General features: G+C 30.2%; 2 protein-coding genes across 3 annotated transcripts; one reads left to right on the plus strand and one right to left on the minus strand.

Moving 5' to 3' along the window:
• Window positions 1-7,483: 7,483 nt before the first annotated feature.
• Window positions 7,484-25,483, minus strand: LOC132726318 (sushi, von Willebrand factor type A, EGF and pentraxin domain-containing protein 1-like). The gene is made up of 7 exons (XM_060711626.1): window positions 25,409-25,483; window positions 12,064-12,136; window positions 10,800-10,970; window positions 10,344-10,511; window positions 9,862-10,035; window positions 9,093-9,260; window positions 7,484-8,259 (listed from the first exon to the last, which is right to left on the minus strand). Exons 1-7 carry the CDS (start codon window positions 25,481-25,483, stop codon window positions 8,003-8,005), a joined length of 1,086 nt encoding a protein of 361 aa, XP_060567609.1. The 3' UTR covers window positions 7,484-8,002.
• An 11,944-nt stretch (window positions 25,484-37,427) lies between these two features.
• On the plus strand, window positions 37,428-53,796 carry LOC132726310 (sulfotransferase 1C2-like). Of its 2 annotated transcripts, none has more exons than XM_060711619.1 (7): window positions 37,428-37,538; window positions 39,737-39,842; window positions 50,412-50,493; window positions 51,049-51,369; window positions 51,984-52,087; window positions 52,342-52,513; window positions 53,671-53,796. In XM_060711619.1, exons 2-7 carry the CDS (start codon window positions 39,756-39,758, stop codon window positions 53,778-53,780), a joined length of 876 nt encoding a protein of 291 aa, XP_060567602.1. In that variant the 5' UTR covers window positions 37,428-37,538; window positions 39,737-39,755; the 3' UTR covers window positions 53,781-53,796. The 2 variants fall into 2 exon arrangements, with proteins under 2 accessions (XP_060567602.1, XP_060567601.1); XM_060711618.1 differs by having other exon boundaries at window positions 37,430-37,538; window positions 50,403-50,493.
• The last annotated feature ends 3,350 nt before the right edge of the window (window positions 53,797-57,146 follow it).

Genomic DNA, 57,146 nt, shown 5'->3' on the forward strand with positions numbered 1-57,146 from the left:
TACATATATAAGATTTTCCTTCTTTAAAGTAATACAAAAAATCTTGAAAACATAAAATCCGCACACAAAAATTATATACACTCTTTTATCTGTCTAAATTTAAAGTGGGCATTTTATTTTCTTAACATAGATTACGCTTATTACAATATTTTAATTAGTTACCTGACTTCAAATGTTCATCTTCAGATCTCTAAAAGTGTAAATAGACGGTTCAAAATAAGTTAAATGAAAACATTGAATAGGTTAAGGGTCAAACTAGCATTCTTTGATTTACACATATATTTTATATTACATGTAATATATATTTGTATATTACTATAACATATTATGTTAACCTTTATAGCATGACGATTATCTCATAAAATAATGAAGGATCATAAATTTAATATTCCCATTGCGTAAACGGGAGATCCCTTCAGATAAATGAAGACAAATCAATAGTTTTATCTCCAACATAAAGATTCTGTATACTTTAATTATTAAGGTTGTTACCACACTTCAGTGAAATTTTATATTTGTATATAATTATGCTTCTCAAACAATTTTCAAACACCGAAGAATATGTAAAATATGTACTGCAAACATTTGTGCCCATTATATGTAATCATTAAAATATAAGCATTCATTACTTATTAAAAAATGACTAAGAATTTCTAGAAAATAATAACCTCCCTTTGCTATCATAAAAAGTTAATTTGGTAATATTTTTACAAATAATTCTATGGAACTTACAATATTGATAAATTTTCATTTGAGCATTATACTTAGGATATAAAAACATCAAAAACTGAGTTACAGGATCTTAAATAGTATAGGCATAAATAATGCCGAAGCACATTATAACCACAATGAGATGCAGAATAGAACAATTTGTTTATGGTCGAATATTTGCGCTCGCTTAGCAGCTAATTGTATACCCTATCGTTACTGCAGGGAAACATTTGACCGGTGTGCAGGGGAATGTCGTAAGTTCCTGAAAGGGATTGCCTCCGAAAAGCATAAAAACAGAGACAAGTTAAATCATGTTGTTGAAAATCTCCTTTTTTGTGTTTGCTATATATTAATGACAATCTATCTGCCATTTTATATTCAAGGATAGAATTTGGCTTCACAATTCAGATCCAGTTTATTATTTCTTTAAAAGATCTTAAATTAATTTGGCAAGGATCTCATTTTTCTAGGATGTTACAGATAAAATCCAAATACTCGGATTTGCAAGCGTTCTAGTTATTGTAAATCGATTATATATTTTTTACTGTTATTAGTGACAAATATGTAATATCGCTTGGTTAATGTTTTGCACTTAATATCTCATTTAATGTGCCGATGTTATTTTCTATTATAATTTGCATTTACAGATATGATTAACTGCTAAGAATACGATGTATACTTACTTATTCATCGGTGTTAAGTTTGTGGCCTTTTATATCGCTTAAATACTTTACGTACATTGTATATACTTTGTATTAATTTTTGTTAAATTTCATCTATTGTTGTTGTTGAATTTTCATATTTCTTTTAATTTTTCAATTTGTTGATATTAACTTAAATGATTTTTCATTTCCCGCTTAATTTGTCGACGAACTTTTAGTAATTGAATTGCATTTATTTGTCTATTAAAATATTTTTACTTTGACTGTGTAACATTATAATAATATTTCATTGATAGCCTGCCTTTATTAATAAGTAGATGTTATATTCTGTGAACATTCATTTTTTTACGAATTAAATGACTGACTGACTTACAGACAGACTGTATTTCTCATCTTAATATGGTTTTTGAATTTGAAAACCCAATATTGGGAAGCATCAATTGGTGTTACAAATAATCTCATTTACAAGTTTTATTCCAGTCAATTTTGATTCTGTAATATATAACAAAGTGTAAAGTGCTGTCCATAAAATATGTATGGCATATTGTGTAAAATGTTTGATTGTTGTCAAGAAATTTATAGGGTTGTTAATTATCTCAATTTACTGTTAGAAATGTTCCTAAATGTACGAGGTATTGGACTAAAAAGGAAGCATCTCATATTTTCCTTATAGTGGTCTATGTTACATGTTACAGTATATGTCTGGTGTGAATCGGGTACCATGTTGTTTTCTGTTTGCTTGTAAATCTGATTGGTCAAATTTGACAGGTTTTAGTATCTTATCATTCATTACTGTGGGTTTAGATTCTGCAAGAGATATGAATCTTCCATGAGAGGATTCTATCAGGCCATCTTATACATAATTTCTCAGGACTAAGTCAAACAAACCAGAGATTTTCATATGCATTTATATTGTTGTTTTCGTTGTTTCCGAGGGATCATATTTTTTCAAGATTTTCTTACTTCTAAGCAAGAGATGTTCATTGTCGTGTGGCAGTTGTAAAATGTTTCCCGGATTGTCCGCTCGGTATCAATGCTTACAGAATCTTGGTGTTGAATATTAAATACCGCTAAAGCAGGTGCTGTTTGGCTTGAGAGATGTTACCCTTTTACATTATCTTTCATAACAGACTTAATCAAACCGAGTTTGAAATTTTAATATTATATCGGTGTAATTTTTATTTTATATTGTTGTTTTCATTACCTTAGGAAGATCACCCCTTTTCCTCAATGTTTTGGAATTGCTATGTCTACGATTTTTTAGAAGTCCGTCTAAGTGGTCTCAGTATTACAAAAAAAACTTACCTACCAGCAAAATATAGCCTGGTCTACATGGGTCTGTCTATACAGAGGGAAAGTGACTAATCACCTTCTGTTCAAGCAGGATAAGGATTAAAGCCAACAAGAATGCTGTAGAAATACTTGGCTTAAAAAACATATATATGTATTTGATCTGACGCGTTAAGAAGAGCAAATCTGCAAAAAAGACAGAAATGTAACACTAAAACAAAATGCTAGCACGCAACAACCGATTTTTCAAATATGTGTTTTAGTGTATTCTAGACCATTTCTATACCTAGATCTTACCCTAAACATATTTTTTATTTTGGTTGTATGTTAACTACTTATCAGTAAGGATATGTTTTCTTGTATCGTACCCAGGTGGAAATAAAAGTAATGAGCATTTGCAATCGAGCAAAGTCAATGTGCAGATGGATGTAGTCTAACCAGCCCTCATTAATTAGTTACCTGACTTCAAATGTTCATCTTCAGATCTCTAAAAGTGTAAATAGACGGTTCAAAATAAGTTAAATGAAAACATTGAATAGGTTAAGGGTCAAACTAGCATTCTTTGATTTACACATATATTTTATATTACATGTAATATATATTTGTATATTACTATAACATATTATGTTAACCTTTATAGCATGACGAATATCTCATAAAATAATGAAGGATCATAAATTTAATATTCCCATTGCGTAAAGGGGAGATCCCTTCAGATAAATGAAGTCAAATCAATAGTTATATCTCCAATATAAAGATTCTGTATGCTGTAATTATTTAGGTTGTTACCACACTTCAGTGAAATTTTATATTTGTATATAATTATGCTTCTCAAACAATTTTCAAACACCAAAGAATATGTAAAATATGTACTGCAAACATTTGTGCCCATTATATGTAATCATTAAAATATAAGCATTCATTTCTTATTCAAAAAATTACTTAGAATTTCTAGAAAATAATTACCTCCCTTTGCTATCACGAAATGTTAATTTGGTAATATCTTTTCAAATAATTCTTTTTGGAACTTACAATACATGTATTGATAAATCTTCATTTGAGCATTATACTTAGGATGTAAAACCATCAATAATTGAGAAACATGATCTCTAATAGTATAGCCATAAATAATGCCGAAGCACATTATAACAACAATGAGATGCAGATTAGAACAATTTGTTTATGGTCGCAATTTTGCGCTCCCTTAGCAGCTTATTGTATACCCTATCCTTACTGCAGGGAAACATTCGACCGGTGCGCAAGGGAGTGTCGTAAGTTCCTGAAAGGGATTGTCTCCGAAAAGCATGAAAACAGAAACAAGTTAAATCATGTTTGTTAAAAATCTCCTTTTTTGTGTTTGCTATATATTAATGACAATCTATCTGCCATTTTATATTCAAGGATAGAATTTGGCTTCACAATTCAGATCCAGATTATTATTTCTTTAAAAGATCTTAAATTGATTTGGCAAGGATCTCATTTTTCTAGGATGTTACAGATAAAATCCAACTATTTTTTTTAGCACAAGCATTATTTATTTCAATTTTATTTCAAATTAGTTATTTTTACACGTTTTCATTACACTACTGTAATAAAATAACAAAAAATATAAATAAAAAGATATATGCACAGTATTATCGCAATGTTATAAAAAACAAAATATACCACAATTGTAAAAGATAATACAAAATGAACGTTGATCAAATTGGACGGAGGTGTATACCTGTTTAAATGTTCCTGGTGTTTTGCTTATACAATTTATCTATTTCAAATTGATAAAGCTGGAACTCTTTTTTTTCAAATAATCAATTTTTTTTATATATGTAATCTTTCTAAACTAAACATGCCAAGGTCAAGTCACTGGCATATTGATAGGGGCATTTCAATCTATTTAGAACTGCTAATAAAACCGGTCAGTGTTTTTTTAGAAGTGTTATGATAATTGCAGGATTAAAGATAACAGTATTTGTGTCTTTTAGCCCTTATCTTATGAAGCCAAAGGTGCATTGACATTGTCACCAGGATAGATGTCAGTCTGAACATCCTTACAACCTGATCAGGCTTTATTCTGTTTGCAACTCTTTGAATCCCTTAATTTTTAAATGGACTACAGGGCATATCCATTATACAAATTTAGAAGATTAATACTTAATTTCCTTCTTTCATTAGCAGCATCGGTAGCAGTTAACATATCTGGCATCTCTAACATAAATTTATTATGTTCCAGCTAACAAATGTACAACTTTCAAAAGATGATACAACTTAAATCTTGTCATTTTGTAGCGAGACATAGTAAATTAAAGAATGTCCTCATATGAAAAATATAACACCTCGAAGTCTGTTTTCTTCTTTTGTACTTCACGCAAATAAATAATTCATAACTTTACAACAAAATGTAAGAAATTTACAATACGTCGATTACAACAATCATCAATATACTAGTATATAAAATATAAATAATATTAAAAAATCATTTGAAACAACGCCGCCGAGCAAAGAAACCTTCAATGTTCTTGCGTATAACAAGTAATATAGTTCTCCGCGTAACATCGTATAGCGGAGAAATATTGTCTCAACATAGCGTGACCAAAACCGGTTTTGTCTGTTATTAGGTCTATAAATAACTAGTTATGTGATATATTGGTCACTTCTACGAGGTTTTTCTTACGGGTAACATCTTACATTCTAATTCAATTATTTATTTTGTGAAAGTTTATATTTCTGAGTTTTTTCTTTGAAAAAATAGAGATAGCACGTCTGGACAGAATTCCGTTAAGTCCAATATTTCGAGGAATAGTTTGAGAAATGTGCCGATTACCGGTATATTTCGTGCATGCTACGGATACACGTTTCCTCTCGCCAAAAAAAAAACGGCGACGGGGGTTTTTCGTGGGCGGCCAGTACTCCGATGACAAATAGACAGTCGATGATATTTTGTTAATTCTGTTAGAATGTTTACAAGCTACAATTATAATATAATAACTATTGATTGTGATGTGTATTCCAAAAGGTAATAGCTGATACATGTAAATCTATATGACATTACTCTTTTACTATTGTATGGGACATGTTTCCCCACAGTTAATTCAAGTTTATATATACATGTATAGTTCACAAGTAGCAGATAACATAATATTTCATCATTACGAATGAATTTAGTTTTATTGCAATATCAATGCATTTTGTTAAACAAAAATAAAATTAAAAGATTTTGTATTACTGCATAAACTGCTTCCATGTTACCTAAATAAATGCGCCTCGTCAACGCAAAACTGTTTGTTTGTTTTGGTTTTGGTTTAAGGTGGTGTTTGAGACCTCGTAATATATGTCCGGCCTACGGCTTGAAATCCTTTTGTGTAAAAAGAAAAAAAACATTACCCTTAATGCAGTTTATGGTATCATCATTTTCAAAACAAGCATTTACAAACCCGATATTCGGTCTTGTTACTTTATCATTTATAATAATTAATCTTAAACTTTTACTAGCTGGAACCGAGTGTGTAAAGCTTTGCTTCCAGAAAAGTACCAATTGATACAGAATGCCTTTGTGTGCAGTTTGATCAGGCTCTTCTTCGGCCACTGGGAGCTCAATACTTTGTATTTTGATATTGAAAATCCTTAGATGGACTGTTACAAAAGGATTAATATAAATTGAACGTTATTGGAGAGGTCATCAGACCTCTCCACAGTGTTCAAACTGATTGCTGGCGGCATCCATTTTCGCGTATCTGATTGTAGTGAACGAATCTCATTTAAAGCGTAAAATCATTAGGAGCAGTCTACAAATATTTTTTGCGCATGCTCCGTTTCAAAAAAACTTAACTTAAAAGAAACATTAACACCTAAGTGAACAAATCGGTACATAGAAAAATCGGAAAATATCATTTACGTTACTTAGCGCTATGTGTATGTTTCATTCCGTTTTAATCTTTTATATTGTTTAAATCGATTATCGTATTGTTTTCTAAATAGCGTTTTACTTATTCATGTTCCGATAAATAGTAACAGTGAACATTAGTGGTACAATATCACCATGCACTATTATATGACCGAGTGAACCGTGTACCAAAATTGTGCTACTCCGTAAATGTTTGAACCGGTATGACTGAATAACGCAACGGAGATTTTTGGCGCAAAAATTACTCAAGATTTTCCTCAAATATTGTGGTTGGAGGCATACAGCTTTATATTCCAATCAAATATTATAAACATTTTTTATGTAATATGGGATTTAAATTGTTTGATTAACTAACTTTATGCCCGATTTGGAAAATGTATAGGAAATGTTTTCATATACTTACCAAAACATTAACCGAAAATGTGCTTATTGAATTCTATTAAAAACTTTTATTTTGATACTTCTTTTAATATATATACATGTGTATATCAATTATTTTAAATTTAGTTTGATGACATAACATAAATTGTTCCCTTTTAGAAAAAGTACCCCAAATGCGCCAAGAAAAAATGTCATATAATCATTCAAAACATTCTTGAAAAAAAAAATGAAGTGTAAATAAAATTTTCATTATGATACTATATTCAATATATAATAATAAATTCTATTTTGTTAAATAATTGTAATTTATAACCATTTAAAACCATTCATTATGTCGTTTATGCCAAAATATCCCCAAATATTTTCGAATTTAACAAATCTTCTACAGCAGCAAAAAGACCTCTCGCATGCGCCTTTTTAAAGAAGAAAACTTGTCACGGCGTTTAAACATGAAAGGGAAATAACTGGTCTAAGTAATAAAATGAAATGTCAACAATCAAACTTTCTTCAATGTTAAGAAGAGAAAACACATAGATTTCAACATTTAATATATCACAATCATTGAAAGTAAATGGTAGATTCGACAATGTGCTTCTAAAGTAAAATTATATGAAAATGTTATTTATAGATCTGTGTTAACTTTCTATGTCATTGTTAATTTTCGCAATGTAATTACATTTATCATGTCATTCTGGAATTGGAATAATAAAACAAACTGAAAAATGACACATATACCTGTTTGGATCATTTGGAAAAGCCAACATAAAACATTTAAATGCCAATCAAGCCCCCCATGACATTTTTAGTTGTGTTTTTTTTAAAGCTTTTTTTGTAATGTCCCGCTCCATTTTCGAAATGATAAGCAATGGTTAAATTACTATAATTTATGACGAATAATTTGACATCGAATTCTTTTTTAAGCGTTTAATCATCAAACTGGTTCTTAATCTATAGTACTAAAAAATTGAGAATAATTGAAAACAATTTATTTTCTTTTTCCTCAGAAGAAAGAAAAGCGTAATCATATCTGTGGCTTCATGTGCTTTTTAAGACCATTAATTTAACAAGGAACCACAGCGCAATATTCCCATGTTACCGATGGATCTGTTGTGTAACACCATGGATTGTCTGATCCTGCTGCCGGATTTCTACAAAAATTACTGGCCTCTGACAGTGTGTTCCCTTGAAAATATTGAAGATATGTTTCCAATACTTGATGCGGTGTGTTTGTATCCCATCGCTGACACGTTCTACCGGAAAACGTAACACTTACTTGTCCTTGATACTGCCAAGGTGTACCTGTGTAGCACATAACATCTGTAAAATATAAATCTGATGTGGTAACATTGAAAAGCTCAGATGTTTCTTTAATTTTGATTCTTATGAAAGCTTTAAATCAAATTTGAGCTGCTCTCCGAATAATCTTGAATCTATGTATATATATAAAAAAGATCATTTATTTGTATGATTTTTATGTGAACATTTCTTCAATCAGATATTTAGATTAATGTAAACTGCTTGAATTTATCAGTTTTCACAAAATACTTATATAAAAGCTTAACTACCTGGAAAACAATAATATCCGAAGGTTTGTACGTATATTTCTATTGATGTCATTATCGTCTTGAAACCATAGCATTACATAAAATGAATAGTTACATTACAGAAAATTACACAGTGAGTAGTTCATCTATAGGTAATAATTTGATATATAAGGGAAACGAAAACGTAAGGCACGTCTTAAAAGAGTGTTTTTATATGTTTTACTTTACATAATGCAATGATTAAGTCGCTTCTCTGAGGGGTTGCCTTTTGGAAGTGTTGAGTCATTAGAATTGCAGCCACCGTTTATCCGTGCGTGACCCAATGGGTTCGAATTACTGGATTCTATAAATCTTTTACCTCCTGCTGGTGAGGTGGTTTTGACACTTAGTATTAAGTTTGTAATACCCGAGGTAAGCCAAAATCATATTTTCGAGACATACGACCAAAATTGTGTTGCTGTGCCGTAAAACCAATTAAAACAAACTAAAAGCAATTGCTTTGCTCAATTCATTAATAAGACAGTAACTGTACAAAATGTCATTTCTTTCACAATTCGTCAACATTCATTATGTATGTCATTTTAAAGGTTAAAAAAATAAACAAACCAGTACAACTTGCTGAAGTCCAGCTTCCAGACGCTGTACATGTAATTAGACTAGTGCTTGTTTGGAACCAGGCATCACACGTGACTACAGCAGTATCCTGGTACTGGCTTGCTCCCGGTACAGATAGACTAGCGACTCCATGTGCTATAGTCGGCAGACTTCCGCACGCTTTTGAAATATATAACTTAACTTATCAAATTAAACAGTGGTAAGGGTTAGATTGATATTTAAAGACCATGCAAAACATACATGTATATCCATATTTGGGATGTTGATTGGAAATTGAAGAAATTAGATAACTAACAGCTTTTGAACATTAAATAACGTATCATATCTTTCTATTTGAAACTTATTGTCGAAATATAAGATATCCATTTCACACAAACATTTTAAATTAATCGGCATGTATACATGATATTCTTAATCAATGATTTGTTTAGAATCGAACGTAAACATCCATGAACATATGTTCATCCAAACACTCGACTTGTACCTAAATAAAAGTTTGCAAAAGAGATGAGTTTTCAGGTAAATTCTCTTGGTTCCGTGAATCAAACTTCAATTACATCATCAGAAACATTTTTTATATTTTACATTCATAACCTCAAACTAAAAACTAAATTTTTACAGGTGTTGACAATATGACTAAATAAACGAATATTGATGTACACAGTGCTAGGTTTTATCAATTCTCGAACCATGATTTCAGAACAGAAGAAGGACGTTATTTGGTTACATAAAAACTACAAATACGAATGAACTTGCTTACATATACGATCACAACTTGCTGTTTCCCAGTCCCCGTCAATTTTGCAAGTTATTAGATTTACATTTGCCTGGTACCCGGATGAGCAAGTCACGTCTGCTGTATCTAGATAATTATAGCTGCCAGGTACAGTGAGTGCAATGTTACCATTGCTTATTGGATCAGGATTGCCACAAACTGAAAAAGACACGGAAATAGGAATAGGAAATAACACGCAACACGCATATAGTTTGATTGCTGTTTTATCAATAATCACTAGGAGGAAGGATAAAATGTAATATTAAAAGTGTTTCTTTTCCAAAGTTAGCAAACTTATTGATCATATTAAAGCATGTTTTCGAATAAAGGATTTGTCTTTATCATGAGTTCTATGTAGCCCTAATACATTTTTAATAGAAGGGGATGTTTGATTTATTTTTATCAAAATGACGCTTTTTATATAAATGACGATCGTATACAGAGAAAATATGAGGTAGTTACAGTACCAATAGTTTCACACGACGGGCCTCCCCAGGTGCTGGACCCCTGTACACAGAAGATCGTACTAGACGGATTCGCCTGGTACCCTGGATCACAGGTTATTAACGCCTTGTTTATGTCCACTGTGTCTATGATAATATATCCATTGCTTATGGTTGGTACTTCGCCGCAACCTTTGTTAAAAACAAGGATAAATAAATTACATAACATATCATGAATCAACTACTCTATAGGGTTCAATGCTCTTTTACTAACGTAGAAATGGATAAAGAATCAAATATCGTTTTTTATTTAATTTTGAATATATTGCTATATTATACGTGTCCGTTTAAAGTGCCCCAGTTGATCTATGTAAGGTTTTCAAATCTTATTATTTTAGACTTTTGGAGCTTCTTTAATTGAGCTGCTTTATTTGGGAATTGATGTTTTATACTTTTACCCTGATTTTTAGATGCTGTTACCTGATATACATTCTGCTGTCTGGCTCCACTGACCATTCGCCAAACATTCAGCGTTTTCCTTGTTATCTCGTACATTCAGTCCGCTGTTACAGATATATTTTATCTTTCCGCCAACTTGTTTCATATTTCCAAGAATTTCCCCGTTCAACAAAACCACATCATCCACACATTCTGGTGCCATATACATGAAACAAGTTGTAATAGTAATGAAACTACTAGAAATCAATTGTCCTCAGACAGTCATTTAACACGATGACGTTAATTTAAATATGAAGAATATATTGGTATAATTTGTTTGTAAGGATTGAAAATAGACTGTTAATTCACCATTAGAGCAAAAAAGGTATATACGACTAACCTTTATCACTATCGTGTCAACTAGTACCAGGTTATTTGCTTACCATTTTCAGCTAATTATGAGCATATTTTGTAGGGGAGTGAACAAAAAGAACTTCATAAAATGATATTTTGAAACTTCAATTGATTTTGATATTTCAATATTATTGGCATTACTTGAGTAATTTTATAATTATTGATGGCAGTCGTAATGTACACAGACGTTTGATATTTTTTCACAACGTTAAACAAAAAAACCTTTGCAACCTTGACATAAAGCGCTTTTAACTGCTTATAGAGAACCCATTGTGGGCACATGTTTGCATAATGGTAGGAAAACTTTAAAGAAAAAAGAGTTGTTCTAAAAGAAGATAAAAGATTTTTTTTAAATCATTCCAGACTGAAAATTATATTCAAAGTCAGATTTGACACCACTGAATGTTCAGTGACAATCAGTTGTAATGAAATACAGTCCTAGGAGAGAAAACAATCCACATAATATATAATAAATAAAGATATAAAGTGTATGAACTGGTCCAGTCATTCAATAGATTCTACATCATAAATCCTTAAATAAGATGTAGGTATTGTCAAATATCTCAAAAAATGTTTATTATCGTAAAAACCTTTATCACATAAAACGCGGCGCGGGAGTGTAATAAAGCCATTTAATAAAAACGATAATATTACACTAGTGTAATAACACTTTGACGTGACGTCATTTGCGCTATATAGAAATATAGCGTTAAAGCACGCTAATGTTAGCGTTACACTACGAGTATAGGCGCAACTCGTTGAAATTTGGTATTAAACTACACTCATTAAATATCCACTATTTAACTGATATACTTTATGAAGAAAGTGTTGCTAGAAAACCCTTTCTAATAATATCCGTTGTGTGTGTTCTAGCTAAATATTTGGTACTGACCTTTGTACATGCATGTCCCTGTGGAAGTATCACAAGCTCGTTCATTTGAGCAGTCTTGGTTTGCACAAGGATCCTAAAGCAAAGAGAGAGAGAATATGTAATTTTCTTTTGAAAATGATTTATTGAAAGAAAAAGAAAACAAACAAGAAAGAGATAATGACTGAGCTGAAACAAAATATGTATAGACAATCTAATAATCTTATCTTGACTTTTCCTTTCATGTATGACGGCAGAGGGTTTGTTATAAATGTGACTTCTTTGCATGTATCGAAAGCGGACACAGAATCCAATCCCATGGTCAGTATGATAAAGTCTGATGCGATTGAAAGATATATTCAAATTGATAAAGTTACTATTTTCGGTAAATTGATTATGTTTTTCTTTTTAGTTTTTACCCTATGGAAAAAAGTCCAGGAGAGAAACTCCACTTTTTAATTTTTTTAAAAAAATTAAAAAAAATGTAAAAACCCCGATTTTTCCCCAACTTTCATTAAAACCTGAACTAAATTGGGTTTTGTTAAATTAAAAAAAAATTTTTATTTTTTTTAAAAAACCTTTTTCCCTTATATCCTTTTCGTTTTTTTTGTTTTTGGCCTTAAAGGAAAAAACCCTTTTTTCCCCAAAAATTTTTTCCGTGGGTTTTGTTTAAAAAAATAATTTTTGGGCCCCTAACTTTTAAATTACTTTCCCTTGGGGTTCCAAAGGGGCGATTTGGCCATTCTTTGGGGTTTGAACAAAAACCCCCCTAAGCCAAGAAAAAAGGGGAATGTAACTTTTTTGAAAAGGGTTAAGAAAAAAAAGAAAAAAAAAGGGAAAAGTAAGACACTAAAAAAATTTTAAAAACAAATCTAATTCTTTTTTTAAAATTAAATTTTTTAAAATTTCCTTTATTAATGAAAAAAATTTTGCAAATTTGTAAATTTTTTGGAAATTTCAAAAAGGGGCCCCCTTCCAAATTCCGGTTTTAAAAAAAAATTAAAAAAGTTGAGGGGTTAAAGGTATTTGCAAATTTTTAAATTTATTTTCTTAAAATTATTGAATTTTTTCTTATTTTTTCCATAGATTTTAATTTTCAAGGGACTTTTCCAAAAAAACGGAAAAAATTTTGCTTGCCATTTAAAATTTAACTGCTGATCATTTTGGGAAAACCCAATTTGGTTTTTTAAGCCGGAGCTTGGGGTTTGGTGGTACCTTGCTTTTAAACAATGCCCCAAAACAGATAAAAATCAAACTCATTTCCGGCAGCTTTTTTCATTTTTTTTCCCCCCGTTTTTTGCCCCCCTTTATAGATTCCCATTTGCTTTTCTTAACAATTTATCCATTTACATTCCTTTAAAGAAAAAAAAATTCCCCGGACTAATCATCCCATTTTTAAAATTAAGACAAAGAACATTTTTCTTTAATGTATAATTACGTTGTGAATGTTAAAAAAATTAAATTGTTTTGGGTTTTGTTAGGGTTAAACCTATAAATAAAGGGTTATATCGAAAAAATTGGGGCCTGAACCTTGAAAATTTTAATTTTTATTGCGAGAAAAAAATTTTTAAACGTTGTTTAAGCATGGGGCGTCACTTTCTTTTTTTGGGGAAAAAAAGCCAAAAAAAATTAGTTAAAATTTTAGCTGAAATGTTAAGTTACATGTTTTACATAGTTACATGGTAACGACGTCAATACAACGTTATAAAACTGACGTTTTTTTACGCGGGTTTTAAAGGGAACTTTTAACAAAAGGCAAAACAAAAAGCAACAAAATTTTTTCTGAAAAAAAACAAAAGTTTTGAAAAAAAAAAATTATTTTTTTATGTTTTTATTAAAAATTTTGCATTACAGGGGTTTTAAAACCCAAATTACCTAATTTACTACTTTAAGGGCTTTTTAACGGAATATAATGATAGGGTTTTTGGATAAGAAAATTCTTTGATCTGGAACTTGTATTTGACTCGATGGGGTTTTTTTTGCTACTGGCACGGGTAAATAAGATCAATTGTAAAAACCCTTTCATTAAACCCCTTTGGGTCGTTTTCCCTTAACACATGAATGTAAAAAACAATAACGTGTAATGTAGTTTACATGCAAAAAAAATGTAAAAAAAAAACTTTACAGGTATATAATAAAAAATTTCTTTAATAAGAAAAAAAGTGAATTACAACAGGGGATTGTTGTTTTTTTTTCCCCTTTCACTCGCTACTGTTTTTTGTCATTTTTTTTTAAAAATATTTATTATCACCTTATTTCTTTTTTTTTTTCTTTTTTGGGGGGGGAAAGGGGGAAAACCCTTTTTTCTTTATTTTTTTTTTGGGAATGTTTAAAAGGGTTGATTATTACAAAAAAAACACGAAAAATAATAAAGACAGGTTGATTTTTTTGGTATGGGGAACCTAGTAAGGGGTTTGTGGTCTAATGAAAATTTCAAACCCGTAGGCAAATTTTTTTTCTTTGAGAAAGGGAAACTTTACATTTCTTTTGCTTGGTACGGGTTGGGTCCGGGAAACAAATTGGGAAAGGTTTCAAAAAACTTTTAAATTAAATTTTCCGACACTTTTCGAACAAAAAATAAATTATTTAAAGATAAACTAAACAAATGAAAAAAAGAAAAGAAATTGGGAAAGGTAATCCACTAACTTTTGATCCAAAAGAAAAAAAAAAGATAATTTTAAATTACAAATAAAAGGGTTAAAATTAAAAAAAAACCAAATTTTTGGGTAACAAAACTTCCAAAAAAAATTAACTCTCCCAAAAAAAAACTTTTGTCTAAAAAAAAAAAGGTAAAAAAGGCAGTTCTTATAATCATTGAAAAGAGGGCAAGACGATTGAAAAAACCGTTTTGTTTTTCTTTGCGGGTAAAAAATAAAACAAAAACACAGACATCTAAAAAAAAACCAAACCGGGTTTACAAAAAGGGTTTTTAACCCGTAAAACAATGACAAGAATATTTACAAATTGATCGTTTAAAATTTTCATGGAAGGAACCAAGTAATAAGGCAATCTTTTTAAATCCCAAGGTCTTTGATTCCGAAAAAAAAAAAAAGATTTTTTGCACCCACTAAAACCCTTTCCCTTTTTTATCCAGAGGAAGATTTTTTCAAAAGTTTTTAAACATTGGGAAAGTACACAATCAAAGCATAAAAAAAATTTAAACATTATGCCCAAAATTCTTTATAACAATATATAAAAACCAAAAAGTATATTTGAAACATCCCGGAAACGTTAAAATGGCCTCTTTTTAGTGCAAACCATATTTGTAAGAGGGCGGTTTTTTTGTTTCGTTTTTGTTTAAAAATGTTTTTTAACACAAAAAAAATTGTTTTTTTTTTTTTTCCACAAAGAAAAAGAACTTTTTTTTGACATTTTTGGGACACTTTTTTTTCAAAAATTTTTGAAGTTTTTTATTTGGGAGTTTTTTTCCCAAAAGACGAATTTTTACAAAAAGACGAGAAGTTTTACTTTTCGCCAAGAAAAAATTTCCAAATTTATGAGAAGGTTGGCAAAAAAAGGGCGTTTTTTATCTTTTGTAAAAAAAATTGTTTTTAAGTTAAACCCTTTTTAATGGGTTTTTTAAAATAAACCCAAACTTACACATCATAATCTCACTTTTTGGAGGCCTTTCTTAACTTTTGAAAAGACTTTTTTGGGTTTTGTTGTTTTTTGTTTTGGGGGGTTTTATTTTTGTGTTCCTGGCTGCTGTTGTTTTATTTTTTTTTAAATCTTTAAAAAATTTTCAAAAAAGCTGTTTTTTTTTTATTTATTTTAATTTTTTTAAATTTGGGGGTTTTAAAAAATTTTTTAAGTTTTAAAAAATTAAAAATTTTAAAATTTTAAAAAAATGAATTTAAAAAAGGCTTTTTTTGGAAAAAACACAAAAAAAACATTCTTTTTAAATTTGAAAAATTTTAACAAAATTTTCCAAAAAATTTAAAACCAAAAAAATTTTAAAAAAGTTTGGTTTATTTATAAAATTTCTCCCAAAAAAAAAAGGGAAAACATTTTTGGGAAATTTAAAAGAAAATTACCTTTTTTAATCGTTTTTCCCGAGGGCAGGAATGAATAAACAACCTTAATTTTCCCAAATTCCCCTTTTTTCGGGCCGGAAGAAAAAATTTCACAAAAACCAGTCTTCCCTTTTTTAAAATTTGAAAAGACGCACAGTTTTGGCGAAAGTCCGCATTTTTCCACAACCCGGGTAATGAAAAACACCTTTTAAAAATTAAAACCTTTGGTTTTTAAATTTTAGGGCTTTTTAAATTTTTAAAATTTATTTTCCAAAATTTTAAATTTTTACCCCTTTTTTCATTATTTTTTAAAGGGACAAACAAATGCACGTTTTTTCAGAAATAAAAAAATACAAAAAAAAAACCAAAAAATTTGAAAATTTTTGTTTCATTTTAAATACCCCATTTGTCGGGAAAATACAAAAAGTTTTTTAATTTTTAAGGAAAACTGCTTTTCGGGGGACTATAAAAAAATTTAAAAGCCCACCCCGTAAACCATGAATATACAAATTAAAATAATCTTAATAAAATATTTTTAACAAAAAACCTTTTTCCCGGGCCCCAATGGAGCAGAAATCTTTAATTTTAAAAAATTTAAAAGGGTTAAAGTTTTTAAAAAAAAAAAATTTTTTTAATTTTTTCCCTATCCTACTTTTTTTTTTCCTTTTTAAAATTTTTAAAAACTTGCCCCAAATTTTTAAGGGATTTTATTTTTTTTAAAAAATTTTTCGGGATTTTTTTTAAAATTTTTCCATCTTTTTTTAAAAGCCCATCACTTTTCCCCCATTAAAAAAGAAAAAAGGCGCTTTAAAAAAAATTTTTCCCTTGTTGCGACCCAGCTTTTTACCGGATTTCCCCCCAAATTTCGTTTTTTTTTTTTCCCTTTTGGTTTTTCAAATTTTAATTCCCCTTGCGCTTTTTCTCTTTTTAAATTTTTCCCGATCCTATTTTTTCTATTTTTTTGGGCTCATTTGCTAAAAAATTTTTAAAAAATGTATATTTACTTTTTCCCCCGGTTTGGAAAAGTTTTGGGAACCCAAAATTTGGGTTTCGATCATAAAGGTTGAAGCAAATTTGATTTTTTTTCGTTTATTAGATTTTTTTAAAAAAAATTTAAACTTTTTTTTCAAAAAACCAGCCCATTTTTTTCATTTTTTTAAAAAAATTGCTTAATTTATTTTGTCTAGGCAAATTTTTTTTTCAAAATAAAAGTTTTAAAAAGGGTTTTTGAAAAAATTTCCAATTAAGCGGGGAAAAAAAACACTTTTTTTCTCTTTTTTTTAAAAAGAAAAAATGATTTTTTTTTTTAAACTTCTAAAAAAAATTAAATTTCCCAAATTTTTTTAAAGTCGTTTTCAAAATTAAATCTCATTTATTTAAAGGACCCTTTAAACTTTTCCGTTTGGCCTTATTATGTTTTAATATTGAAAAATTGTAAAAATTTTAAATTTTTCTCGAATTTCATTTATTTTGTTTTCTTTTTTTTTTTAATTTTTAATTTTTGATAAAAATTTTGGGTTTGTTAAATTTTTTAAGGATTTTTTTGCCTTAAATTTTTTTTTAATTAAGTAGATGTTTTTGTTCGGTAAAACATTCATTTAAATTTTTTCCCTTTTTACAAAGGGAAACCCGGATTGATTGATTGTTTGGGGAGTGATTTAAATGATGTGAGTGGGGGAAAAAAGTTTGAGGATTTGGGTTTGATTGGGGTGAGTGAGTGAGTAAATTTGAGGGGTTTAAGTGATGAGTGGCGTGAGTGAGTGAGTGAGGGGGTGAGTGATGGGGAAAAATTTTTTTAAGTTTATTAGTGATTTTTGATAACTATTTTAATAAGTGAGTTTTTTTTTAAAATTCATTAAAAAATTTTTTAAGGAATAAGTAAATTTTTATTATTGAAGGAAAGTTTATTTTTCTTTTTCGTTTTTTGGGTTTGAGTGGGGTATTGGGACTAAAACAGTTGACTAATTTTGTTTTAGGGGTTTATGTTTAGGGGGGTTGGGGCACAGGGCGGTTTTTTGGCGGAACGAAAAGGGGGGGAAACAATTTTGGGTGGAACAGACTTAATTAAACCCCGAAACCCGGAATTTTCTTAAATTTTTAATTTAAAAATTCCTTTTGGGAACTTTTCCCCTTTTTCAAATTTTCTTTCTTTTTAAAACATCAATTAAATTCTGTGTATTTAAAAAAGTTTCCCTTCGCCCCCTGGGTTCAATTTTTTCGTTTGGGTTGAAAAAATTTTCCGCAAGCCCCCTTTTTGAGAGATTTTGCCCTTTTTAACATTATCTCTCATAACAGACTTAATAAAACCCAAAGTCTAAATTTTTAAATTTATTATTTTAGTTAAATTTTATATTGTTGTTTTTCAAAACCTTCTGGAGATCACCCTTTTCCCCCAATGTTTGGGGGGACAAAACTTTTGTTTGCCTACGATTTTAGTGCCCGTTTTGGGGGTTTTAAAAATTGACCTACCAGAAAATTAGCCTGGGTTTTTACATGGGTTCCTATACGGGGGCAATGACAAAATCCCCTTTCTTTCCCAACAGGGAAGGTTTAAAAGCCAGAAAGAATGCTGTAAAAAAATTTGGGTTTAAAAAAACTTTATAAAAGTTTTTGACTAACCTTTTAAAAGGGCCCAATCTGCAAAAAACAAAAATTGCAACACTTAAAAAAAATGCAGCCCCCGAAACCACCGTTTGTTCAAAAAAATTGTTTTAGGATTTTAGGACCTTTTCTAACCTAGATCTTATCCTGCATACATTATTATTTTGGTTGAGTTAACTGTTTATCAAGAAAGGGATATTTTTTTCTTAAATCGTCCCCAAGGGGGAAAATAAAGTAATGGGGCATTCCCATCAACAAGGTAAATTTGTCGATAGGTGTTTTTATCGCTTTTTTAATGGGTTTACTTATTTCCCTTTTTTTCTTTTCCCCCGACCCCAAAAGTGTAAATAGAGGGTTTTCCAAAAAATTTAAAAAAAAAACCTTTTTCCCGGGTTAATAGTAAAAAACTCCCTTTCTTTTATTTTAAAAATTTTTTTCTATATTGACACATTTTTTATATTTCTATATTTATTTTTAGGGAAAAACCTAAAAACGGCAAGTATCTCATGAAATTATTAGGATCAGGGAAATTTTTTCACTTTCCCCTTTTTAAAAATGGAGTCGCCCCCAAAGGGAGTTTGTTTTGAAAAAACACACCTTAAAAAACCAGTAAAAACTTTAAAACCGATTTTTTGGCACGAAAATTATCTTTAAGTTGGGAAAAATCGAATCCGAAAACAGAATCGGGACAAATGGCTTTTAAAACGGTTGGCTAGAAAAAATTTTTTAAATTTACATACAAAAAGAAAAAATCGCCGGCCCAAAAAAAGGGGGACTATTTTCCCCGGGGCCCTTTGTTTGTCTTTGGGTTAAAGCCTTTTTTTTCGGGTTAAAGTTTGTATTTTACATTTTTTCCCAAAATTTTTGAAAAAGGTCAAAAAAAATGAACTTTGACCCAAATTGGACGGGTTTAATATACCTGTTTAATTTTCCCTGATTTTTTGGGGGGTTTTATACATTTTTTTATTCAAAATTTGGGAAAAGCGGGAAACCCTCTCTTTTTTAAAAAATAAAAAAAATTTTTAAAAATTTATAATAAGTAGCCCCTTTGGGTTAAAACTTTAAAACATAAAAAACCTGTACATGAGTAATTTACAATACGTCCATTACTACAATCATCAAATACTTGTGTATAAAAAAATAAAAACCCTTTTTAAATTTGCTATTTTTAATTTGTCAAATTTCGCCATAGGTATACTTTATTTTTAATTAAATTGAAATTTTGTCATACGGGTTTTAAAAGGGAAATTTGTTAAAAAACAAATGAAACAGGGAAATTATATCCCTTTTTGGGTTTCATTTGGAAAACCAGCTTTAAAATTTTTAAAATCCCAAATTCAAGCCAACCTTTTGACATTTTTTGTATTTTCTTCTCAAAAAGCTCATTTGTTTTTTAATCCCTTTTAAACATTTTCAAAAGTACCAGTTGAAAATAAAAACTTTTTTTGACTTTTAACAATTATATAAATTTTTTGATCATACAGAAAGAAAAAAATACTTTTTTTCCCAAATTTAATTTTTTTTCCACTTTGAAATTTTTCTTTTAGCATTTAATCATTAAAAATGGGCTTTTAAATTTTTTTTACTAAAAAATTGTAAACCTTTTTAAATTTTTTTTTTCTCAAAAAAAAAGGGAAAAACGTTACATTTCTGGGGGCTCACTTGCTTTTTAAACCACGTTAATTAATTTAAAAAAGGGAAAACTACAGCAAAATTTATTCCCTTTTTTAAATGGATCTGTTGTGAAACCCCAAATGGTTTTTTTGATGATAAATTTCCGGATTTCTACAATAATTGCGGGCCCTTTCTGCCCAATTATTTTCTGGATAATATTGAAGTTTTTTTTCCCAAAATTTAGTGGGGAAAAAATTTTTTATCCCATCGTTGACAGTTTTTTAACCGGGGGAACCTTTAACATTTAACTTGCCCTTTGATATTTCCCAAAGGGTGTACCGGGGTTAGAATAACACTTAAAAAATTTTTAAATCGGGGTTTGAAAGCATCTTTAATTCTCATTTTTTACTATTTATTTAATTTATTTTGTTTTCTGGCATAAAATATGAGTCGCCACTATGGGATAAAGTTAAAACGCATTAAATTCAAAAAAACCTTTTTTAAAGTTTGCGGCCCTTTAATTTAAAATAAACCCGGAGAAATATTTTTTGGAAAGCGAAAAACGGGTATAGAAAAAACTTTTTACCCCCAACCTAAAAATTAAAAGCCTAAAATTTACCGAGGTAAGCTCTGTGATATAGGAAAAAAAAATATAAAATAATTCCACGTAAGGTAGTAGAACAAAGTTTTTAAATAATATTAAACCCGCAAAACTTTTTTCCCAAAAAAAAAACAAAACCCAAAAAAAAGAATTTAAAAGGCCCCAAAAAACCGGGGTCTTTAAAAATTTTTCAATTTTTTTTCCGTTCTTTTTATTTTATTTTATATTTCTTTGTGGCCCAAGGGTTTCCAAAAGATTTCGATGAAGATGATAAAACCCAAATTTTTTTCTTAAATTCCCCCCTTGCCCACCCGGCCAAACCCTTTAAAAACAAAAAGAGATAAAAGTTTTGTAAAAATGTCGGTATTTAAATTTTTTGGGCAATTTTCTTTTCTAATAAATTAAAAAAAACGTTAATAAAAATCAAAAAGACCCTTTCCAAAAAAAATTTTAAAAAAATCCCAAAACTGGGGAATTAATTTTGAAAAAAATGTTTAATTGGTTTTTTTTTCTTCCCCGGTAAAAGGGTTAAACAAAATTTCCAAAAACAAAAAATTTTAAAGTTTTTTAAAGAAAAATACTTTTGGGCAAAAGAAAAGTAAACAATTTTTTCGGAGCATAAGAATCTTTTTTTAAAAGGGTTTTCACTTGATTTAAAAATGGGAAAGGTCATTTATTTAGTTTCAGGTTACCTTGACTTTTATAACGAAGTACATGAGTACATAATTCTGAAAAGGTTTACACATGATAATACATGTACAAGGTCCCTTTAATTTCAGGTTTTTTCCCCCGGGTTTTAAATTTCCTTTTGAAACTTTTTTAACAATTTTTTAAAATTTTAAGCAATTTAAAAAGTAAAATCTTTTAAGTGCCCCGCTACTTTTTTGTCCTTTCACATACTTATTCCAAAAGTTTAAAAGATATAGTTTTGAAAAAACTTATCTTGATATCCCCAAAATCATAATCTAAATATTTTCCTAATCTTTTTTTTAATTTTCAAATCTCGTTTTGTTCCAGCAAACCGCTTTAAATTTTATTTTTAAATTTTTAAGGGGTTTTTTCCAAAGGGCATTTTTTGATATGGAAGAAAACCCTTCTTTGTAAGGAAAGTAATTTGGGGAAAAAAAGGGACTAGCACTTTTTTCACCCCCTAATTAAGGGGTTAAAAATTTTTGGAATAAACCGGGTTTTTTTAATATTTTTAACGAAGATATTTTAGATTTGACGCTTCAAGCACATTTTAAATTGCAAAAAGATTGGTTTTTAAGAAAAGCTTGTAAACGAAGGTTTCCCCTTGTCCCGTAACGAATTTCACCCTTTAATAAATTTGAAAACCCTAAAAAATTGAAAAAAATTAAAATTTATACATTTAAAATTTACCTTCCATCGGGGTTATCATATAAATACAAGTTTCCAAAATGTTCGTTTTCCTTTGGTTTTTATCAAAAATTTTTTATTAAAAATTTTTTATACCGATAAAAATTTCTTTTACAAATTTTTTTTATAGGAGAATGCACGTGAGCAAAAAGTTACTTCCGTTTTACAGGGAAAAATTGTGATGTAAAAAATTTTTTATTTTTGATAAAATCGGTTTGGGTTAAAACGTAAATTTGGTCATTTAAGGGGAACAAATTTTTTTAAAATGTCTTATCATGATTTCCGGTTTTTTTATTTTGTTTTTTTAATTTTTACAAATATAATGGGAAAATTTTTCATTTTTTAAAATAATTTTTTCATTTTCCAAAATTTTAAAAAACAAACCAAGGGACAACTTTTCTGAAATCCAGCTTCCGACGCAGACATGTAATTAACTAGTGCTTTTTTGGAAAACCCGGCATCAAACCCTGAAATTTCAGCCCGCTAATTTCCCCTGGTTAAACCCCGGCTTTGGGGCTCCCCCCGGTTTACAAAAAAAAAGGGAATTTTTTGAGTTTTGCCAATTCCCCTTTTTTTGCTTTTTTGGGGCGGGTTAAAAAGAAAAATTTTTTCCCGGAAAAATTGGCTAAAAAAACCTTAAAAATTTTTAAAATTTAAATTTCAGTTTTGTCTAAAAATTTTGTTTTTTTTGGAAATTTAAAAAAAAAAAATTTTTCCCTTAAATTTAATTTTAAATTTGAAAAAAAAAATTTTTGGGAAATCGAAAAAAACACACTTGCAAACCCAAAACAAAATTCTACTTGTTAACAAAACCCTTTTTCCGGGAATTTAAAAAAACTGCGAAAATGAGTTTTCAGATTTATTTTCTTGGTTTCCCTTTAAAAACAAAATTGGAAATTTATTACATTATTAAAACATTTTTTTCTTCATTCCTTAAACTATAACAGAAAGAATTTAATTGTAAGGGGGCTGCAATTTGAATAAAAAATACGTTTAGTTTTATTTTCATGAAAAATTTTACAAATTCGAAAGCACTTGCTTACATATACGGTCACAACTTGCTGTTTCCCAGTTCCCATCAATTTTTCCCAATTTTTTAAATTTTGTTTGCCCGGTTTCCCGGAAAGAGAAGTCCGGGCTGGCCCGTTTTTTTTTTCTTTTGATAAAATTTTTTGGGGGGGGGTGCCAAAGGGACAGTGAGTGGGAATTTTACCATTGCTTACCCGGGTAGGATTTCCCCAAAATGAAAATTTAAAGGGCAAGGAAAAATTTTATTAAAAAAAATGAGACCCTTTTTACTTTTACGTAAAATTGTTTTTAATTCCCTTTAAAAATTACCAAGGGAAAAAAAACAAAAAAATTTAAAAATTTTAAAATTTTAAAATGTTTTTGGTAAAGGAAAATGTCCTTTTTTTAACAATTTTGTGTAGGCCCCGATATTTGATCAATTTTAAAAATTGGGTGGATTGCAAAACTTAGGGGAAAAGGTTTTATTTTTTCCCCATCAAAATTTTTATATTTCATATATTTTTAAAAAATGCGTAAATTACAGTACAACACTTAATTGTACATGATGGTTTTAATATATAATTATTGTAGACAAAGGTTCTTAAATATCGAATGCACAAGACGACCTTTAACGACTTTTGCAGAAATATTCAAATTATTTGTATTCACATTTACATCAGTTATTCATATAAAAACAATTTATAAACTGTTTGTTTATCCTATGGATTAGATCAAATTGTTTAATTAATTGTATGATACCGATAAAAATTATTATTTCAGAATCGCCTTTTGCCATCCGCAGACTGCACATGCGCAAAATACTTCTTCCGTTTTAAAGGAAAGATTATAATGTAAAAAAAATGTTTATTAAAGGTAGTTTTTCTCAATTTTGTTTGATATATTGGTATTTAGACCAAACCGAATACGTATGCGGATCTATCTGAGCCGGGAACAATTATTTAAAAAACATACTGCCCTCCAGCTTTACGACTTGTACACACACAAACAAAATAATAGAATTCTTTCATTTCACAAATACGAAAGCACTTCCTTACATATACGGTCACAGCTTGCTGTTGTCCCAGTTTCCGTCAATTTTACAAGTTATTAAATTTTCATTTGGCTGGTACCCGGATGAGCAAGTCACGTCTGCTGTATCTAGATACTTATAACTGCCAGGAACAGTGAGTACAATGTTACCTATTGCTTATTGGATCAGGATTGCCAACAAAACTGAAATGAAAAATTTATTGGAATTTACATCAGTAAATTGTGATTGCCGAGTTAATTGTTTGATGTTGTGAAGAAATCAAAAATGTAAAGTGTTTCTTTTTCCCGGTTTTTCAAATGTAGAATCCCTATTAAAAAAATTTTTTCGGCGGGAAAGGGGGAAAAGTTTTGAAATCAGTTTAAAGTGATTAAATTTTAAAATATGTAAAAGGTTTTAATTTGTTTTTATTAAAAAAATTTTTATTTTTATTTAAATTAATTTTATTAAAATTTACGATTTTAGGCAAAAAAAAAAGGGGGGTTTGTTACAAAACCAATAGGTTCACAGGGACGGGGTTCCCCCGGTGCTTGATCCCTTTTACACAGGTAAACGTATAGACGGAGTCCCCCTGGTTTCCCCTGATCACAGGAATTAACGCCCCTTTTTTAAGTTTCCCCTTTTTGATCAATAACAATTTTCCTTGCCTATTTTGGGTAACCCTTTACCCCAAGCTTTTAAATAACAAGATATATAAAAGTTTATAAAAAAAAATGCACAGAACTTAACATAAAACCGTATTTTATTCTCCACTTACGTAACGTACTTTTAGCTTGAGTGGGAAAATTCATCATGTGCTTAAGGCTTGCGATACCGTTATTACGTTCTTTGTAAGAGAATCAGAAGGTTTTGCTGATAGCAAATTATCACCAAGACCTTTCTTTGCATACCGCAACTTTGTAACAATTTTACAATTACTTAACAATAGCATTCGCTGCTAAGGTTATAGGAGAAGCCTGATATTATAAATTAAGAATCGATATTGTTGCCCTAAACTTGCAAGCGGCAACTGACTCTAACCTACAAGACAAATGCAGACCAAGATAAGCTGGCACGTCCGTTTTTTCTATAAGCATGGTTAGTAGAAATGATTGTAGACGCACTAACCTGATATACATTCTGCTGTTTGGCTCCACTGACCATTCGCCAAGCATTCAGCGTTCTCCTTGTTATCTCGTACATTCAGTCCGCTGTTACAGTTATACTTTATTTTGCTTCCAACTTGCTTCATGTTTCCCTGTATTTCTCCGTTCAACAAAACCCCATCATCCACGCATTCTTGTGTCATAAAAGTGAGACAATATATATTTGCAGTAACTACTTTTAATCGGTTGTTCTGTAATGTTCTTTAAATATGTCGACTTTTATTCAAACAAGAAACATTTATCGAAATATAATTAGATATTTTGGAAGAAGTTTTCTTGTAAGTGGGACAAATAAACGTGTGAGGATAATAAACAAATGGGCACAAAAATAAACACTGAACATCATAAGAGTGAAATGTAAATTAATGATTTAGCTATTATACAATCATCCAAACAAAGCGAACGTTAAATCGTGACAGTTCTAAATATTATTGGTACTACTGATAATCCATTTATGTCATTCCTCTTTCGAGAACGTAAACATGTTTGTGGAGTTATTTTTAAGAACGATAAGGGAACAAATATTTTGAAAAGAAAAAAAGAGAGACTGAACTATTAAGGTGAGACATGTGAAATGCTGTTCATGGCTTTATTGAAAGGCTGAAAGGTAAGGAGAAAGTCAAGATAAAAAATAGTTGCTAAGTGTTCCAATGATATACAGTCCATGTAAAGAAATTGGCTTCATAAGATAATTTATAAAGGTATAGATTTCCAATCATTCTTAAGTAAGATGATATCTCATGAAATATTCATTAATCGCAGGTAGCTTCAATCGATATACTTTTAAATGATTGCTAATAAGATCTGGTATGTTGGTACTCAAGCTAAATACCCTAACATGTTAATCTTGTACTAACCTTTGTGCATGCATATCTCTGAGGAAGTATCACAAGTTCGTTCATTTGAGCAGTCTTGGTTTGCACAAGGATTCTAAAGCAAAAAGATTATATACATGTATCTATCATTTTATATTGAAATGGTCACAAAATGAAAATTAATTGAGATGAGCGAATATTAATATATAAAAAAAATTTGCAACATATTTATACTGATGGACATTTTTATATATCTTACATTCGGTAAATTGATGATGCTTCTTTCACATGAGTAAACATTTAGATAACTTTAATTCAGATGATGAAGAAACATTTGTTGCTAACATTGATGAGACCACTGATGATTCTGAATACAAGAGGTTTCTCCTTCATCCTGTGTTGTGGGGCAAGGGATCTTGGATAGTAGCTTACAATTACAACGATAAAAAAACAGTCAGTGTATTACCGGTAGGAAATTCCATCTAACTATTAAGCAACTGTAATCAAGTGAAACCTTCATAATTTTTATGAAAGAAATTATTATTGTACACAAAGGATACATGTCTATGTTTTATTTGCTAAACTTTTTTGGTGCAAGAATTTTTTTAAAAAAAATTTTTGATTTTACGAACCGGGGGAAAAGGGAACCATTTTCAGACGTCTAGCAAAACAAACAGATAAAAAGTTTCTGTGAGGTTTTTAAAAAAGGCGCAATAATTGTACAAATTTATCAGTAAATCTAATTTTAAAGGGAAAAGGGCATGCAGGTTTTTTTTAAAAGCATTTTATATTGGACAAAAAACGTTTCTTTGGAAACCTCTTATTTTAAACGTACGTATGACATTTATATTTTTACGGGGCAAAACATTGATTTATTTTTATTTTAAAAAAAACTGCAGAAAATTTGGGAAAAAATTACCCCTACTTATGTATTTGTTTAATATTTTAAAAATGTCAAACAAAAAATAGAAAGGTTTTCCAAAGTAAAAAAAAACCAAAAAACAAAAACAAAAGGAGCATTAAATTTAAATTAAATGTCTATTCGTTTCAAAATTTTTTAAAAAGATTAAATAAAAAAAAAAGGGGAAAAAATATTTATAACATTTAAAAGGTTCTTTTCCCAAAATAGCCCCCCAAGGGCGATATTTAAAAAAAAAAAAAAAATTGCTTTGTAAACCCAAAACAACGACTAGGGATTAAACAATACAATGTATTATACAAAAACCCGAATCTAATTTGGGAAAAAATTTCGAATTATCAAAATATGGTTTAACGGTTTTTAAAAAATATTCCCCCTTTTTGTAATTCCCCTAAACCCCGTTTTAGGTTCCCTGGTTTTTAACCGTTTTTAATGTCTGTATACAAAACCCGGTCCTTTTGGAAGAGGTTTAAAATCAGGGTAAAAAGGGTGATTCCCAAAATTTGGGCAAGATAGCATGATCCCTTTAAGGGGGGGGGAAAACCAAAACATTCCCTTTATTTGGGTTTGGTTTTTATCGTAGAGGCCAATTTTGGTTTCCCCCACCCCTTCATTTTTCAAAAAATTTTTTGAATATCCCATAAACCCCGTATCTAGAATTTTGTATAATTGCGGGTAATGGAAAAGAGGGTGTTTTTTCCTTGTACAAACAAAAATTTTCTCTCATGCAAACTAGCGGGCTCATTTTCCCCTTTCCCTTAAAAGCTGATATCCCTAAAAGTAAACATCTGTTGCTCATTTTTTTATTTAAATGCAAAAAACATTTTGTAATTTTTTTAAAAGAAACTATACTACTACAAACAAACCATTACCCCAAAACTAAATATAAAAATTACAAAAAAAACAAAAAACATTAAAAAAAACAAACAATTTTAAAAAAAAGGAAAAATTAATCTTTTGGTAATAAAAAAAACTCAAAAACGGGCAAGGCCTAGAACCAAAAATATGTCAGGAAAACATTTTTTGGGGGGGACCTCCAAAAAAATTGTTTACAATTTTTTGCTTTGTCATATGGACAAAGTTGACACTGCTTCCTAAAACGAATATAGTAAAATACTTTAAAAAGTGATTCTCTTTATGGAAAGTAAAACAAATTCTATTTTGAATTAATTTTCATTTTTTGCCTACGAACGTTGTAAATTGTTCCTTGTATTAATAGTATTTATAGATAGATGAATGATATAAAGATCACCATGACCCTCTTGTATCTATATTTATTTATTTAGTTGAAAATTAAAAACAAAACTTTTCCTGAATGGATCATTGTGAGGTAATGTATTTATATGTACAAACAAATGAAATACTACTTTTGTTTCTGCTACTGTATATGCTATACAATGTGTTGGACGTGAATTTTTTAAATGCAGCTTCTTGTTTAGATAAGATATGTCAAGGAATTTATGAAGTCCGAGCTCTTTGAAGACAGTATCAATATAATTTGAAAATCTTTAGATGGGGCAATACAATAAGCATTTAAATTCAAAGTCAAATTTACTTTAGTATCTTTAGAGTTTAAAATGTCATTTTGAATTAAATTAAATTAATGTAATTTCAGATCAGAAAATGTTGCCATAATTATAAATCACTGATTGAAAAGTTTCTGCAATAAAAATAAAAAGAAACATAATTGGGGAAATGGAAAAGATATTACCTGTTTGATCGTTATCTCCGATGCAGGAATGAATAAACAACCTTGAATGTGTCCATCCCCTCCGTCAGCGGAAGAAAAAAGTTCACAGAGGTGCTCGCGCCTTCTATAATTGAGAGACGCACAGTGTTGACGTTGTCCGCATTCTTCCACACATCTAGGTAATGACACATCTTTCAGAATTAAAACCATGTCTTTAATTTCATGACATTTTAATTGAAAATTTATATCATAATTAAATACGACTCCTTTTTCATTAGTGAAGACAAACGAATGCACGTGTTTCAGAAATGAAACAAAATACAAAATTAACACAGTATAATATACTTGTTTCATTTTGCAATATTTCACTTGTCCGTAACAAACTAAAGTTGGATAACGGCGATCCGAGGTATGTAACACTATATGATCTAAGTTCGTTCCGTATACCCATGAATATACCATTTAAAAAAATCTATAATCCATATTTTGTAGAAGGTCCAAATGTTGATTCGTTTTCAGGACGGCCAGTTTTACTTAATAAAGAAGACTCTATAGTCTACATGTCTGTTATAAATGTTTCCATTGTAACTGAAGTTTTAGAATTTCATTTTAAGCATTCTCGGAAAAGTATGATTGATTTTTTAATTCATGACAAACTTAACGTCTTAAAGAATGAGTTTGAAAGTAAAATGCAGAAAATTTTACCTCCATTTTTAAGACATGTATTTTTCAATATTAAAAAGATACTGATTTATGTATATAATAAATAAACGTGATTATTGATGGCTAACAAATCTCGTAAAGCTTTGTTATATCGCTTAAAATATAGCTAAGGCACATTGTGCATCAGAAACAAATAAATTTTTACTTCTTTAGAAAGGGCTACCATGAATTTGATCATGTTTAAATAATTTTAGAGAACGTTAGAGTTTTTTTTGTATGAAGAAAGTATAGATAAATGAGAAATAATTTGTCATGAATGTAGCAAAAACTGTCAGCAAAGTAGTAGTTTGAATTTCATGCAAAATACTCATGTACTATAACTGTAATTATTGCTAAACAAAAGACCAATGAGTAACTTTTTGGATACTATGAAAGTACAGCAATATTAATAAAAAGCTTTTAAGAAATAAAAATAAAAGCATTTCTCTGGCATAATCGACCTATAATTTAGCGATGTTAACTACTATTAATTTCCATTTATAACCTTCCATTTATAACTTCATTTCTTAACTTTATTTCATTTGTGTCATTGTTTTATCATTTAAAACACTTTCAATCGATACTCTTAAATTATACTGACTTTAATTTTTAGCTTTGTTTTATCTCATTTATATCATTGTTTCATCACTTAAAATATTTTGATTTGAAAATGTTAAGCTCTATATCTTTTGCATCTTATTTATATCATTGTTTCTGATTTAAAACACTTAAATTTGACACTAAGTAGCATTAAGTTTTATTGATGGCTTTGTTTTATCACTTAAAATACTTTCATTTAGTTATATGAACTTTCATTTAACGTTTTTATTTTTTATTTTTTATTTATTATACTTAACCTTTTACCACATGAGCATATTGTGAAAAATGGCCGTTTTCATTGAAAAGCCTCCTGTTAAAATTTCAAACTGCTATTAAACTATGAAAAATTGTTCAATACTGATAAAAACTTGCCACAAATGTTGACTGGACCATAATCTCGTAACAGCATGCTCAACCTTAAAATTCCTGTTATCATGGCAACTGGGGGACGTCTAAAAATTGCGAAAAATCACTATTTTGCACTTTTTTTGTTTTTCTTTTATCAAAACTGATTTCAAAGAGCTGCATCTTCTCAATGCATTGAGATAGAGTAAAAGGCTTTTCAGCGTTGGTATGGCGATGAGGTCGAATGTCGCCCCCTTCAAACCCCCCAAACAGAAGGGCCACATCCCCCTTCTGGCAAACCCCTGATGTTTCATTTGGATGGGGGGCCGCGCCAAAAAAGTGATCACTTTTTTAACAACATTTCTCAAACGAAAAACAGTGTTTGGGGCCTAAAAAGGGCATATCCCTCATAACGTTTGCGATAGAAAAGTTTGTGTAGTAGTTAAATTATTTATTAACTGTTTTTTAATTTTACTTTGATAAGTTATATGAACTTTCACTGATACTTTATTTCATCTCAATAATAGAATTGTTGTTTTACTTACAAAAATTTTATTTAACGATGTGTTAAGTGAATTTTCAAGATATCACTGCTATATTTTCTCAAGCTAATATTTGCTGGTGGTATATTGTAAAATCATTATTCATATTGTGATTAGAATTGTTACAGAATGCTTATAATGAAAGAAATAGTAAGCACAATTTATTAAAAGCAAATGCGTGAAATCGTCGCAAAACTTTCTAAACATATCGGCGTATACGTGCGTATTTAAATATAAATGCGTATATAAATATATATGGATATAATATGTAAACACAATAAAAAGTATATGTAAATGTTATCTAATACATATATATGTATGTGTTAAATAACATTTAAATTCTATCTTACAAATTTGTCAAGAAACGGTCATAAGGTTATGAAAGTAACATTACTTTACATTTTTTATTACAAAAATAATTTACCAAATATAGCTTTATACACTTTAAACTATTTTATTTGATAGTTCTAAAGTTTTATGAACTTTTAATTATAGCTTTGTATTCTCTAGTTTGAGCATTGATTTATCTCTTTGAATATTTTTAATTTGACGAGGTTAAGTTATATGTTGAATGTTCAAATATAACTTATTTTTATCTCATTTATCGATTTGTTTTATCTCTTAAAATATTTGAAATTGTTCTTAAATAAAACAAGTGTCCTTTATTAAATTGTCAAAGAGTCTTCTATCCGGAATATTATTGATACGCGAGAAAAAAGCTCTCCGGGATACTTTAATGACCTACAGATGTACAATTAAACGGCGATTTAACACCATTAAGTACAAAAAATCGAAACTCAAGAATTTCAAGTATATCCTTGACACAAAAAGAATGAAGTCGAGTATAATGCTTTCGTTAAGATCTTATTAATATTTCATGACTGCTTATGATTAAAATAATTGAGAATCGTTAAAATATAAGTCAAGCATGTGGTATTAAACCTTGCTGAACTGTTTTGTTTACTTTTTTATATCGAACTTCATATTTTGGCGCAGTACTGAGGTACTAATAATTAGATGATTAATAAACTGTCAGCATGAAAGTTTTCATGGATTTTTGTCCAATAGTTTGTAGTTCGTAATTGAGAGATTATCGCAAAGTGAAATGTTAACTAAATTTGAAAATTTTGATACAAATAAAGACTATTGTACATGTAGTTCCGATATTGATTCAAGTGTAAGCAATTTTTCAGATATTATTGAAGAAGTTGTTCCCCTTTATTGAAATGTACTTCGGGAAAAGCAAAACATTTTGTAAAAGATGGAAATGTCTTTTCATGCTGTCGATCTGTAGCCTATTTTTCGTTCGAAGGTGGAAGGAGTCGACAATGATATTCAAGGCGTCAAGTTTCACATTTTCGTAACAAGAACGGTTCTTGTTAGAGCCATCCTCTCGAGTTAGTTACGAAAGGTCAACCAATCATCTCTGGTACTTGAGATGTCTTGACATCTACTTACCGTATGCCTTCTCCACAAACGTGCACGTCTCGATAGGGATTTGGATAATAAATGATTACTGCAAGAAACTAACAGACTGGAAGAAGCCAAATACAAAAATTCAAAATTATATTGGAAAATGTTTGAAAAGGAATGTGCCGGGTTTAAGAGTACAGATATTTCAACTGATGTTTTTGAGCAATATTTCAGGTCAATAAATAACTAAAACTTCATACAAGTGTGCGTGAGCTTGCTTCAAAATTGGCACCAACGTTATACAAAAACAATTAAAATACGTTTAAAGCAATAACTTACCATTTAATATCAAAAAAATTATTGTGAAAAGCAACTTGAAAAGCGCGAAAATGATCTTATTTATAATAAATGCATGCTGTGACAGAAAAAATATATATATTATGCCCCAGATAAGTGTTGTTAACTAATTTACATAAATAATTTAGACACGAAGGCAACAAATTGTTAAGAAATTATAATTTTACATTGATCATAATTATATTAATGAACCTTGACACATAAAATATGGTAATTTTAATGGCGTTGAAAACAATTAGAGAGTTCTAGGTGAGGGTGCAATGCTTTTTATTTGGCCCTTAAGTTTGATATGGAGATTTTTCTTGTGTATTTAACTCGTAAAAATGACAAAAAATCTCTTTCCGTGCAATTCAAAGAAGGAATACGTAGGTCAAGCCTACTCTAAAAACTAAACATGTAACCAAAAATAATAAATTCTAAGATATGTTGGGTCAGTTTTTTTTCATTTTATAAGTGATGATAATATTTGAGGTGATGATTATTATGATTTTGATGAAAACGATGATGATGGAACTGATCATGGTTTTAATAATGAAAACGTTTGAGATGATGGCGATTTTGGTGATGATTGACGGAATGATGCTTTTAGTGGTGATGATGAGCGAGGTGATAATAATTATAGACGTGATAGAATGATGATTATGATGACGATGATAATGTTGATGATGATGATGATGATAATTTTGATGATGATTATAATTTTGATGAAAATGATATTGTTGATGATAATTATATATTTGATGATAATGTTAATGCAGGAGTTGAAAATTATGATTTTGATAATGATGGGGATAAAGGTGATAATAATATAATGATTTTGATGCTGATGATTTTGATGATGATGATGGACCTGGTGATGATGATTATCATGGCAATGGGGTCGATAATTGTTATGACTTTGATGGTGAAAATGATGATGATGATGATGCTATATAACATTTCCTTGGTGACGATGTTGTTTATTTTAACCAATTTCATGACAGAGAGCATTATTCGTGGAAGCAAGACTTTACTTTTAAAAATGATGTATGTTGCTGGTGAATAAAGCACTTGGGCGCATTATTCTTATTCGTTTGTATTTAATGAAAGAACTATATGCGTTACAGTGCAACGGATAATGCTCTACAGAAAGCTCTATTTAAGAGCTATATGCGGCGTTACGAAGATAGACGTGATAAAATTGTTAATGATGTTAATAATGATTATGATGCCGATGATGACGACGATGTTGATGATAATGATGATGGTGATGATATTTTTGATGATGGTTATAATTTTGAATATAGCTTTTGGTATACATTTTCTTGTACTCAAAGGACCCGAAAGTGTTAACAGTAGCCGGCACCTTAAAGTAGGTGCGTTTCTTAGGAGGTTTAAGAAAGAATTACAAAATTGTTCGGTCTTGAATGCACGGGTCGCACCTGATCTTGATCACAAAGATTGTACAAGAAGTTTGAAGGATTACATGATTAAGTTACATGTATTTAATAAGCAACAAACAGTCAGTTTTAATTTTAAAACTGTTTGACTCTTTTATATGACCCAGTGTTAACAATCATATAGCAATAAGCTAAGCATTTAAGCATATTATTGTCATATATCTTGTCAGATGTTTTTATAAGATAAACATACTTAATTATAGTATGTAGATTGGAAATTGTTCACAATTTGAATTCAACCGTTTAATACAATAATTCATTGAAATGATTATAGCGATCCTAATTTGATTCAGTAAATGATTTCACTGTACATGTACTTACATATTAAATGAAGATATGCCCTGGTGACCCTTTCAATTTTTTCATAATCAAATATTGTTGACTTTTATGATAGAATTCGCAATCAAGATGATTTTTATTGTTCTTTTAATATGAGGGTTATGCTTATCTCACAATCAAAAATGAATTTTCATTGTTTTTGTTATGGGTGTTATGCTTATCTCGATGGAGGCAGTGAACGGCCTATTCAGGATACTTACATTTATTTTAGCCTATCATTAGATTGTTGTTTAGTAAATGAAGCTTGGCTGTTTGATGACTTTAAAGTGCTATCCTGTTCACCTTAGTATCTGCGTCACCAATGTGACGATTTGGTCATCATGGTTCTTGTACATGTGTTTCCCATGTGTTGCTATGCAACCAAGAAAAAAAAATGGCATAAAAAACTAAAGTAAGGGAACACTAGGTAAGCTTTTTTGTACATGTATATAAGGTTGTACTTTCTGTGATCTTTTTAAAAATTCTTAGCCTATTCATATAATAAAACAATTATTGACTAGTATGCCATTGAATATGATGTGATATTCACCAGCAGAAAGTCATTTTGACCTTGGATATCACCTCGGCCAATATGTCATCTGCCGATGAATATCATATCATATTCAATGGCTCACTAGTCAATAATTGTATAATATAAATATTATATTGCCCATTTCTACGTCTTGTCCAAACTCCACCCAGTATCACAAACGTTGTTGATAAACGGTCAAACAAGCACACGCAGTGAAATTAAATAGTTTGTTTAAATAAGCAGTAAATGGCTATACATTTGATATTGATTATCTGTTGTTGTTTTTTTTGTACTTATAGATCTATTTTGTAAAAAACAAATTTCTTTTGGCAATACAGACCACGGTACAGATAGTGCAATTTGGACCAACAGGGTTGTATGACGCAAATACAGTGTTTTCAAAAGTGACGTCGGTAAAGATAAGGTCAAGGTGTTTTTATTTTTAACAAAATCGTTAATACGCTAGTTATATGGTTCAAGTTTGGTTTTTAAACTTTCTTTTATTCATTATGATTACCAAGCTATACATTTGTTAATACAAAAGTCATAAGCTTGCAGAAAGAATTAGCATGGATTTACAGCAAACAAACGTATTCTGTAATTTAAGGGATATTTTTGGTTAAACATTATTGAACAAAACTGTGAATTATCATTGTGACTGTTCATGAGAAACAATAAAGAAAATATAACATCTCTAATTTCCCCAGCCCTGCACCGGTTTAACGCGGTATTCATCAGTCAAATCAATTGATTTACTGACCCCGGAGGACCAGAATTCATACCTGAATCCTAAAAAATGTTGTTACCACTCAGTAAACGAAATACAACTTTTCCATTTAATACGGTCTGACTATCATCATATTTACGATGCGGCCCGTTGCTATGAAAAAAATCGACCGGATGCAGTTTTTTCTCGCGCATGCGGTCTACGTCTATAAAATGAACCTGTTTATGAAATATTAAACGTAGCTGAAGGATACATAGCTTTCCGACGGCAATTAAATCTTAAAACGTTCAAAAAGTATAAAATTGCTTCGGTGAAAATAACTAAAGATCTTCAGCGTACCCGTATTTACAATGTGACAGAACGTGTTGAATTCCGCATATGAAAAAACGCGGCTTATAAAGTATTTAAACCAGAACTAGCGTAACAAGGTTGAAGTTGAATATAGGGGTTTAATATACCTTCCACACCTCAACCACTCAATTTAAATATTTAAAAAAAAAACGATTTAAATATCCCTGCGATAATTCAGAGCTTATTTAGTGCCTCATTGGATATTGATATGTTGTTCAAATGAGTACTCTCGTTAAATAAAGTCTTTTATTATTAATGATGATCTTATTTACCCTACATTACGACAGCCTCACATCTTATGCATAATGTAAATCTATGTCACAGCTTGCATGCATGAGGTACAATAAAATGGAAAAACATGCGGTGTCAATGATGGTAAGCTTGTGATCACTGAGCTGATTACGGTGGCAATTCTACTGTTTCCCGAAAAGTTAATTGTACTTTTGCTTTGGCGCCCGATCGCCCTTTAGCGGTTTTTAATTGCGCGCTTTTGCATCGTTCTATCATCCTGGTGCACCTCTTCATCACGCTGTTGCATCATAATTTCGCGTCATTCCATCGTAATTTTGCGCAGCGAAAGTACGATTGCTCTAATGGGCTAGGTACCTGCTCTAGGTCTCGTGAGACTGGCGATAAATGATAAAAATCACACTATATCACCGGCGTCAGTGATAATAGATTACTGCAGAGATAACAGATAAGTACTGGCTAAAGAAAGTTTGAGCTTGAGGAAGGAATATAATTACCTGTTTATATCTCCAGTGAGTCAATGGATAGTAATTAAGTTCATAGCTTTAGCCTAACTGTATCAGTAAATTTTAGATATCTGTAATCACTGCAGCAATCTGTCATCACTAGTGCCGGTTATAAAGTGTGAAATGTGACACCTTAATTGTTGTTTATTTCATCATAAATTTCACTCAATATATATATAAGAAGATATACTTCCATTTCTGATATCTAGCAGATATCGCTTATGGAATACAGCCAAACAGATACACTCTTTGAATAAAGTAATGACATTTTTAGGTTTTAAAAATTATATTCATTAATTCTTACACGAACTTGAGAGGGTAAACTATGTAAACTATACAAATATAAAATGCATTGTGTGACCTCTTTCCTGCCCAAAATACACATATAACTCCTAAACGCCAGTGAAAAACGCATGAGAAGTTTTAAACTACGAACAAATACTTCAGTTACCAGCTACGACCCTGCAAAAGCTGTATTATACTACCGGTTTATAAATAGATATTTTTATTTATGTATGTATGCTCATGTGTATGTTAAGTGTACAGTTTCGATATTATATTAAGGAGTACATCATTTTCTCTTAAAGGTAAATTATTATGTTTATTTGTTTTTGTTTTTTATCGCATTGACTCGGCGTGTAATTTTACCAATTTGATAACAAGTTTGCTTGTTTGTTGAAACGTTATACGTGTTCTTTACATCAAGAAACTTGCATCGGCGTGCGAATTGATGGATTTACAGATTAAGTTTGCTGTACTAGTAGTTTTGAAAAGGTCAACGGTTTACGCTGCAATTTATAGTCTATTTCAAATCGTGTTATCTACATTTGTTCATTATCTATGCAACTTCACTATTTCATATTTAAATTGTTAGTAGATAATTATTAAACATCTTATTTTCAGCGCCATTTCCCAAAGGCTCTGAAATGAATGAAATGTACCTTTGTATCTAAAACTATAATGTTTGTTTACATCTTAACTGCTGTGTTCTTACAAGATAAGGGGATTTTCTTAAACTTTATAAGTATAGCAAAGTATTTTCGATTGGAAGATGATTTGAAAAAAGTTCAGTAGAAGAATATGGTGTTTTAATAAATGCATCGTAAATAGCACTTCATACTTGAACTTTTGTAAATGCTTAATTTAAGTAGACAGATTGTTTGATGGTGTAGTTCAAAATATAGGTCTAACATTGAAAAATGATGCTAGGTAGTATCATGCGCTAAATATTACAGTTGTATTTTATGTATTCAAGTTAGTCTGGGTACTAAAATCACACTGGTGTGCCAATAAAATATGTTAGTTAATATAGACTGTTACTTTAGAAATACCAGTTAAATATTCCATTAAAATATTACCCGTACCAATGAGACATAACACTAAATATTATACTGATTTTGTGAGTGAGTGTACCAATAAAATATGACACTGAATATGATGTTGGTATTATAAGTGTTCCAATTATAAATTACACTAAACACTACGCTATTATAAATATTACACCGGTATTTTAGGCAATAGCTTTAGTATTTTATATTATTTTATTTATTTTAGGGATGTTTATGACACTAAATATTACTCTGGCATAAAAGTTGTTCCAATCAAAACTGTCACTCATTGGATATTAGACTGGTATTTAAGGCGTACCGATGAAATATGACACTAAATCTAACGATGACATTATAGGTATAAAAATAATGAAATATGCCACTAACTTTCATGTTGGTATTTTAGGTGTACCATTTAAACATGACAGTAAATATAACGATGGCGTATAGGTATTAAAATAATAGAAAATACTACTTAATATGACGCTGGTATTTTAAGTGTACCGATGACACATAACTCTAAATCTAAGAATGGTATTATACGTTATTAATAAAATATGCCACTAAATATCATGCTGATATTTTATGTGTACCAATGAAATATGACACTAAATATTTCACTGACGCCACATTATATAAACCAATGTACATATAATATTATGTGTATCAAAATAAACCGAAATTAATAAAAAAAAAACTGTAAAATTTTAAGGGTTTTTTTTCAAACTTTTTATTTTCGGTTACATAATCTAATTGTTGTACTTTTTATTCAGTGTCACGTTTCCTTGATGTAATAGTTTCCCAGAGTTTGCGTCTATCACAATAGTTTCTGATGAAGATCGATTGATTCAATACATCTTTATATCCTGCTATAGTCGATCTTAGAAAATGAAGGCACGAATTCTCGCAACTGTCAAATTGAATCCAGTAAATTATCTTAATTCTATTTCCCCGGAGCTTTCTCCGGCAAAGCTAATTTTCTGGATATTTTCTGGATTATAGATTTTTCACAATTTGCAACAAGTATAAAGAAGAATTGGCTTTAAGATTCTAAACTAATCTTCTCACATTTAGATGGTTTAGTTTCCGTTAGATTATGTGTTATATTTACTTTAGATATATAATAGATTAAAACTGATACAATATGGATGCTTGTTTGATATGAAAGTGGAACATGTTTGAATTGTTACGATAATTTAGTATAGAAGTGGATTTAAAAGGTATTGGGATAAGAAGGTATGCGTTTGTTTTCCATATGCAGTTTTTTAAATATATTTTGTTTTTAGTTTCATTTTGGTTGTTTGGATATGGCGGGGCATCTTGGAAGAAACACTATCTGCCATGAAAGGAAGTTTTATAATTTATGAAGAAAAAGACTGGAGTATTTTGTAAAGATTTAAAAAAAAACTACTTATATGTTAAAAAAGGGTAAAGCATAATTTTATTGTTGTTTCTACTTACTGGAGATAGTTGACGATGCCCATTAAAAACTTAGATGACGGCACCGGCGAGAAGATTAGAGTTCTAGAAGTGGACGGTTATTACGCTCCTACGTTTGATCAGGTATGACGTCATTTTACGTAGCGTTAATACTTAAAACACTTCATATGAAATGTATACAGATTTTATATCAAATATTTATGCAATATTTTCTGCTTAAAGTACTTTCAAAAATGCTCAACTGCACTCTAAATCTCAGTGTTTTGATTCCAAACATATGTGAAAAACCTATCTGTAACAGTTTTAAAAACATGTTGGGTGTTTACAAAAACACTGAATGTGTCACTACAACACGGGTGTTTTCCTAGAAACGTGTTGTGTTTTGTCTAAAACACTACGTGTTTTGGACTGTAACGATTTTAAACACGTTTACACGTTTTAAATAGTTGTTTCCATGTTTTATTTCAAAACGCTCAACCGCAAAAAATGTGGAGCCCACCCCAAATGACACAATAAAACATAATATAACATTTTTTAAATTTTTTGAATTTAGGTTTAAATACTAATTGTTCTTCATTATGCACATAAATGTTAATAGATAGACCCTACATTATCATAATAGTATTGTTTGGGTATCTAAAATATACTTGATGCTGAAGAGTGACGTAAAGTGACAACTTTTGGAAAAACACTGTCAACTGAGGTAGCATTTACTCAGGGGCTTTATTTTAACTGTACCGTTGTCAGGCATTGTTACAATCCAATGCAATATACCGAATTCTGGTGTTACAATCACAAAATTAAAAAGGAGCATTTTCATATTGAATTTTCAAACATTAAAAAAGGCGTCTGAAGGAAGCTTATCCTTCGCAAGTGGACAGGAATCGTACTCTTGGATCTTTACAACATGTCTTTTTATGAAAAAACCCTGGCTGTTGGTGCATGGTTGTGATATTTTTATGTAAATATTTAAATTTCCATGTCAAAAAAGTTATAAAAAAGAATTTTTGACCTACTGTATTTGGGGGCATGAGATTTTCGTTTTGCACTCTCTTAAATGGTGAAATTTGTCCCATTTTTTAAAAAATTTTTTCAGCAGTTTAAGTTTTTTAGGGAAAAAAAAGTGGCCCTTTAAACATTTTTTTAAGTGTGACTTGCCTTAAAAAGGGGTAGTGACTTTTTGTTGTGCTTTGCCATCATGATATAAAGGTGATCATTTGTGCAAGTTATGTTAAAAACATTTCATCAGTTGAAGTTAATGGGACGGACACAAAAGGTAGACTTTTTAACCTATGACCTTTAAGTTGTTGACCTTAGGGGTAGCGACCGATTATTGCGCCTTGCACATACGTCTCCATACTGACATTTGTGCAAGTTATTTAAAAAATTTTCCCAGTTTAAAAAAGTTATGGATGGACATGGAAAGAAGACTGAGGCCATTCCTGTACCTCCCTCTATGCAGAAGGGGATTAAAAATGAATGTATAAAAAAAATTACATAAAAGATTACAGTTATATAATATTTTGGCAAACAATTAAGTAAAAAATAGATAGAAATTAAAAACAAAAAAATCGATAAATGGATATCAGTAGAATTTCAGGAAATAAAAATTATTAAATGGATTTAACTTCCTCTCTAGAAAAATAAACTTTTTTTTTTTTTAACAAGTAAAGCCTAGCTCCCTGTTAAATGGTAATTTAAAAAGGGTTTTGGCACACATATATGTATCATATTTTGGGTTGGAAAAAAAACAAACAGTATTTTTTCAGACAGTGTCAAAAATCGGTCATTCAATGTTGATGTCCCCAATAATGTGCCGAGTACTGTCAGACAAATTATATACACTTCATGGTTATGAGGGGGGGGGGGGAGTAAAAGTCGTGCACTAGTGCTCTATTTTTTATCAGTAAACCAGTATAATATCTGATGGTTCATAAATATGTGTTTTGTTGTGGTGCGCTTAAGGCTTAGACAAAAAATGGTAATTTAGCACTCTAAAAAGTTAAACAATGCAACTTTATAACATATTTTGATAAAATCATTTCTTTGACTCGAAAAAACACCCCAAAAATTTAACGCACAAACAAGAGGTGCCTGATCAGTGAAAACTAGTGATCTCTGTAATAATTCTGCTTACACTTGAATCAGTAAATAAAAATTTAATAAAATTCTGATATGATTAATGAAGTGAGCATGTGTTAAGTTAGACAGTAATAACTCAACAAAATACAAACTTATTTAGACATCAATCAATTATTAAACTTAACTACATAGCATGTACCCAAAATAGAGCATATTAAAATTTGCAAACACAAATAGCAGCTAATATTCTTTAACTGTAATAAACAATTTTAATTATATGGCATTTTAATGCTTCTTGACATAAAAATGTCAAGTCTGCATACCATACTGATGTCATAAATATAAATTAGTGTTTAAACACTGCATTATTAAGTCAATCTTTTCTGCTAGTGAATAATAATTTGATAAATCACTGGATTTAAAAAAGTTCCTAAAAAGAAGCATAGTCTTAGCTGTTTTGAAATATTGACACTTGAATTTGCTAATTTAAAAAATAGAGCAAAATATACAGCTATGTTCCAACATAAGATGATTTAAATGTTGATTTAGGGAATGGGAGGGATTGCACATCTATGCAGAAAAATAAAGGACTGATGCAGCTGATTTGTTACCACACAGCTATTTCTGCACCCCTTGATTTTGCAAGTGCAAAAAAAAGCAGGTTTTTTCATGGTAAAAGGTAAGTGTTAAGAAGTCAAAAAAATTGTCCCTGAAAAAAGGTTGAATTAATTTAAAAAATTTTGGGTTGTTTTTTGTTCATTATTTTTTTTCCAAATTTTTTCCAAAAGTGAAAATTCCACCGCTTTTAAGAAAGGCTTGTTTAAATATTTTTTGTTGCATGAACCCAAAGGAGTTGTGAACAGAGGGGATTTTCTAGTCTTAAAATCAGCTTTTAAATAAGATGCTTCATGGGGTATTGTCTCAAGGGGTTCTTGCACTGGCCCCAAACAAAAACTTTTTGCCCATTTATTTTTAAAAAATAAAAAAAAGGCTTTTGGAGGGTTTGGTGTGATAAGGCTTTGACTTTTCTTTTTAAATACCCTGCAACATGAATGGAAAAAAAATGAATGGTCCCATCCTTCAAAAAGGGTGGGAAAAAATTTCTATTTAAAATTTCCAACAAATAAAAAGTGTTAGTTAATGTCTGCTTTTGGAGCGTAGGTAGAAATTGTTTCTGCATGCAGTGAGGGGGAAAATTCGTTATTTTATATAGTGAAAACAGGCAAAAAAAGATACATGTTTGACAAGAGTTTTTTAAAGATATTAAATTCTTAATAGTTTAAAGTCATCTATTTAAATGCTTTTTTTGAAAATTGTAAGTTAAAAAGGGGATAAAAAATATAGTTTTAAGAATAACCCCCAGTCTAAACAGGGGGTTTTTTGTATGTAAAGCAAATATAAATTTATAATTTTGTCTAAATTTTATATTTTTTAATTTTTTCTTTTTTTAGAATTTTGCCCCTTGTCATTACAAAGTTTTGTCAGATAGGGGGGTATTAATTTAAAAATTTTTGTTTTATAAAAATAAAAAAAAATTGGAAAATTAAAAACTTTTGTAGAAAAAATTTAATTGTTTGGACCCTTTCCAAGTTTTGATCCCTGTTTAAATTTCTATGGTTTTAAGTCCAAATTTTCACTGAAAAAAAATGTAATTCTAAGAAACAAAAACGCACACAATATACCCAAACCAAGTTTCAAATAAAAATGAAAAATGTTGCAGTCAAAAATGGTTAACAATTTAACATTTTTGCATAAAGTGAAAAAGCACGTAAAAAAAAACAAAAATACCCAAAACAAGTTTAAATGCATGTTGGTTTCTGCAATATTTCCAGGAAAAAGTCGAAATTTTTGAAGTCCTCAGACAATGTTTTAAAAGACTTAAAAATTACATATTTTGTACTAAAAATCAATTTTTATTTTAAAAAAAAAAACAAAACAAAATTAATCATTGTCAGAACTTTTTATTAAGTACGGTGAGAAGCATAATCAACTTCTGAGGGTCCCCTGGGGTTAAACCCAAAACCCTTGTTTAAACAGGGTAGTTGAATCTTTATTAGACATGTTAGTTAATCACATTTTATCAAACAAAAAAAGTATTTATTATATATTTAAAAAAAAATTGGAATTTTTTTCTATTCTATACTTTGTGAATACAATTTTTACCCTCTTTTAAAACATTATTATATCTTAAAAAGCCGCATTTAACAAGGCTGTGCTGTATGCATAGTAAGATTGCAATATCTTTTTCCCTTTTCACAAGGTTGCCTGCCCTAACAGTAATCTTAACTCATACCTCTATTTCCTCCAGGTTTAAAGTGTAGCTACTGCTTCAACAATATCTCTTAGTCAACAAATGGTTGGATGTGGCTACTGCAAGAATTAATTTTTTAATTTCCAACAACATCTGAAAAAAGAAAAACAATTATTATAATTAGCTTATAGATAATCATATGATAATTAAAAAAGGAAATGTAGCAAAAACAGCATAGATCACCTGCCTTTAAATTTCACTTTCGAAATATTTTTATAACCATTAATGTTTAATAGTGCAATTTATGACACAATTAACAGCCATTTGTGTATGCTCATATATGATGTAATTTATAAATTATTTTTTTTTTTTTCTTTAGTTAATTTTTTTTAGTGTATTTAACTCCACATTCAGGAAAAAGTTCTGTTCAGCAACAAATATGTAACATGGTTGTTGGGGTCAATACCCAACCTCATGTTAGTTTAAACGTGCATTTATGATTTACATCCAAACAATACTGTATAATTTTGGAAACAAAGTGATCCATCGGAAGGATTATCACAACAAAATAAAACATAAGAATTGCAGATCGGTTGATTGAGTTGTACATGAGGGATAATGAATAAGTGCAACATCCTCACGCCCCCCTAGCACCGGTTGAGGCGGTACTTCAATTCTCAACACTTTATAGTGTTGGCATCAATGATCCCCGAGGACAGAAAATATAACACTGAAGTGAAGTACGGGGAACTTTTACGGGGTGGCACAGCAGCACTTGACACTCTGTTTGTGAAGTACATAATTCTGAATTATTACAAAATAACCATTCTCATGGTTTTTTTATACATACCAAGTCTACCCATTATTTAGGAATTTAATTTGAACTTTATTATATCCAAATGATTGCTAGAAATAACCTCATTAATAAAGACTTATAATGTGACGTAAATAATGCATATTGATAAAATTTTTTAATTTTAGTAAACAATTAATCTTTTGAAATTATTTTAAGCCATGGCAGGATAAACCGCAGTAGGATGTAATCCTAAAGATCAGACCTGACTAGATGCCTGCATGGGTTGGGTCTGGCTATCCACTCAATGAAAGTTAGGACCTTGGAGGTAACCTTGAACGTACGTAAAACATCATTGATAAAGGGGGGATGGGATGATCCAGGTTTTTGCTGATTTATTTATCAGATTTTGAATGTCAACTGATAAGAAAGAAAATTTCAAAATTACAATTTTTTCATGCAACTTACAAGATGGTGTTTACAATTTCTGTCGCTGTGTGGTAACAGTTGTGGACTCTGTCTCAGTCTTTGACATGTTGGCATCTTGGGTGTCTGCCCCAACATTACAAAAGTGTCTTTTGGAATATCGGTTCTCATATTTGTTGGTCTTCTAGAAGCATCAAATACTTAGTTTTTGAATATGTCAAGGATGGCGTTTTTTCCCTAGAAGCATAATACTTAGTTTTGAATATGTCAGGATGGCGTTTTCTTCCATTTCTGTCACATCTTTTTCCAGCAACAATCAAACTTCCTCCTTGCAACTGTTGCTTGTCACCAGCTGAAATATTGAATAAAACTTGAGTTAGTGTTTCTGAGAATAGTCATCAATACCAACTAGATCGAAAAGTATCAAACTTTTTGAATTATTTATCAAACTACAGATCTTTTTCTGTTAAACATAACACAAGTCATTCTAACATAACAATTATGTATTGTAGCTATCAAATATAATATAGATGAGATCCGTAGTTATATTCATGAATATGATTTCTGCCATCAAATGGATCTCAACAGCATATATAGAACTCAAATTAAATTTTGACAACTGTTCCTTTCTTTTAAAGAAAATTCTAAATAATATCATCAAGTAGGGTTTGTTTTACTGTTAACATGATTATTATATTTTGTGAAAAGTTTGTGTTTTTTTAGCTCTACTTGTTGAATTTTCTTTATACTGTGAAATCAGATATTTTTGCAAGGCTAAAATTTTTGTGAATATATGATTAAATTTAGGGTTCACCATGTTGAATGTTTTGTGAAAATCAAAGTGGAGGACAATAGTTATTGCAATTAGGTAATACTTACATGATGATAATTTATTGAATTTGCAAATGTAGTAAAAATTAAACACAGAAAGGTAGAATCACATTTCTTTTTTTAAAAAAATCAATTCAAATGTATATAAAGCTATGATACTGTGAAATGTCTATTTTTTTCTATTCACATATCGGCTTTACTTGGCATCTGGATCACCAGACTTTCACAAAAGTGTTTTACGCCATCAACTGTGGCTGTACAGTAGTCACACCTGTACAGATTTTCTCATGACAAGGCTTTTATATTCTAAATAATTCTGAGATTCCTCTTTTGAGCACACAACCTAACACTGTGTTGTAATTGTGCTGTAGTGTGTAAAAATACTTACCTTTCTTCAGAAGGTCTTCAAGACTGCTTGCAAGTACAGATATTCTCTTCTGCCTTGTAGTGTAGTACCTCCAAAAATTTGTTACTCATTAGCCATACTAGTTGTTAAATATGTAATTATGAGAAGAAACTTGTAGCGTAACATGTAGATCTGACAGTACCCAAAATTACATTTTATTGAAGTACCTGTATTGATTTATCCATAATGACTGTTCTTCCATTTACAGATATGCAAGACAGGGGCAAAAACAAACTTGAGATCTTGATATTTTTTAGCAACTGTCTTTGTATCTGAACATTTTACAAAGTAAGAGTCAATATGTTCATCACATTCTATAACCACAACTTGCACAAGAGAGTAAAAACAAAAAAATTCTGGTAGAAATCTAGTCAATGACTAAAATCAACAACCCAGTGTTTTTCCTTATATAACTGATACCGGAAACGGCACCGTTCCCAATAGAAAATAGACAGCAAATTTTCCAATTCATGACTGATAAATTCCAAATTTAACACTGAAAATTTCCTCTAAAAACAGTAATGCATGCCTCGGAGCCTTCCGTATTGATATGTGATATACGATAAAAACTAAGTAAAACCACATGAGTGATATTCGTACCCAGTTCATTTCGTACTTTATGTTTCACACCTACTAAACATTTTTTATGTACAATTGTTATGATTATCAATTTTTTTTTTCAACCTCAAGCAGCAAAAATAATCTTTAAAGTTAATAATAGATGATTTTAAAGTGTATAGTTCTGCAAAATTTTCATCACCTCCCTGGATAAAAGAAATTCCCAATAAATATTTTGCATCTAAAATAAAATTCCCAATTAAAGTCAAACCGATGGATTTTTTCCCAATCTGTCCGGTACCGTTAACTGTACCAGCACCATTCCCAAAGTAGGGGAAAAACACTTTGACTTTCTGATATTAATTGAATAATTTATATTCAAACATTATATATATATATAAGCGTTTCTTTACTTGACAACATGTTCTCAATTATCCAATCAAAACACGTTGAATGTAACATGATATGGTTTCTGTTTTCTAGCTATGTTGTTTAAAAGTTTTTATTCAGTATGTTTTTGTTTTGCTGTCCTAAATAAAGTTTAAGTGTAGTTAAAAATTATTTTTAAAGTATTCCCTATATAAAATTAATGTTAACTTAGCCTCAATAATCAATCGAAATTAATGGAATTAAGAATCAAATCCAGAGAAAGCTGAATAGTTGCACCCTGACAAAGGAACATTTATTATAAATGTGTGATAATAATATAGAACTATATATGTTTATTTGTCTTTTCATTCTAAAAGTTTCTAAAATATTGAAAATAAAGAAATTTAGGGGGTGGGGGTTTATAGGAAATTTCAATCAAAAAGGTTTATACAGTTACTGTTAAATGACAATTATTTACACCTGCCCGGCCCATCGTGCTTCCATTACAGGGATATAAAATAACAGGGACCCAGTCGCAATGGTCCTAACTTTTGGGTAGGGCCCCAGCTTTCTAGAAGAAATGCCTAAATAACTAATGTAAAATAGTCTGGGCCCTAGATAAAAAATTGTTTATTTATATACCTGCATTATCAGACAGGTATAAACATAGTCAATCCCATAGCTGATCATTGGACATCATGCGCCATTTCCTACATCACTAAATGTAAATAAGATTTTACTTCAATTTGTTGTTAGAAAGTGTGTGTGGACAGAAATACTCCTGCCCTGGTGGACCAGTTGAAAGACAAATTTAAATTATTTTAATCCTTAACAAGGAAAAAACGATACAACTCAAAACTACCCCAAAGTGATTTGAATACAAATCCGTGAAAAAGAACACCAACAGTTTTAGTAATTTTTTACACAAACAGAAATAACTGACCAATCTAATCACGTAACGTAAACAGCATTCCCCACCCACCTGTTTCAATTCGTCTATCGAAGCGAAAATGGACTATATAGTACATAAAACCTAACCATTCACCTGTAAAATCGTTAAAAATATTAACAAATCTATTTAAGCAACTGTTGTACATATCTGTTATGGAAGAAACAACAAAAATGATGCAAACAATTTCTGGCTGTTTTTGTCGTCTGATCTACAATGTGCTACATCGCCAGGCGCTTTACGGAGATATCAATCGAAGCGTACTCTTTACACGCAAGCATCTGGCTGCTCTGATTCGAATTTATTTATTATTAAATATTTTATGTAATTGAATTCATCATAATTTGTTTCTGGATCTAGATATTTTAATATGGGGATTGTACAAAAATAATTCTAATTATAAAAAAAAATTAATCAATGCTAAGGGGAAGTAACCGCTGTCAGATTAAACCTTAGTGTAAACCTTAGTGTTTTCGGCCGAAACACGTGTTTTCAGATTTCCGGATGACAAGTATAAACGAATTTTCCGACACAAATGATGTTTTTGTCTCATTATTTTTTTACATGTGGCCTATTCACAACACTTGCGTGACTTCAACTCATTCAATAATGTAAAATTATTTAATTATATATTCTAGGTTGTCCTGTGAAAAACACCACCGTTTTCTGGGCATCGAGCGGAAAACATGAATAAAACATATGTGTTTTCACTGAAACGTATACAAAACATAAGCATTTTATATGAAAACGTCAGTGTTTTTGTGTGAAACACTGGTAAAACACGTGTAGTGTTCTCAAAATTTACAGTGTGCGATCCAAGATATTTGAAATCTTTACATGGATCAGCGTCTTTCTATTTGAAAGATCCTACATGTATAAACTTAGGCACTTGTAAACGGGGTATTATGTAAAGGATTATAAAAAAAAGTATGCAAAATATCTAATTGATAGACTTTTAATGTGATTTTTGGTCTGGTTTTATTTTTTATTTATTTGTTTATTTATTTATTTATTTTTTTTTTTTTTTTTTTGCTTATGTTTTTGCAATTTTTCAAAATAAAAATGACCATAATTGCACAATCAAAAATTTGCCCATCAATAATTGGTAAAGACCTGCTTCAAATAATACAGAAATCTCGAACTCATCATGCCGAAAAAACTGAACCCATCCCAGTTGAGTGCCTTTTACATAATGCTATAACTGGATAAACTATAATGGCCAGTCATTAATTTTTTTCTGGGTGATTATGTAATTTAAAGGAAGCTGATAATGACTGTTGTGTCTGTCACTGGCTTTCGTACATTTAGTATGTGGGCGTATAATTTCATTTAATTGAGCGAGAAAGTGTCTACCGTGAGATTAAATCTATCTGATGTGATTTTGGACCAACTCAGTAAAAAAAAATTTGAGCATTCTTTCGTGATCGCACGCTAGAAAAGTTTACTAAATTGAAAAACATTATAACATAATGTTAACTGTATTCGACCTTGAAATAGAATATGATTTGGTTGATAAAAACATTTATGTAATTGCGCACGATACTTGTGTTCTAGACCACTTTAAACAGGATACATTTTTAAACAGATACTCGACTGTTGTAGATAGCGGAGGTTTTTTGTTATGGCAGAAATATTACTATGACTTGTAACGTTACTATAATTATAGCCTACGACAAACCTGGACAGTTTCCTCTGGAATTGTATGAAAGTAGAAGATTAATCCAATAATGCCTAACATATGAACATTTTTCTGTCATGATAAGTGCTCTAAAAATAATAATCCGGCAAATACCGGGAAAAGGATAGCGAAAAGTCCGTAAATTTACCGGAAGTCAGAGTAAAACCAAAAGCCTACGGCCGAAAAACAGATAAGTTTAAAACACTTGTTACGATATATATTAATCATACTGTCATCATTATTATGTTGTCATATTGTTGGATTAATGTCTCACTTTCATTTCCTTATACGTTGTAGAATTAAATTAAGATACTTGTTTTGTCTATATAATTTTGTCTAGGTATTTCAGAACCAAGAGGAAGATTTCAGAACTATTCCAACATGGAAAATCAAGCCAGGGGACGTATTTATTTGCGCTTACCCAAAAGCAGGTACTATATAAACACATCTTGTGCAGATTTTCTTTATATTACACTCTCTGAATAAATCATAGACGCATTTCATTGATAGAAAGTCAAGTTTTAAATCATAAGCAATCTGATATAGCAGTTATTATTAAAGCAGGAATTGTGTAGTTTGTATGATTATTGGATATATGTAATATTACCGCAAAAATACTATGTAGCATAGAATTGAACAATGTTTTGATATTGCGCATCATTTTACCAATATGTTTACTGAAAGAATAGCTTTTTTCTCTATGATAAACAATTCCAAACATCCTTAATTAAAACTATTGTGTATACTTATTTGGCAATTTTCTCACAAATGAACTTTACTATGTACTTCGAACTTTACTATGTTCTTCGAAATATAACAAGTGTTTTCATTCACAGTGAAACTTTTTGAGGTATTTTAAGGAAAGCAAAAATGATAAAATTTGGGGGGGGGACGACCTTTCAGTAAATCATTTACACATTAATTGTTTCGAAAACAGTCATATTATCTCTTTGAAGTGCGCAAAATGAAATGTTTGTATCTTGCAGGCACCCATTGGTTGTGGGAAATTACGTCAATGTTGGTGAACCAATCAGCGGACAGAGTGAAATTGATTAAGGAGACGTCCATGTTAGAGGGTGTAACACAGACCATGTTTGACAATGTTGCTAGTCCTCGAGTTCTAAACACACATCTACCACTTAGACTTCTGCCAAAAGACATACTGAAAATGAATTCTAAAATTATTTTTGTTCAACGAAATCCAAAAGATATTTGTGTGTCATTTTATAATCATCATAAGAAAATAATAGAGTATGATTACGATGGGAAATTCGAGAACTACGTGAAGAGATTTTTAAATGGTTTAGGTAAGACGCCGCTTAATTATCATATTTCACTTCTTTCTATGCCCGAGTTTTTATAGCCAATCATATAGTTCTATGGCCAAATATTTTACATGCCTGGCAAACTATGCAAAGATATGTGTTTCTGTAAATGATCTATTATCGCTATTGTTGTGGTATACGCCGCACTCTTAACAATAAGTGTACAATGCCTGTTACATTTATGTATATTTCGGTTTATTTACTGTTGCATTTCGGTTGCCAATACCTTGCGTTATTTTCATAGTAATGCATTGTACAACATTTGCCACTTTCCTTGAAGCGGCTTTTCTACTTTTACATGCCCGGTGTAAAGCACCGATACATAACTTCGGTTTTTATGGTCTCATCCGAAAGACCATTAGTGGTGGGGAGAGGTATCAAACATGCAATCACTTAATTACAAGGTCAAAAGAGATGTTCCCCCACCCGAACACCCCCCCCCCCCCAAAAAAAAATAATAATAAAAATAAAAATTAGGAAGCAAAAAAGGTCGCTGGAGCACCGATCTATGTGATCCCGGTAAAAATGTTTCCGATTAATATCATTGTTATTGGCTGAGCTGTCTCAACTCAGTTTATTTTGTGTATGTGTTTCAGTGGACTATGGATCGTGGTTTGACTATACATTGGACTGGGAGAAAGTAATCAACGATAATCCTGGATATCCTTTCCATGTGATGAGTTATGAAGATATGAAAACAGTATGTATCTATTCTTGTACATGTATTATATATTACCATCTCTTTACATAAACTTTGATCATTTCTTTCATAAGTTCATAACACAATGTATTTAAAATAAGCTCCTAAATAAGGAATTAAAATTTTTGTAATGAACTTAACTTGAAATATAATTTCATGATATCACTATTTCTTCTTCTTTTTATTGATTCATCGGATTTATCAATGTTAAACTATCAATTGACAATAATGTCTGAATTGTTTATCTTAATTAGGACAGCATTGGCGAGATAACAAAAATCAGCGAGTTTCTTGGTCTTAAAAGCGACCCTAAACTTATTTCTGAAATAGCGGAAAAGTGTGACTTTAGTAACATGAAAAAGGAAAAGGATCCATTAGAAAATGCGTCTGAATGGAAAGATGGGAAACCAGGAATGTACCGAAAAGGTAAATAAATAAATAAATAACGAAATGAATTATACATATTTTGTTCTGTAAAATAGTTGTATCGTGTCGTTAAAATGAAAGATATTCATTTTTACACAGATAATTTCTGATAGCGGTTAATCAATTTAAGACTTTGAATTAAACTTTCTGACCTAAATTTCCGGTGAGTTATGCTACGCAAAACATCTTAAATTGACTTGTCTATGTTTCAATCTGTCGTATTTTTGGAAATTACAAAATATGTACTGACAGTACAACGAATAGTGCAGTCCATTACCTGTCGGCATAGATGTGCCGACTAATCTTGGTCAGCACTGGTCGCATGGGGGAGATTCTTCGACCGACAATAGCCTAAGGGTTAACGCTTCATTAGATGTGCTGACTAAATAGCGAACAGTGTAGACCACGGAAAAGCCGGCTGATCTTGGTCTGCACTGAACTCTAACAATGTTCGGGTGACAGCGAAATTACTTAAAACACATGTTATTCAGATCACATTAAATTGTAAATATTATACTTCAGTTGAATACCTTTAAAGATTAAGGAATTGCAAATTTGGAACGACCGATGGGAAATTGACTTTTGTTTTAATGCTGACTTTTTTGACATTTTCCAAAATGTACGTACAATGTTTCTGCTAAACGGAGATGCAATTTTTTTTTATTATTATTATTTCCTTTTAAAGGCACATTATGTCTAAGGAATACTTTTTATTTTTCTTTCGAAAAGACGAACATGTTTATAATAATGTGTTACTTCTGGATTTAAATCACATTAGGTGCACATAACGAGAAGACAAGAAGCACCCCGCCGTAGATCGTTGAACATCTCAAACCCTTTCTTCATAAACAGATAAGCAAAACGCTAAAAACAAAGTGGTATCTTGACTGCCATACAAAATACTCATCACTGTTACTGTAGTAATTCCAAGGATCAGGTGGTTCAGCTATATTTTCATTGAGTATTTAACTTTTCTACAAATTACAACAGAAAACCAAAACATAAAAAATGTTTGAAAATGAAAGTAACCGCATTTTTAGGGTATAATAGTCCTTTAAGGTAAAGATTTAATTGCCATCTAGGGAACACTAGCTTGCTGTTTAATATTTATCTGTGAATTAGTACTAGTAATTGATCGAATATTTAAATCATTTCAGGTCAGATTGGAGACTGGAAAAACTGGTTTACGGTAGCACAAAATGAACACTTTGATGCTGTTTATGAGGAAAAAATGAAAGAGACTTCCTTCACATACAGATACAGTTAATATGTGATGATATTCTTTAACAACTGAAAAGATACTTAGTTTTAGAACGTAATATATTACCACCAGAACAAACAGCTGGGACCTATTTTACAAGCAGAAAATTTATTTGTGTTAAGTATGGAAATATATTTTTATCATTTTTTCATTTGTATTTTAGAAATAAATAAACCGCCTATGATTTTGTCTTTTACTTGGTGAACTTGAGGTTTATATTATTGCGAAAGAAGAAAAGAAGTGAGTCAGAAAACATATCGTAACTGAGGTTTAGACTGGAGAAACGGTACAAACCGTGCTAAAAATCAAATATTTCAAATTATTATAATTATAAGATAAACCTTGAGCGATGCATGAATAATACTCTTAAATCCCATACTTCTGTAATATAACAAACTAATATACATGTAGTACAAATCTACTTTTTCCTGTACCCTTTACCACTATTCAAGAGTTCAAAGTGTGATTTCTGAAAGATTTTTATTCTTGCATCATTGAAAAAAATCATAACAAAGAGGTGTTCTTTTTCAATATCGAACAATTGATTAATTGAGATACTCCAGTCAACTAATGCAATCTTTCCGTGTTTCATAAAATAATAACTTCAACCATACATCTTATCTTGATTTTTTTCTTCAAATTTTCACACTTATTCATTGAACTTGGACATTATATGTAAAAGTTCCGACAACTCTTAAACAAAACGAATCCTTACTAAATTTATCAGGTTTTTTGTAGAATACGAGTAGAACAACGTGCGTTTTCATAACAAAATGGTTTTTTAAAGGAACATAAAGTTCTTTACAAAATGGTACATATAAGGAAAATCAAAATACTTTAGTACTAATAGAAGACTATTTTTGAATTTTGCATGTTAATTTATCAATTCTTTAAAGTGTGATGAATTTGTGTGAGTGAAGTGCTGCTAAAAAGTATCACTGTTCGGCTTTGTGCCCAACATCTCATAGTGACTACATGTCATGTTGCGCTATTGGTACTTTTCTGGTTTCAAAACACTTCGTAGTGGTTACTTACCTTGATCGTTACTGTAACCACAGTATATAAACGATTTGTACCTAAACCGGATCTTGTGAGAAGATCTCAACATCAGTTCTGTACAAACAGGTGGGGTGACCCATAAAACTTTTTAAGACGGCTTGCATTTAATCTGTGTTGGTATGTAAACATTTGAATCATATTAAGAAATATTTTTTTCTTTGCTTATAGATACATCTTTAACCAGCTTCTTTAAATTTATGCGCATAAAACGATGTGCTCTTCGCTTCGTGTTTTGTTTATGTCAACACACGCCGATTACACAAGCAAATTTATGCCTAAAATTGTTTTATTTCACTATAACTCATATCTGAATCTTAACTTTATTGTCTTACCTCGTGTTACCGCACAGACACTTGTGTAGATATCTTTGAATATTGATAAAAACATAGAAAATAATAGAGGCGAACATTCTGATAACTGTACCCATTTTGCTAAAACAATTTTAATGATCTGTACCCTACTTGTGTTTTCATTGAACCATAACTTGCGAGTCACCTTTGATGATTTTTATTGTTTTTGTCCTATGTTCCAAATTATATCTTGCAGAATATGAAGATTTTGTGTCACAAGAGCATGGCACATCTTTTAATTCTATATAAGTAACCAATACTGCACATGAATAGACCTTCATCATATTTTCACTTTCCATGGTAATACCAGCATGATGTAGCTGGTAATACCAATAAGGAAGAAAAAATTATTTCTTGACAGAATTTATATCAACCAACAAATCTTATCTTCATATATAACATAAGTACTATAAACGTTTCTACTATTAAGTTCAACGGCTTTGTTGTTGATTTTGACGTGACCGTTGTATAACGTCACATATCAATCCATTCTCCTCGAAAGATCATCACAGGATTTTTTTGGCAGATTACTTACTAGTATTTCAACATGTTGAAAGCTTTACACCTACCGTTGATTTCAATACGCTTTTTGAAACACGGTTTCATATTCTCATAAATGTCCTGACTTTCTTTTTCTGACATGCACGACTAGGGTCACTCTTAATAAATCATTTTAAGGAGTTTCCTGCATATTGTTGTTAAATGTCTATAAGGTAGTTTTCACATTTGCAAGTTTATTTCCACTTATTTTTAAATAGTTTACAGCCAGTGTCTAAGATAACTTGTTAGTTTCTTTTCACACAACTAAAAAAGTTTATCATTGGCTATAATAAGTTAAAAGATATATATAAATCCAGTTCCTTTCTAAATTGCCATATCCATGTATTTCAGATGGATTTTGATGGATCATTTGTAGTTGAGGGTCTTGACAGTAGCTTTCGTGTTGAAAACACAACATAAATGTGGGATCTGTGGAATAAGTTGACACGAAGTTTAAACTTAAACTCTTCGTTCGTCACGTATCTTTTGTTGATGTGTGAACATCTTTAACAGGCGTTTTGATTTTTTGACATTTCTTGATTGGAGATTATTTTTCATGTCCTTCTTGTCTTGAAACTTTTAAGTACTATTTTTGTAATATCATTTGCTTTTAAAGTCCATTTTAATTTTTTCAGTTCTTTTGGAATAATTCTAAAGTCTTTTGAGTATAATTTCAATGTTTCTGTTATTGTTGTCAAACTGAGAAATTGTTATTTTTAAGCTTTTGTTCTGATGTCCAAATTATGAACAATAGTGTTTCCGAATTTTGATAGGAAAGTGGACAATGAAGACAACTGAATTCTTCCATTTTGCCTGTCAATAAACAAATAAATACGTTAAATGCTCCATTAAATCTTTAAAAATACTCACAAGTCAGGTTACAGATAAAATTCGTAAACTCACAAGTAGGGTTCACAATCACCAGCAAGTAACGTTCAGTTTACTGAATTGACCTCCTTGGTTAAACTCTTAATTTGATGTTCAAAATACAGCAATATTCTTTGCAGATGACTAAATTATCGTTTGTTATTGATTATTTTAATAGTTCGATATCACAATTCAATGTTTAACTAAATAAACGTTGAAATAAGACAGAGTTTTGCTACTGTTCAGTGTTGATCACCTGAAAGCAGTTCGTGAGTTTCGATTATTCTATAGCTTTAATGCTAACATTTATATTTTGCATAACATAAACCCTTAATAAAATTTCCCTTCTATGATATAAATATAGATTTACTAACCTAACGTCCATAAGTATCAATATAAATACCAATATATTAAACAAGTTAAGCGTCAGAAAATGGCTGACACTGACATCTTCTCACAAGATCCGGTTGAGGTTCAAATCGTTTATATATTGTGGTAACAGTAAATGTAGAAGAAAAGTTGGCGATTTATTTTAGATTATACGGTGTATACCAAA

The sequence above is a fragment of the Ruditapes philippinarum genome, unplaced genomic scaffold (assembly GCF_026571515.1).
Source record: "Ruditapes philippinarum isolate M1 unplaced genomic scaffold, ASM2657151v2 ctg986_1_1_1_1, whole genome shotgun sequence".
Taxonomy (NCBI): domain Eukaryota; kingdom Metazoa; phylum Mollusca; class Bivalvia; order Venerida; family Veneridae; genus Ruditapes; species Ruditapes philippinarum.

Coding starts and splice junctions, on each gene's coding strand:
- LOC132726310 (XM_060711618.1), top strand. CDS start 39,756: ATGCCCATTAAAAACTTAGATGACGGCACCGGCGAGAAGATTAGAGTT. Junction 39,843..50,402: donor ACGCTCCTACGTTTGATCAG/GTATGACGTCAT, acceptor AATTTTGTCTAG/GTATTTCAGAACCAAGAGGA. Junction 52,088..52,341: donor GTTATGAAGATATGAAAACA/GTATGTATCTAT, acceptor TATCTTAATTAG/GACAGCATTGGCGAGATAAC.
- LOC132726318 (XM_060711626.1), bottom strand. CDS start 25,483: ATGTACGAGATAACAAGGAGAACGCTGAATGCTTGGCGAATGGTCAGT. Junction 10,971..12,063: donor AGGGACATGCATGTACAAAG/GTCAGTACCAAA, acceptor ATATGGCACCAG/AATGTGTGGATGATGTGGTT. Junction 8,260..9,092: donor GACTTCAGCAAGTTGTACTG/GTTTGTTTATTT, acceptor TATATTTTACAG/ATGTTATGTGCTACACAGGT.